The 71,363-nt window shown below is 35.9% G+C and overlaps 6 protein-coding genes across 6 annotated transcripts; all 6 read left to right on the top strand.

Annotated features, from left to right (window-relative positions):
- Positions 1–15,319: 15,319 nt before the first annotated feature.
- Positions 15,320–16,237, top strand: LOC121501325 (olfactory receptor 4A15-like). Its single transcript, XM_041773282.1, has one exon. The coding sequence runs from the start codon at positions 15,320–15,322 to the stop codon at positions 16,235–16,237; it is 918 nt and encodes a 305-aa protein (XP_041629216.1).
- Positions 16,238–27,933: 11,696 nt separating this feature from the next.
- On the top strand, positions 27,934–28,884 carry LOC121471638 (olfactory receptor 4A5-like). The gene has a single exon (XM_041722425.1). It carries the CDS (start codon positions 27,937–27,939, stop codon positions 28,882–28,884), a length of 948 nt encoding a protein of 315 aa, XP_041578359.1. The 5' UTR covers positions 27,934–27,936.
- A 13,888-nt stretch (positions 28,885–42,772) lies between these two features.
- Positions 42,773–43,744, top strand: LOC121471637 (olfactory receptor 4A15-like). Its single transcript, XM_041722424.1, has one exon. It carries the CDS (start codon positions 42,773–42,775, stop codon positions 43,742–43,744), a length of 972 nt encoding a protein of 323 aa, XP_041578358.1.
- Positions 43,745–53,117: 9,373 nt separating this feature from the next.
- Positions 53,118–54,050, top strand: LOC121471908 (olfactory receptor 4C46-like). The gene has a single exon (XM_041722791.1). The coding sequence runs from the start codon at positions 53,118–53,120 to the stop codon at positions 54,048–54,050; it is 933 nt and encodes a 310-aa protein (XP_041578725.1).
- A 5,895-nt stretch (positions 54,051–59,945) lies between these two features.
- Positions 59,946–60,872, top strand: LOC121471848 (olfactory receptor 140-like). The gene has a single exon (XM_041722707.1). The coding sequence runs from the start codon at positions 59,946–59,948 to the stop codon at positions 60,870–60,872; it is 927 nt and encodes a 308-aa protein (XP_041578641.1).
- An 8,709-nt stretch (positions 60,873–69,581) lies between these two features.
- Positions 69,582–70,526, top strand: LOC121471636 (olfactory receptor 4C6-like). The gene has a single exon (XM_041722423.1). The coding sequence runs from the start codon at positions 69,582–69,584 to the stop codon at positions 70,524–70,526; it is 945 nt and encodes a 314-aa protein (XP_041578357.1).
- The last annotated feature ends 837 nt before the right edge of the window (positions 70,527–71,363 follow it).

The following is a 71,363-nucleotide window of genomic DNA, read 5'->3' as shown; positions in this document are numbered from 1 at the left end:
TGTGTTGACTGTGTAATAGCAACTTATGTGGAAGGATGGTTTTAGCTGCATTCCACAAAATTTGAAATTATTTTTTCAGGTTTTAATTATTTAAAATATATTTTGAATTTCACTTGGGACTTCTTTGGCCCTTGGGTATTTATCTGTTTAATTTCTAAATATATTATTATTTTTCCTAATAGGTTTTTTATTCTAACTCAATTCCATTAATATCTAAAAATATTTTATGCATGACTTGAATACTTTTGCATTTATTAAAGTTTGTTTTTATCTATTTATTTATTATAAAATATTTTTAATGGTCCAGAACATAGTTGATCTTGGCAAAGTTTTGTGTTCACGTATGAGAGCATATATTGTTTTTGTCATTTAAGTTTCAAAATACTCAGGAGATTTTAGAGAATCTTTTTGGTGCTGATTTTTAATTTAATTTATTTTTTTGCTAAGGAATATGGTATGCATGATGAAAATTCGTAAGAATCCTTTTTTATCCTAATATACTTCATCTTCTGAATGTTGAATATTATATATGTATTTGAAGAGAATGTGTATTATGCTGTTTTGTCATGAATTCCAATGTGGTTAATAGTGTTTTTCATTGCTATCCATCTCCTTTCTCATTTTCTGTGTTCTTGGTAAATTGACTCCCTTATCATTATGTTATGGTCCTCTTTATTCCTGCTAATGTATAGTTTCTTTTAGTCTGCTTTATCAATATATCTACTCCTGTTTAGTTTTGATCAGGGTTTGCATGGTATATCGTTGTCCATCCTTTCACTTTGCTATAGCTATGTATTTACATTTAAAATAATATTTTCAGAAAGCAAGCATACAGTAGTGTTTTGTTTTCTTAACCAAAAAATACGAACAATCTTTGTCTTTTATTTGTTGTGTTTAGACCATTTATATTCAATAGAATTGTTGACATCATTTTCTCAGAGTGGTCTCTTTCCTGTTGATAGTTCATATCACCATATTAAAAAAATCTGGACCTTGCATTTGTTTGATATTTTCTTAGGTCATGTTATTTTGTAGTATTAATCTCTCCTCACTTTATTTGAACGATGTAACCTCCTTTTAATCCTAGAATTCATTTGATGGCTATTTTAAAACTATTGCTTTGCTAGGGATACTAGTTCACATGTCTAGGATATTCGCAAGTTTGAAATTGTTTCAGTCAAAATGCTAGTACTGTTTAAATTGTTCCTCACTTTTGGTATTTCTGATGAGCATACCTGGAACAAAAGGCTTGAATGGTTTCAGGTTTTGCTTTTTGTAACAAAAGCTTTTATAGGTGATGAATACTTCCTATTACATCACAGCAGAAGGTACATATTGATGGTAAGCTTGAATTGTAGGTTTAGATTCTGTCAGCCTTGCTTCTCCATGATAAAGTTCTTCATTAACCTTAAACCAATAGTTTCAGTAAGGACTGGGTATATTGCTTACATTCAGTATATCTTTAGGAGTTTTCAAATGGTGTTATTCTAACTCTAATATTTCTTCTTTTATTAGCCAGTATTTTTCTTTAAAAAGGAACATTGATCATTTTTAAAATCTTTCCCTGAAAGAAAGTGCATACAAGAAAAGGTAAGATGCATTCTTAATTCTTTCACTTATTTAGCAGATTTTGGAGTAATTATTTGGTGCCCTGGTAGTTTCTAGCGGTAACTGAAGTCTTTAGTATTTCATCTATTGGATATATTTTAATTCACTGTACTCATTTAAACTTTTTTTGCACAACAATTCACCTTAGTCTAGTGAGAACCCTTTCAGATATATCCTCTGTCCTTTTGACCAGACTCTTCCAGTGTTTAAGAATTTCCTTGCATTCTGACACTATAAGATGTTCAAGCCTCATCTTTTGCATTGTCTGCAATGTGCTTGGAATTAAAGTTTTTGTCAAGAGCCCTAATTCCCTTTAGTTATGAATGATTTAATAACTGGAACATCTGTTTCCATATTGGCATTTGATTTTCTTGTTCAAGACCATTTCAGTGGGTAGAACTGGAAATTATAATAAAATTTGACTTTTCATAATGATATTATTACTCACAGTTTTTATTTACCATATTGGATTTCCAGTTATCTAAATCTTAATTCATGAATGTATTTCAGTATTACTTATTTGTTTCATACTGTATTATACCTATATAATTTTAAAGTAACAATGATAACATTATTACTAAAACATGATTCCTAGTCAATACTGCTTAATTCGTTTGTAGTTCTTTTGCCTTTGGAATATATTCCAGTACAGATTTACAGTGAGATAATTGTGTTTTAAATTCACTTCAATTATCCATTTGTGATGTTGTTACGTCACCAATTTTATATAAGTTATACTCAATAGTTAGTCTTCAAATGTTAGGATTTGTTTTTTTCTCTTACTGGTCTTTTCCAGCAGTTATTGTGATGTTTACCCTAGTTTTTTCCTTAAATCTATTAATGTGATTATTTACATTACAGGATTTTATTTGCATAGGATCATTATTGTAGCATTTCTTCATTTATTTTCATAAATTAAAATGGTCTAAAATTGTATTTTTTTGTATAATATTTCTAGGATTTGATATCAGTTTATAAAAGAAGCCTCGCTAGACCATCCTTTAATAAACCCTACCCTGAGCCATTTCTTATCTCTCTGTCAGACTTACCATTTACTTTCATACTTAATGATGGCACTTTTGACCAAATGACACACTATACATTTCACTTTTAAAATTTTATTTCATTATCTGCTAGGATGTAATTTCATTGCTGGATCCTTAGCAGTTAGATTAATGCTGGACACAGTAAATAATTGAATGAATGCTTTATGGAGAGACTTAGGAATTAGACTTTTAAAAATAATGTACTTTCTTAGTTTAAAAAGCACTGAGGTGGTATTTTATTTCAAATTTTTTGAGGACCACTTACACTTAGCATTTATTGTCTATCATTTTTGGGAGTTTTTGTAAGCACATTATGTGTGTTTATTCAGTTGAGCCTCAAATGACACTCTGAGATTCATACTCTAATTGGACCCATTTTATAGTTGTATAGAGGTTCATGGGGTTAAGTAGCTTCTCCACAGCCACCAACCTGAGAGTGTCAATGGCAGAATCAATTCCTGAACTCTAGCCAGCATTGTTAACAACAGTTGTACAGGTGGTCTTTGGTGTAATTCTCCAGTGAAGGTATCAAGGGCTGGTGTTTCCTTGGTGGTGAGTTTTTCTTCCACTTTATTGATATCTCTCAAAGACATCAATCCATTGATTTTTCTTTCTCTGGCATTGGTAGTTTGGGTAAATTTTATTTCATTAGATAATTGTCCATTTCATCCAGATTCTCAACTTTATTTTGTATAAATGGAATAAATAGTGTCCAATGATTCATTTTTTGCTGTGCTTGGAGTTATATTTTTCTTTATAATTTTTAAATTTAAAAACATGGTAGGTTTGACATAATTTCATCCTTATTTATCCCAAAATCTGAATAAGAAGTTTGTAGTGGGTCTAGGATTTTTCAAATTTAGACCACCCAAGTTTCATCTTTCTCTGGTTTCAATTGTTGTTTGCCCCCAGAGTCAAATGGTCTCTTGAACACAGTAGAAATAGGACAGGCAGTTGTTTGTACCATGAACTTTGTGAGTGTCAGCACTTCTGGTGGACATGTTGGCCAGAGAAGAGACAGGAGCCCTGCAGGCATTCACAATGATCCCCTTTCCCCACCTCCCTAGTGGAAGCAGACACATTATGCTGAAAGTTGGGAGAATTCATCCTATAATTTTGCTTTTTTAGCCTTAAAGATTATATTTATTTATTTACTTATTTATTTAGAGAGCAGAAGTATGGGGAGGGACAGAGGGAGAGGGAGAAGGAGAGAATCCCAAGCAGACTCCACATTGAGCACAGAGCCTGAGTGAGGCATTGATCCCATGACCTTGAGATCATAACCTGAGCTGAAATCAAGAGTTGGTCACCATACCAGCTGTGCCACCCTGATGCCCTGATTCTGTTTTTGGCTAGCATTCTTGCCTTTTCTTCACTTCCTATTCTTGGAGCACAAGAGTCAGAGGTAGCCTTGTACATTACTATCCTCACTTTATATTGTATTACTGTTATGACATAAAGAAGAGGAAAATTCTGATTTTAAAACCACCCTGGAATTAGTATTTTTTAGCACTTCATTATTAAGCATGATATCAATTTTATGTTTATGACTTCTACTTATTATATATTAGGAAAAATCCATCTATGTTCATAATATAACAATACGTTTTTGGAAAGTGTGGTAGAATTAATTATGCTTAAGAGTCTATAAATATGATCTACATTTTTTCATTGATCTATTTTCATGCAATACAGATACATTTAAAAATATGTAATTATCATTGTACTCATTCAGAACAAGAAGAAGCCCCAGGGTCTAGGTTTACCCTTGTGTCTAAAGCATCAAACAAACCAGAGAAATATATGAAAAACTGTTTTTCAAGACTAGACATCAGAAAGAGTTGATAGTGATCACTGGGAAATGGGAAACAAAGAATTGGATCCTTAATATTACCCCAGTTTTGCATTCAAAAGTTTCTGTAAAGTGGCACAAACAGAGATATCTAGGAAGATCCTGGCAGACCCCCTGAGCTGAAGACATGGACGGAGAGTCCTATAGCAAACCATCCAAGGGAGCTAGAATTCGGAGGGTGGTGCCAAACACACACACACACACACCCAGAGAGAAAAAGAGAGGAAAGGGATAGAGAGAGAAGAGAGAGAAGGCTGGGGAAGGGAGGAAGGGAAGGAGAGAGAGAAGAGGTGAGCAAGTAAGGGGAAAGGAGAGGGGAGTGTTGTGTAGGGAGAAAAGAGAAGTAGGGGGAGAGAGAGGGGAAAAGAGAGGGAGGAGGAAGGATGGGAGAGGGAGAAGGGGTAAAGGGGAGAGAGAGGGAAGGAGAGGGAAAGAGAAGCACAGGGAGGGAGAGAGGGGGAGAGCATAGGCGGAGTGTGAGAATATATGAGACAGAATATGAGAGAGAACTTGTGAGATTGAGTGGGAATATCTGAGACAATGAGAGGAGAGAGAAAGAGAGACAGAGAGACACAGACACACAGAGACAGAGAGAGAATCAGCATGCTAGAGAGCTGCTGTTTGTTCATCAAATTTGGGAACAGTATGTGCATGTGAGGAAGCCACCAGAGGCTGGGTGGAGATTTACCTGGATTCATTAGGGAGGAGTGCCAGGTGCTTTCTGGGCCAGGCACAGTGCTTTCCCTCCCAGCTGGATCACCTGGGTAGGTTCTGATTCACAGGGCAGAGCACTGGCTGTGTACTTTGGAAGATCTTGCCTCAGTAGTGGGATGTAATTAGACCCATACTGAGCACTGTTCCAAAACTGACTTATAAAGCATAGCAGTAAGAATAAAGAAAAACCCCAAAGGAAAACATCCAAGAGAAACTAATATTGTATTCAGAATTCTGTGTCTCTGCTACCATGAGAGACTGGTCTGATGATTGTTACTGTGATGGTCTTGTTCATCTGGCATAATCATTATGCTGGGTGTATAAAATGAGTCAGGAAGTATTTTAATCCCCGCCCCCCACCCTGGAATGTGCTTATGTAGGATTGGTACTATGTTTGATTAACTGTGAAATAGTATCATTGTTAAAGTAATGTGGGAGTAGAATTTTGTTTAGAAACAGAAGAATTATAAAGAATTCATTTACTTAAAATTATTAGATTATTCGATGTTTTAATTATTTTTCTGCATCTCTTTAGAAAATTGGATCTTTCAGAGAGAGAGAGAGATCCTCTTTTTAAATCGGCAAGTATACCGTCATCAATTCATTTACTATATTCTTTTATTATCTTCTTTAGGTCAATAGATAGCATTGATGACCCTTTTTTCATTTTTTAATTCTATCATTCTTTCTCTTATTTTTTTTGCAAGGAGCATTAATTTTATGAACCTTTCAAAGAACCAATTTGTGGATTTATGTATTTTCTCTATTTTCCATTAAGTTCTATTTCAATGACTTCTGTCTTTTATTTACTACTTTTCTTCTATATTCTCTGGGTTTATTTTGCATTTATATTTTTAGCTTCTAGAATGTAATGTTAATTTACTAACTATAATCTTTTGTGTCCTAATACTTGCAGTTAAAGCTAGAAATTTCATTCTAAACATGCCTTTAAGTAATTGGGAAATGCTGTTATATTTTTGTTGAATTCCATTGCATATGTTCTGTATGATTTACACACTTTGAAATGCATTGTCACTTGTTTTCTGGCCCAGTTCAGGGTCTATTTTGGCGAATGTTCTCTGAACACTCTGAAATAAGTGGAATCCTCCCACAGAGTTTTCTCCCTTCCCGCTCTCATACTAACACAGGTTCTATCAACTTGCCTATGTGCCTCTATGTGACAAACTCAAAACTCTTCCCTTTAGGGAACAGCTTACTTTACCTACATTTGAGACAAGGTTTAAATGGCTTGTTCTGAAATTTGTTTCATGATCTTCTGGAAGTCAGTTCAGTGTCTGTGGGCGGACATCACTTAAACCTCACTGAAACAGCTTTGGATATTTTGAAATTCATGCTTTAAAGAAGATAGTTTTTTTTTTTTTTTACATATTTTATTCCTATCCACATTGGACGTTTCTCTTTTGGTGATTCAATCTTATGTTGTCCTTTGGGGATTCCATGTCCTTGCCTAACCCCTCAACCCCCCAGAGGACATGTTTCTGCAAGTCCTGTTGTACAAAGTGATTATCCTGGTGGCATCTCTGGAGATGTAGGTCTACCATCAAAATTATGATGAAGGTCCCAGTGAATTTAATTAGGGAAGAATCACTCTTGGAAATGCACCTGTTGAATGACTCAACAAATATATGTTGTATCTCACATGCAGACAAAGTGTTTACAGACCTTTGTCTTGACTTCAGAGAGTATTTGGATCAATGTCCACATGATGGGCTTTTTCAGGAATTGAAAGGATGGACTCAGAAGATGGTGAAATCTGTATGTGAAATTATTCTCCATCATTCAGGGCATCCAAAGTTTAATTACGCTTAGTGATTACAGACCAGAATAACTGACTGAGAATTGACTGTTGTAAAGTCTATTTCACTATTTGACTTATACTGACATTAAAAACAAACCATACAATCTATATTTATTCAAACATCCACAATTTTCTCTCCCACAAGGTTGACTTTTTTAAAAATCAAAATGCTGGTTTAACATTTGTTATTAGAACACATTCTGCCAACATGAAGATTTTGAATCTCTTTAAGATTTAGATTTGTTTAAGTTAAGGACCTTTGCATTCATTTTGAAAAATGAATTTGAAAAACCTGAACAATTTAAAAGGAAACTTTTTTTTCAAAGACTGAAACAAGTGAGACTTTCTGTAAGCATAGAAAGAATTGTTCACATGAAAACGATTCAAGATTTTGTGATGGTGCCTGTGTTTTCTTGCTATGTGTGCATGCAGACAGATGGCATCAGTGTACAAAAGAGAAAGGAGAAGGGACTACAACCCAGAGCTTGTATTGAATGCTTGTCTCAGTATTCAGGTACTCCAGGAAGTGAAATTAGATGTAAGATTCCAAAGTAGGCTCTACATTTTACCTTTCGGTGGTGTGGGAATTCACAGTCTTTTAAAAGTTCTGCTGTGTGGTTCTGAGAATCAGCCATGTTTGGGATTCTTTATGGTAACCAGAATATATGAGAATTAGGTCAGTTCTGTAATATTCTTTTTGGCTATTTTCATATTTAAAGACCCAGAATAAATTTACTTTCTCTAATGTCAAGTTTTTAGAAACTAGTTTCTGGTTTAGGGATATTTTAATGGGCAGATACCACTATTTCTTTTTTTTTTTTTTTTTTTTTTTTTTTTTAACTTTTATTGGTGTTTAATTTACCAACATACAGAAAAACACCCAGTGCTCATCCCGTCAAGTGTCCACCTCAGTGCCCGTCACCCATTCCCCTCCAACACCCGCCCTCCTCCCCTTCCACCACCCCTAGTTCGTTTCCCCGAGTTAGGAGTCTTTATGTTCTGTCTCCCTTCCTGATATTTCCCAACATTTCTTTTCCCTTCCTTTATATTCCCTTTCACTATTATTCATATTCCCCAAATGAATGAGAACATACACTGTTTGTCCTTCTCCGATTGACTTATTTCACTCAGCATAATACCCTCCAGTTCCATCCACGTTGAAGCAAATGGTGGGTATTTGTCGTTTCTAATTGCTGAGTAATATTCCATTGTATACATAAACCACATCTTCTTTATCCATTCATCTTTCGATGGACACCGAGGCTCCTTCCACAGTTTGGCTATTGTGGCCATTGCTGATAGAAACATCGGGGTGCAGGTGTCCCGACGTTTCATTGCATCTGAATCTTTGGGGTAAATCCCCAACAGTGCAATTGCTGGGTCGTAGGGCAGGTCTATTTTTAACTCTTTGAGGAACCTCCACACAGTTTTCCAGAGTGGCTGCACCAGTTCACATTCCCACCAACAGTGTAAGAGGGTTCCCTTTTCTCCGCATCCTCTCCAACATTTGTTGTTTCCTGCCTTGTTAATTTTCCCCATTCTCACTGGTGTGAGGTGGTATCTCATTGTGGTTTTGATTTGTATTTCCCTGATGGCAAGTGATGCAGAGCATTTTCTCATGTGCATGTTGGCCATGTCCATGTCTTCCTCTGTGAGATTTCTCTTCATGTCTTTTGCCCATTTCATGATTGGATTGTTTGTTTCTTTGCTGTTGAGTTTAATAAGTTCTTTATAGATTTTGGAAACTAGCCCTTTATCTGATATGTCATTTGCAAATATCTTCTCCCATTCTGTAGGTTGTCTTTTAGTTTTGTTGACTGTATCCTTTGCTGTGCAAAAGCTTCTTATCTTGATGAAGTCCCAATAGTTCATTTTTGCTTTTGTTTCTTTTGCCTTCGTGGATGTATCTTGCAAGAAGTTACTGTGGCCAAGTTCAAAAAGGGTGTTGCCTGTGTTCTCCTCTAGGATTTTGATGGAATCTTGTCTCACATTTAGATCTCTCATCCATTTTGAGTTTATCTTTGTGTATGGTGAAAGAGAGTGGTCCAGTTTCATTCTTCTGCATGTGGATGTCCAATTTTCCCAGCACCATTTATTGAAGAGACTGTCTTTCTTCCAATGGATAGTCTTTCCTCCTTTATCGAATATTAGATGGCCGTACATTTCAGGGTCCACTTCTGGGTTCTCTATTCTGTTCCATTGATCTATGTGTCTGTTTTTGTGCCAGTACCACACTGTCTTGATGACCACAGCTTTGTAATACAACCTGAAATCTGGCATTGTGATGCCCCCAGCTAAGGTTTTCTTTTTTAAAATTCCCCTGGCTATTCGGGGTCTTTTCTGATTCCACACAAATCTAAAAATAATTTGTTCTAACTCTCTGAAGAAAGTCCATGGTATTTTGATAGGGATTGCATTAAACGTATAAATTGCCCTGGGTAACATTGACATTTTTACAATATTAATTCTGCCAATCCATGAGCATGGAATATTTTTCCATCTCTTTGTGTCTTCCTCAATTTCTTTCAGAAGTGTTCTATAGTTTTTAGGGTATAGATCTTTTACCTCTTTGGTTAGGTTTATTCCTAGGTATCTTATGCTTTTGGGTGCAATTGTAAATGGGATTGACTCCTTAATTTCTCTTTCTTCAGTCTCATTGTTAGTGTATAGAAATGCCATTGATTTCTGGGCATTGATTTTGTATCCTGCCACGCTACCAAATTGCTGTATGAGTTCTAGCAATCTGGGGGTGGAGGCTTTTGGGTTTTCTATGTAGAGTATCATGTCATCAGCGAAGAGGGAGAGTTTGACTTCTTCTTTGCCAATTTGAATGCCTTTAATGTCTTTTTGTTGTCTGATTGCTGAGGCGAGGACTTCCAGAACTATGTTGAACAGCAGTGGTGAGAGTGGACATCCCTGTCTTGTTCCTGATCTTAGGGGAAAGGCTCCCAGTGCTTCCCCATTGAGAATGATATTTGCTGTGGGCTTTTCGTAGATGGCTTTTAAGATGTCGAGGAAAGTTCCCTCTATCCCAACACTCTGAAGGGTTTTGATCAGGAATGGATGCTGTATTTTGTCAAATGCTTTCTCTGCATCTAATGAGAGTATCATATGGTTCTTGGTTTTTCTCTTGCTGATATGATGAATCACATTGATGGTTTTACGAGTGTTGAACCAGCCTTGTGTCCCAGGGATAAATCCTACTTGGTCATGGTGAATAATTTTCTTAATGTGTTGTTGGATCCTATTGGCTAGTATCTTGTTGAGAATTTTTGCATCCATGTTCATCAGGGATATTGGTCTGTAATTCTCCTTTTTGGTGGGGTCTTTGTCTGGTTTCGGAATTAAGGTGATGCTGGCCTCATAGAACGAATTTGGAAGTACTCCATCTCTTTCTATCTTTCCAAACAGCTTTAGTAGAATAGGTATGATTTCTTCTTTAAACGTTTGATAGAATTCCCCTGGGAAGCCATCTGGCCCTGGACTCTTGTGTCTTGGGAGGTTTTTGATGACTGCTTCAATTTCCTCCCTGGTTATTGGCCTGTTCAGGTTTTCTATTTCTTCCTGCTCCAGTTTTGGTAGTTTGTGGCTTTCCAGGAATGCGTCCATTTCTTCTAGATTTCCTAATTTATTGGCGTACAGCTGTTCATAATATGTTTTTAAAATCGTTTGTATTTCCTTGGTGTTGGTAGTGATGTCCCCTTTCTCATTCATGATTTTATTAATTTGAGTCTTCTCTCTCTTCTTTTTAATAAGGTTGGCTAATGGTTTATCTATCTTATTAATTCTTTCAAAGAACCAACTCCTGGTTCTGTTGATCTGTTCCACAGTTCTTTTGGTCTCGATATCATTGAGTTCTGCTCGAATTTTAATTAACTCTCTTCTTCTGCTGGGGGTGGGGTCTATTTGTTGCTTTTTCTCTAGTTCCTTTATGTGTAAGGTGAGCTTTTGAATTTGAGATCTTTCCAGTTTTTGAATGTATGCTTGTATTGCGATGTATTTCCCCCTCAGGACTGCTTTTGCTGCATCCCAAAGATTTTGAACGGTTGTATCTTCATTTTCATTAGTTTCCATGAATCTTTTTAATTCTTCCTTAATTTCCTGGTTGACCTTTTCATCTTTTAGCAGGATGGTCCTTAACCTCCACGTGTTTGTGGTCCTTCCATATTTCTTGTTGTGATTAAGTTCTAATTTCAAGGCATTATGGTCTGAGAATATACAGGGGACTATCCCGATCTTTTGGTATCGGTTCAGACCCGATTTGTGACCCAGTATGTGGTCTATTCTGGAGAAAGTTCCATGTGCACTTGAGAAGAATGTGTATTCAGTTGAGTTTGGATGTAAAGTTCTGTAGATATCTGTGAAATCCATCTGGTCCAGTGTATCATTTAAAGCTCTCGTTTCTTTGGAGATATTGTGCTTAGAAGACCTATCCAGGGTAGAAAGAGCTAGATTGAAGTCACCAAGTATAAGTGTATTATTATCAAGGTATTTCTTGAGTTTGGTTATTAATTGGTTTAAATATTTGGCAGCTGCCACATTCGGGGCATATATATTGAGGATTGTTAAGTCCTCTTGTTGGATAGATCCTTTGAGTATGAGATAGTGTCCCTCTTCATCTCTCACTATAGTCTTCGGGGTAAATTTTAATTTATCTGATATAAGGATGGCAACCCCTGCTTTCTTTTGAGGACCATTTGAATGGTAAATGGTTCTCCAACCTTTTATTTTCAGGTTGTAGGTGTCCTTCTGTCTAAAATGAGTCTCTTGTAGACAGCAAATAGATGGGTCCTGCTTTTTTATCCAGTCTGAAACCCTGCGCCTTTTGATGGGGTCATTAAGCCCGTTCACATTCAGAGTTACTATTGATAGATATGAGTTTAGTGTCATCATATCTATTCAGTCCTTGTTTTTGTGGATTGTTCCACTGAACTTCTTCTTAAAGGGGAATTTTAAGAGTCCCCCTTAAAATTTCTTGCAGAGCTGGTTTGGAGGTTACATATTCTTTCAGTTCCTGCCTGTCTTGGAAGCTCTTTATCTCTCCTTCCATTTTGAATGAAAGCCTTGCAGGGTAAAGTATTCTTGGTTGCATGTTCTTTTCATTTAGGACCCTGAATATATCCTGCCAGCCCTTTCTGGCCTGCCAGGTCTCTGTGGAGAGGTCTGCTGTTACCCTAATATTCCTCCCCATAAAAGTCAGGGACTTTTTTTCTCTTGCTGCTTTAAGGATCTTCTCCTTATCTTTGGAATTTGCAAGCTTCACTATTAAATGTCGAGGTGTTGAACGGTTTTTGTTGATTTTAGGGGGGGATCTCTCTATTTCCTGGATCTGAATGCCTGTTTCCCTTCCCAGATTCGGAAAGTTTTCAGCTAGGATTTGTTCAAATACATATTCTGGCCCTCTGTCCCTTTCCGCGCCCTCGGGAACCCCAATTAAACGTAGGTTTTTCTTCCTCAGGCTATCATTTATTTCCCTTAATCTATCCTCATGGTCTTTTAATTGCCTGTCTCTTTTTTCCTCAGTTTCCCTCTTTGCCATCAACTTGTCTTCTATGTCACTCACTCGTTCTTCCACCTCGTCAAGCCTCGTCGTTAGGACTTCTAGCTTGGATTGCATCTCATTTAATTGATTTTTAATTTCTGCCTGATTAGATCTAAATTCTGCAGTCATGAAGTCTCTTGAGTCCTTTATGGTTTTTTCTAGAGCCACCAGTAGCTGTAAAATAGTGCTTCTGAATTGGCTTTCTGACATTGAATTGTAATCCATATTTTGTAACTCTGTGGGAGAGTGGGCTGTTTCTGATTCTTTTTTTTGAGGGGTTTTCCTTCTAGTCATTTTGCTCAGTGCAGAGTGGCCAAAAACAAGTTGTATTGGGAAAAGGAGAAAAAGAGAGAGCAGGAAAGAAAAGAGAAAAAGAAAAAAGAGAAAGAAGAAAAAAATAGGGGAAAAAGAGAAGAAAAAGAAAGAAAAAGAAAGAAAGGAGAAAAAAGAAAAAAGGGGGGGTGGGGGAAGCAATCAGAAATCAAGAAGAAAGAGAGAAAAAAAAAGCGCAAAACAAAAAAAAAAAAAAAAAAAAAAAAAAAAAAAAACCAAAAACAAAAAAACAAAAAACAAAAAAAACCACGGGGGAGTATCTTCCGATTCTGTGTAGTTTAAGTCCCTTGACTTCCCTTGGAACTGGTCCGTCTCGCTGGTCTTCTGGGGGAGGGGCCTGCTGTGCTGATTCTCAGGTGTTGGCACTTGGGGGAGCTGCTCTGCCCCTGCCTGGTGCAGGGCTCGGTGGGGGTTGTTGACCCCGTGAGGCCCCGGGAGGAAGCCACAGTGGCGGGGGCAGCTCTGGGACCCTGGAGTCAGCTCCCGCAGTAGCTCCGGGGCTCTCCGTCTGCAGGGCCTGGGGGCTCCGGGGCGGGGCCGCTGATCTGGAGCGTCCTTGCTGTCCTGGGCCCTCCCGGCCTCTGCCTGTCCCGGGGGAGGCCGGATCCTGGGCTGTGTCCCGGCGCCCTGTGCTCCGGGGCCTGCGCTGTTGGATTCGCGCTCCCGGCGGTGCAGCCCCCTCCGCGGAGCCGCCGCCCGAGCCTCTCCGAGCTGTTCCCGGAGCCGCGCAGCCCCCTCCGCGCGGAGCTTCTTCCTCTGCGCGAGCCGCCGCCGCTGAGCTGTTCCCGGAGCCGCGCAGCCCCCTCCGCGGAGCCGCCGCCCGAGCCCCTCCGAGCTGTTCCCGGAGCCGCGCAGCCCCCTCCGCGCGGAGCTTCTTCCTCCGCCCGAGCCGCCGCCGCCGAGCTGTTCCCGGAGCCGCGCAGCCCCCTCCGCGGAGCCGCCGCCCGAGCCCCTCTGAGCTGTTCCCGGAGCCGCGCAGCCCCCTCCGCTCGGAGCTTCTTCCTCTGCCCGAGCCGCCGCCGCCGAGCTGTTCCCGGAGCCCCGCAGCCCCCTCCGCGGAGCCGCCGCCCGAGCCCCTCCGAGCTGCTCCGGGTCCCGCCGAGCGCTGCAGCCCTTAGGGAGCTCGGCGCACTCTCCGGGGCGCAGTTCCTCTGTTACTGTCCCAGGGAGCCCGAGGGCGTCCCCGCCTTTCTGGGGATCCTGCTCCAATTCCCGGGGAGCCCCTTTCCCCCGGGAAGGTCGGTGCAGCTCCTGCTCCTCCGGGACGGGGCTCTCCTGTCCTGGGGACACTCGCCCCGGCCTCAGCCCGGCTCCTCGCGGGGCCCCTCCCCCTCGGAGGCCTTTTGTGTCTTTATTTCTTTTTCCCCGTCTTCCTACCTTGATAGAAGCGCGAACTCTTCTCACTGTAGCGTTCCAGCTGGTCTCTCTTTAAATCTCAGGCCGAATTCGTAGGTTTTCAGGATGATTGGATGGTTTTCTAGGTAATTTGCTGAGGACAGGTGACCTGGAGACCCTACTCCTCCGCCATCTTGCCCCTCCCCCCCGATACCACTATTTCTAATGATGGTTTCAATTGATACGTTCTCTGGGCATTGTTTACTGATCTGTGAAAATTTTAAGGATGGCATATCGTCTACAGAATTTGAATGAGTGATTTTGAAGAATCCAAATTCACACTTTCATAATGAGGCTGTTACTTCATTTCCTATGTTTCTGTCCACAAGTGAGTTTCAGCATCATAGCATATGTGTGGTGGCCATCCTTTAGTTGCTTGTTTATATGATTCACTCATGTTGTCATTGGTTTGGTTGTCTTTTATTTAATTGCTTAGATATCTGTGTTTATCTTGATATTAACTCTGTGTATGTCCTCTAAAATGTAAATGTTTTCTTCTATCTAATTTATTGATGATATGGTATCTTTTTTGACTCAAGCTATTCCAATATTGTAAATATATGAATTTCATTTATTAGATAAGAGAATTCTATAAGTTGGAATGTCATCTCTTTTATTACCTGGGAAGTAAATATAAGTCTTGCTTTAATTTTTCATTAAAACAATGCATTAAAATTTTTTATAAGAATAATTTGCTTTATGTACAATTTTACTAGCTTCCAGGTGGAAAGCTGGTTGTGGCACTCCATTTATTTGTTAATGTGTCCTTTTCTCAGGATGTCTTTAATAACTTTTCTCTCCCTTAACCTGCAAGATTGGTGAGGGTAGGGAACATGTTTTAATCAAGCCTTGTATTGTAATGTCTCAAAGTCCCGGGACGTAAGAAATGACAATGCCTATGTGTTGAATGAATAAACAGATTGTGTTAAGATTTCAGGAAGTTACCAGGAATAGTTATATTTATAGCTAATTTTGTCTGAACTCTGAAATAAGGACATGCAAAAGAACATATGGAACACAGGAACAATGTGACTGAGTTTGTCCTCTTGGGGCTTACCCAGAGCATCCAAGGTCAGAAAATATTATTTGTTGTGTTCTTGCTCATCTACATCGTGACAATGGTGGGCAACCTACTCATTGTGGTAACTGTGGTGGTCAGCCCAAGCCTGGATGCCCCTATGTACTTCTTTCTTGGTTACTTATCATTTATGGATGCTGTGTATTCTACTACAGTTACTCCAAATATGATTATAGACTTACTCTATGAGAAGAAAACCATTTCCTTCCAAGCTTGCATGTCCCAGCTCTTTATAGGGCACTTATTTGGTGGTGCTGAGATTTTACTCCTGGTGGTCATGGCCTATGACCGCTATGTGGCCATCTGCAAACCCTTGCATTATTTGACAATCATGAATCAACGAGTGTGTGTTCTGTTGCTGTTGTTGGCTTGGTTTGGAGGGTTTTTGCATGCTGTGGTTAAACTTTTCTCCATTTACAACCTTCCTTTCTGTGGTCCCAATGTCATTGACCACTTCATCTGTGACATGTACCCATTACTAAAACTTGCCTGCACTGACACTTATGTTATTGGCCTCACCGTGGTTGCCAATGATGGGACAATCTGTGTCGTTATCTTTATGGTCTTACTCATCTCCTACGGAGTCATTCTGTACACCCTGAAGGCTCTTAGTCAGGAAGGGAGACGCAAAGCCTTATCCACCTGTGGGTCCCATATTACAGTGGTGGTCCTCTTCTTTGTCCCCTGCATTTTTATGTATGTGAGACCTCCTTCTACCTTACCTATTGATAAATTCTTGACTGTGTTTTACACAGTTATCACCCCTATGTTAAACCCCCTAATCTATACTCTGAGAAATGGAGAGATGAAAAATGCCATGAAAAAGTTGTGGACCAGAAGGAGAAAATGAGGCAGAAGAGAAATGTGTTGCCTTTTTTCAATTAAGAGTTGCTCCCTCCAGGAAAGGATTATTTTATTTGTAGTAAATTTCTCCTCAGGTTTAATAAACTTGTACATGATGGAAATCATGTAAAATGTAAGTAATTCCAATTATCAAAATAGACTTCTAAGATTTTCATAAATTCTTAGGAAAATAGATGTTTAGCCTTTGGGTATGAAATTATACTTTGAAATTATAAATTTAGTTTCTACATGAAGAGTTATGCTATAGGTGATCCTGTACTTCTGTGACATGTACCCATTACTAAAACCTGCCTGCACTGACACTTATGTTATTGGCCTCACCGTGGACAATTTTCACATGGAAAATGGAAGGAGTGGACTTTTTTCACACATTCCCTCTTACATAATGTTTTTTCAAAGTTAATTGTTTTAATTATATATTTCAGAGAAATAATTTTAAAAATTTCACACAAACACTTGGTTCACTGCTTCCATACAAGACAGTCCATACTAATATTTGAAGTATATATCTTATTTTTGTATCTGCAAGATATTTAAGTTTATAATTTTGTTCATATTGCTTAGCACATGATGTTTGCACGTGAAGAGGAATGCTGCTTCTAAGTTATATTGTTAATCATAAGGAAACTAAGTGTAGAAAAATCTGAATAAAAGATGTAGGTATAATAAGTAAGCTTTACTTATTTTTCTGAGTGGGGAATCCTATTTTCTCATCAAGTGAAACGGCTTTATTCGGTGTTATATTTTTATTGAGATGATCTGTTAATCTCTCCTGATAGTTTAGGATATCTGATAATTTCTCTAACATTTTCCAGTATCCTTATCTCTTCTTTTGCTTAAAGGGTTTCATGCCTCCTTTAGGGACCTAGGCCCTTCCTTTCACCTATAGAGTTACTTGAATACATAATTTATGAGCTTTACATGTGCAATACAAAACTGGAAACCAGATATTTTGGAAGCTATCATTGGTAAGAAACATGCTGATAATATGGCATGCTTTTCTTACCTCTGGTGTTAACAGAATGCAGGTTATTAGGTAATAAAGAGGTAGTAACATATATTGATTTATTTAACTGATACTTCTTTCATAAACCTCTCTGAATGTGGCTTGAAAGAAAATCTCTAATATGAAATCTAATCTAATATGAATAGAAATAGAAATCTAAATAGAAGTAGAAATCTAATATGAAATAAAAGAAGAAAATCTTCTATATAATAGAAGTCTCTAATATGGTATGAAGCAGGCAGTCAAAGAAATTCATGGTTCTGCCTTCTTTATTTAGCTTGAAATCATGAGGTACCCAGGGTATGGGGAATGGAGCCTTTTCACTGGTAAGTCACAGTGTATGAGAAATTTTATATTCCGATTTTCTCAAAAGAGATATTTATTTATTTATTTATTTATTTATTTATTTATTTATTATTTATGTGAGAGAGAGAGATTGAGAGAGAGAGAGAGAGAGAGAGAGAGAGAGAGAGAAAGAGCACAAACAGGCAAAGAAAGAGGGAGAAGCAGAGAACCAGATGTGGGACTTGATCCTAGGACCTTGAGATCATGACCTGAGCTGAAGGCAGACATTTTACCGACTGAGCCACCCAGGCATCCCATATCCTGATTTTTATCCTAGTTATTATTACATGGAGATTTCTTTTGTCATCTCAAACTCTTCCCAAACACAATACTATTCATTAAATAATAGTAAACATTTTATTTTACCGGAAGTTATATAATTAAGTCCTCAGATGTTGCTATAGATTTTTTTGTGTTCTCAAAATTCATGAGTTAAGTTTCATATGACATAGTGGTATTTGGAGGTGGGGTGTTTGGGATATAATTAGGTGATGAGGTCCTATGAATGGGACTAGTGTTTCTTTAAAAGGGGAACCCACAGAATTCACTTGCCTTTTCTGCCATGTGAGGACACAGTGAAAGGACAGTTATCTGTTAACAAAGAAGTATGCTTTCACCAGAGGTGGAATCTGCCAGTGTTGTGATCTTGGACTTCACAGACCCTAGAACTGTGAGAAATAAATGTTGTTGAAGCCACTCAGTTTATGTTATTCTATTATAGCAGCCCAAATGGATTTAGACATTTAGTAAATTTCCAAATTTATACAGTTTTCAAGCTCTGAGATAAAAATCCTGGTTAATCCTGTTCATTGGTCTGTAAGTTCCCTTACATTAGGGGATGTTATCTTTTAATATTCGTTTACTTATTGATTTCTTCTATCACAGCATTCTTGGAAAATTTTATTTACTTTCAGTGAATTTATAAATTTTAACATCTTTTTAAAAAATAAAAATAACTCTCAAAAAAGTTCTCTTTTTATAACAATCTAGGATTTACTTTGGTTTGTAATGAAGACATATATAAACCTGTTTTCCTCAAACAGGAAAACTGACCTGACAAGGTTATTATTAATTTTGGTAATAATTAAAAAATTTTTCTACTTAATATGTTACATTTTATACAACTAGTATGTTTGATTTGAGGCCCATTTCCCCTCCCCTTCTCTTGGTGTCTCCTCTTACTTCTTTTCCTTTGGTGTATTTCCCTACTACTAACATTCTATGTCAGTTATCAAGGATTTTAGTGTGCATTATGCCTCATAGGGATAATCTCCCTTAATCACTCAGCCTTTTCAAGTTTCTTGTGATTTCTAAATATTTATTTTTCCTGATAAGCTTTGGGACTATTTTGTGAAGTTTGAAATCTTCCCATAAAATTATATTTAGAACTTTATAACTTGCCACATTGATTTTTAGGAAAATGGCATGTTTTCATATCTTGTTTTTCCATCCAGAATGAGACATGTATTGTGAATGCTTGATCAATGTCTCAGTAAAAATTTTTAATTATCTCCATAGAATGAACATAAATCTTGCCTTTTGGCTTTGTTAATTAAAAATGAGCTTGGCTTATTTATATTTGATTCACATTTTCAATTAGCTGACCAGAAAGGGCTCAGTATCTTTTGCTAGCATGATTCTTAAAGGCATAGACGTATGTTTGTATGTAAATGTACATAGGCCTACATTTGACAATACACAAGTATGTATTCAACCACAGAGATCTATATCTAACCTCATGTAGCTCTGTATTACCACATATAGGCACATATTCAATGATCAGTAGGTCTGTATCCAACTTCACATAAGTGTCTATATGGGAAGACACAGAGGTCTGTATCTGACAACACATGGGTGAGTACCTGACTACCCATATGAATGCATATGTGTATGTATGTGTACTTGATATGATCACACACAGGCCTGTATCTGTCTAGACACAGGGCTATATCTTGCCATACCCAGGTCTGTATCTGCCTGCATGTGAATTTTGGGAGGACTTGACTGAACAATTCTTCTGTCCCATGTGGCATAGACTGAGGTCCCTCTCTGGTATTCAGCTAATTGCTGGGCTATTAGGAAGTGTGTAAGATGAGTTTAGTCATATGAATGGTGCCTTGTCAGGGGAGACTAGAATGACTAGTCTCTTCTGGCTCCTTCTCCTTCTTCAAGTGAGTTTTTCAGACTTGCAAAATGGCAGTTCAGGACTTCCAGAGGGAAGACACAAAACAATTATGCCAGTTAAGATGTCATCCCATCCTGATATGAACTTGAAATTCAGGATCTCAAGTTAAAATCCAGACTGCTATTGTAGACTTGACTGAACAACTCTTCTGTCCTATGTGGCAGGAAGGACATGAAGTCCTTCTCTGGTATTCAGCTAATTGCTGGGCTTTCAGGGAGTGTTTAAGATGACTTTCCTCATGTGAGCTGTGCCTTGGCAGGGATATCTAGAAGACTGGGATCTTTAGGCTCTTTCTTCTTCTCCATGTAGCCTCTCTCCCCATTGAGTTTATCAGACTTGTAAAATGGTAGTTCAGGACTTTCAGAGGGAGGACAGAGAAGGGATTGGGTCAGTTAAGATCTCTGACATGAGCTTGAAGTTCAGGTTCTCAAGTTCTAAATCCAGATTACTTCTGAACTAAATGAAAAACATACCTACAGAATGGGAGAAAATATTTGCAAGTCATATACCTCATAAAGGTTATTATCCAACATGTACGAGGAACTTATGCAACTAAATAGCACAAAACAAAACAAAATAAAACAAAAAAATGGCCAAAAAATTGGCAAAGCACCTGAAAAGAAATTTTCCAAAGAAGACATAAAAATGGCCAATAGGAATATGGAAGGATGTTCAACATTACTAAGTCATCAGGGATATGCAAATCAAAGCCACAATGAAATATCACCTCATACCTGTTAGGATGGTAGCGTTATAAAAAAATTAATAGATAACATGCTGGAGAGGATGTAGATAAAAGGGACCGATAAAAGGGACCCCTAGTTCATTGTTGTTGGGTGTATAAATTTCTTTAGCCACTATGGAAAGCAGTATGGAGATTCCTCAATAAAGTAAAATAAAAGTACCATATGATCCATAAATGGCACTTCTGTGGGTATATCCCAAAATATGAAATCAGAATCTAGAGGAGATAGCTGCACTCCCATGTTTATGGCAGTATTATTCACAATAGGCAATACGTGGAAACAACCTAAGCATCCATCAGTGGATGAACAGAAAAAGAAAGTGGAATATGTATACACAGGAGAATATTATTCAACTATTAAAAAAAAGATGATCCTGCCAATTGCAACACCATGAGAGACTTTGAGGGCATATGCTAAGTGAAATAAGTCAGGCAGAGAAAAACAAATAATCTATGATCTCATGTGTGGAATTAAAAAACTTAATTTACAGAAGTCAAGACAATGTGGTTGCCAGGGCCTAGAGGGTGGGGAGGTGGAGAGATGTTAGTCAAAAGATACAGATTCTAGTTATAAGATAAGTTTTGGGGAGTTAATATACAGCACAGTACAGTAGTTAACAATAATGTATTACATAGAAATAATTGCTGAGAGAGTGAATCTTAAATGTTCTTACTCCATGTAAAAATTCTAATTGTGAGGTGATATATGTGTTAACTAACCTTATTGTGGAAATAATTTAGCCATATATGGATGTATCAGATCACCATGTTGTACACCTTAAACTTAATACAACATTACATATCTATTGTATATTATTAAATCAAGGAAAACAAATAGACAAATAAATTGAATTATATGTTATGAAATGAGAAAAGAAATTCTGTATACTAAAAACATGCTGTTTCTTCTATATGCCCTATATACAATTAGGAGGTGTGCAACATAACCAAGTAGATATTCCTATCCACAAGGAGGACCATGGTGCTTCCTTTTGTGCAAATCTCTTAAAAATTTTGTGAACTTTTTCTACATTTTCATTGAGGTTTATACGAGGGCCACACCCACAAATATTTTGAGACAGGTTCCTCTCAGGTTGGGCTGGAAGTTGGTGTACACTGGGATAAAATATGTCTTAGACATATTTTTTTTTCTAGTTAAGAGACTTTATGAGACACACCTTAAATTTCCCTGGAGTCTTCTACTACTTGGAGATAATATTTATTTTGGTGTCATTTCTTTCTTTGAGAGCTTTTTGCTCTTTGGAGAGTGTGGGATGAGAGCCAGTTTTATAATTAAACCCAGCAGGTCTTGGCTCCCTTCATGTTTCTCCTGAATTCTGCTTGAGAACTTGTTACTCTTTTAACTCATTTCTCTTTACCCATCTTTTAACATATCATGCCCTGCTGAGGAAACAGCTGGCATTTCAGTATTCTATTTGGAAATCTCAGTTGAATACATTCAGGGTGGGATAGCTTCCATTTTCCACACTCCTATAGGTGAGAGATAGCCAAACTTTTCAAGGGCTTGGTAACATCAATCACTTTTTCTTCAGCCTCCAAGGACAATTTCTCCTGTCTTTTAAAGTTTTAATTACAGATGCCTTGACACCCTTCCAGCTCCCATCCTCTTACAAAAATGTAAAGCCAACACCACATACTTTACATTTTTTGTTATGGGAACACCACACTTTCAGGTTCCATTTTTTGGCCTGGTTACCTTTTTCTACATGGCATATGACTCCAAAATTTTGTGACTTAAAACAGCAGCTATTTTAATTTACCTCAAAAATTTGTCAATTAGCAATTCAGGTGGAGGTTGGCTGGGTATTTTTTTCTGCTTCATGTGGCTAGAACTGAAGTCACTCTGTGGCATTCAACTGGTAACTGAGGGACTGCAGGATCCAGGGCAGTTCCATTCATGTTCAAAGTATCTTGGAAATGGTTACTGAAAGGAACCCAAGGGGTCCCTGTCCCTCTCCCACTAGATGGAGGACCACAAGCAGGATAGTCAGACTTTTTACATTGTGCTCATGGATCTCAGTTGTAGAAAGTGGAAGGAATCAGGATGATTACAGGTTATCTCCAAAACCAGCACAGTATCACTTTTACCATCTTCTATTGCTCAAAGCAGGCATATAGCATGCCCAGGTTTGAGGTGGTAGAGAACTAGGTGATGACATTTAGTGGGAAGTGAACACTTGATGGCAAAGTTATATTGCAGAACAGCATGGAAGATATTGTATCTCTTTTCGGGAAATATAACTGTCCACATCTCTTAAAGGGTATGCTGAGAGTTTCATGTATATTGAATTGAATCTGTAGATCATTTTGGAGTGCATAGCATATTAACAATATTGTATTTTCTGGTTCCGGAGCACAAGGTATCACTTTATTGGGGTGTTTAAAAATTGTGCTTTGTTAATATTTATAATTTTTATTTTATTTCATTTTTTTAGAAAGCATCTCTACTTTTTAAAAAAAGATTGTATTTATTTATTCTGACAGATACACAGAGAGAAGCAGAGACATAGGCAGAGGGAGAAGCAGGCTCCTTGCAAGGAGCTCGATGCAGGACTTGATTCCCAGATCCCAGGATCATGCCCTGAGTCAAAGGCAGATGTTCAACCTCTAATCCACCCGGGCACTGCAATATTTGTAATTTTTAGTGGAGGAATGTTGTGTTTCCTGAAGTGTTTTTGTTTTTCAGTTACTAATGTGATGACATTTGTGATTTCAGATACTAATGTGATTAACATTTTGTAATTTTTCAATTATTATGGATATGTAGAAATGTAATTGGATATTTTATTTGGAACTTGTGTCCTAAAAACTCACTAAATTCACTTATTATTTCTAGTAACCTGTGTGGATTCCTTAGAGTTTTCTATGACACAATCATGTTATTTACAAAAAAGGGGCAGTTCATTTCTCAGAAAGATATGAGTATTTAACTTTTCTATATATCTTTGAGTCTTTTTTAGAAAGTTGTGTTTTTTTTTTCTTTATTTTGCCCACTTTATCTAAGGTAACAAATTTATTGCAATGCTGTTTTTCTTAAGAACCATTTATTATCCTTTTAAAATCTGAAGCATATCTGTGATTTTATCTGCTTTTAAATTTCTGAAATTGGTAATTTTCTCTTGATTACTTTTGCTAGAAATTTATCAGTTGTAGTATAAAAGTGTCAACTTCTGGTGCTTTTAGTTTATTTTATGTTTTCTATTATATTGATTTTCGATCTTTCCTTCATTACCTCCTCTTTTTTTCTTTACTCTGTCTTTAATTTAGTCCTCTTTTTGTAACTTCTTAAGTTAAAAGCTTAGCTGCCTTTAAAGCTTTATTTTTAACATAAATATGTATTTTAATGGCTCTTTATGTATGATCCTTATCATCTAGAAGACACAATGTACAGCTAAACATATGTAGAGATCAAGATGCTCAATGGAGCCCATCATAAGCTATTGGAAAATGAGTGAGTTGAAGCCCTTAGAGATTTGATGTAGAAGCAGGCTTTTGTTGGAAAATAATTTGTTTCTTGTAGAAACAGTTACTCAGTTGACACTGAACTGAAATTAAGGGATTGAATTAATGCACTGAAAATCATTATGATGTCAGTTGACATAGGTTCAGGCCTTGGTCAACAGCATCCACTCCAACACAGAATTAAATAACTGTGACTCGTTATCTTTTTATGAATTGCAACTTTGACCTCAGTAACTTCCCTCATCCTAAGGCTTCTCCCTCTGAGCCCCAGGACCTCTTGATTAGAGATGCTAACAGGTAGAGATAGGACCTCCTTTGTTGCAGACATGATTGGATAAGTAAATCTGAGACTGATTCTCCTTTCACTTTGGTATAGATAAGACTTGCCTTACTTAAATGTTCTCCTAAATGAAATTCACAATTTATTATTTGTTTGATATATGTATTTTTTTCTGTTCAAATTAGAGGCTTTTCACACATTTGACTGTCTACTAGTCTTTCTTGGCAAGAACCTAGTTTTTTTCCTCTATGGATTTTTCTGGGAAGAAAACTGTCCAGAAGGGGTAACTTTATTTGAATTTATTCCAAATATTCTCATAAACTAACGTGTAATGTCCTTACATTCTCTTTCATTGAATACAGTAATGATGTGGAAAGCCATAGGCTGTGTCTGCATATATAAATGGAAAGATTATTTTCCTGATAACAATGGCCCAAGAGATTTCTGAGGATTCAAATATCTGCCCAGGCTGGAGTTTCTCTTCATCGCCTAGATGTTTCTCTGGTATGCTTTCCTGTTCATAGATATCCCTCATAAGTATGTGGAAGGCCCTAGTTCTTTGGTATGAAACTGGGGAAAGGTAGAAAAATGCTTTCCATTACAGAAGCAGCCTTAGGGATACATTATGAATAACTGAATAGATAAAGAGTTTAGTCATTGGTCTTCCAGGAAGCAAATTTCAGTATTTGTTTTGTTAGGCACCGAGAGATGTTAATGTTTAATAAAGTAGAGCCATGTTAACTTAGTGGTTTCAGTTATTAAAGCCTTGTAACATGCTGTCAGTTTTTATAGTATAAAATCTTTGATGACTTAAACTGTGGAGAATAGTTTTTATACTTAATTTCCATATGTGAATAATTTAACTGGCTAATAGATTTATCCTAGTAAAATCCAATACTAGGATTGATAAGATACTCTTTCCTTCAGAAAGTAAGGATTAAAAAATAATAACTGGATATAGACTGCCTTATATCCTTATGTTCTTCAACTGGTGTGGCTTTGTCAATCTAGAGCTTCAACAGTGATAGAACTCCTGAACCAAATGGAGTAGTCATGTGAATGAGGCATGTGGACTATTCATCATACCTGGCTTCTAAGGAAAGCTCAGTCTTCTGCACTTATCCTCACCCCCTGCAAAAACTATGGGAATGGTATCAACTTGTCTATATTTGGGACTTAGTAATTCTGTAATTCTCCTGAACACTGAATAACCCAAAAGTTTGGGTTTGTATCTGTAGCTGTACAAGTCTTTTCTCATTTAATTTTGTCCTTACTGTTAGATGTAGGAATTCTGAGGAATCAGGGCTTTTATTCTTTTTGAATTTTCTTTTTTACTGAGATGTGCTCTGTGTTTAATTGTTATGATTTCCTCAAATGCCTCCTCAGTGACCAATGGAAGGCTCACAGGATTTGGCTTCTAGCGCTCTCTCACTAAAGGAAATCTTTCTGAATACAATTTTTCAAAGAAAACTAACATCACTTAATTATAACATTAATATATTTTTTACCTATGTATCTTCGTTTCTTAAACATAATTTCTCCTTCCTGATTTGATACTTCTTTTCTTTCATTTTCTACCTTTCCCCCCTAGCTTTCTGCTTGCATCTTGACAAGATACATTTCATCATAGGTAAATATTACTACTCATATGTAATAAAATAAGCATACAACCTTATTCTATGCACAAAAAGGGGTTCATGAGTTATAGGTGCAATATTCTTTTATCCAGAACTTTATCTATAATTCTTGTCAAAATGACAAAAATCCAGATGATTTGTTCTGATGCAATTTAACAGTGAAAACATTCAAAAACATTAATAATACTGTAATTTGTTGAGCTTTTACCTAGTGCCAGGCATATTCTAGATGCTTTATTTATTAATAAAACAACAGGCTTAGAAGGTAGAAACTATTATTATCCTCATTCCAAAATTCATGAAACTGAGCCCCAGAGTAAGTTGCCCAAGGTCACCTAAATGGTAAGTGTTGGAGCTGGGATTCCAACACAGACAGTCCAGCTCCAGAGTACACTTTTATTCACTACCATGTTATGCTCTCTCTCCAAGGATGTTTTGGGTCTTAAATGGGTACACTGAATGAGAAACTTTGTAGTCATTATTTGGTCTTTACAATGATCAAATCCCATTTACCACTGGCTAGCATTTTTCAGAGAATAGTGGTTAAGCTTTGAAATTTTTATTTAATTATAAAATATGAAAAAAAAGAGAAAAATGTCAGCAGAATGGAAGAGACGAGGCTGCATGAAAAGTATTGCAGAGAGTTGGACTGGAAAGGATTCTGCGATCACCTAGTTCAATCATTTTATTTTCCAGTGAACAGACTGAGACAGGATTGTAATTATAGTTAGAAGATGACTCAAGCCCATGCCTTCTCACCCTGGCTTAGAGTTTTCCCCTGAGTGTGCTGCTTTTTACAACCTGGGCACTGAAGTTCTATTTTTTTTCTTAAGATTTTATTTATTTATTTGAAAGAGATAGAACACAAGCAGGGGGGTGGGCAAAGGGAGAGGGAGAAACAGACTCCCTGCTGAGCACTGAGCTCTGAGGCCAGGCTGGATCCAAGGACCCTGAGATTATGACCTGAGCTAAAGTCAGATGCTTCCCGGAGCCACCCAGGCACCCGAAAGTTCTATTTTTGAGCACTCTCAGTATCCAAGAAGCACTATAAATAAAACCATGCCCTATTTTCCCCTACCTCTTTTTTCAGGGACTGTTTTTCTTGTCTCACTATGTCGTTTACCCCAAGGGTTTTGAAAAAAAATACCAAGTTAATGTAACAATTTGTGAAAATTGCAAGTCAGTTCAGTTCCATTCAAACATATTTGCTGAAAATCTAGATAGTGTGTGTGGTTTTTTTTTTCAATAGTGTATATGTGTTAAGAGTTGTGGGGTAGGCAAAGATTAAAGGGTAAGAAATCTCAACTCTTAAATAGCTAATAGAGAACCAGACCAAATCACTCCCATGATAGAGAGTGATATGCTAAATAATTTTGTAGTTGTTTGGTACAGCTCAGTCTAGTCATTATGTCAAAGTCTAGTCTGAACAACTAACAGTGAAATATCATAGTATTAAGTGAATTATTCCAGAAAAGCTGCTATTTTTGGTGCTAGATAAATCACAGTGTAAAGGTACTTACTCACTGCAAATATTACCACTTCAAAGGACTGACTCTATGCTGATTTGTGTAGAGTTTATTGCCACCACCAGAAAGTAAGTTTCTGGAGAGCAGGAATCCTTTCCTTGTTTGTGGCTGCTGACCTCTGTGCCAAGAGCTGACATATTTTAAATAAGGCTATAATAAATATATGACTAGATTTAGGCTTTTGATTGCTCTTTTCTATAAATGATCCACTAAGACTTAGAGAAAGAAATTCTTATTTGTAGGCTAACAAAATCATCTGAAGAGAAATAGAATTGTCAAGGGAAAGTGTAATGGGCTTTTTGGAAGAAGAACTCGATAGGTATCACTAAATGTTTATTGCATGTAAACTGCTGTAGAAAAAGATATAATGATGAAGACGTATTCTTAACAATGGACATATTTATGGTCATGTTCATGATTTCATTACAGGTCCTGTTTTCAGCTCTCAACCTTGAAACAAGCCTTATAGAAAGAGTACATGGGAAATAATAATAATGTGACAGAATTTGTCCTTCTTGGCCTCACTCAGGATCCTGAGGGGCAGAAAGCATTATTTGTCATGATTTTACTCATCTACATTGTGACAATGGTGGGCAACCTACTCATTGTAGTGACTGTCTTTGGCAGCCCCTCTCTGGGCTCCCCCATGTACTTTTTCCTTGCCTATCTGTCACTTATGGATGCTGTTTATTCCACTGTCATTTCACCCAAATTGATTATAGACTTACTCTGTGACAAAAAGACAATTTCCTTCCCAGCTTGCATGGGTCAGCTCTTTCTAGAACACTTCTTTGGGGGTTCTGAGGTTTTCCTTCTGGTCATGATGGCCTATGATCGCTATGTGGCCATCTGTAGGCCACTGCATTACTTGACTGTTATGAATCGACAGGTTTGCATCCTGCTGATAGTGGTGGCCTGGATTGGAGGTCTTGTGCACTCTATGGTTCAGCTTCTCTTTGTGTACAGCCTCCCATTTTGTGGACCCAATGTCATTGATCACTTTATCTGTGACATGTACCCATTATTAGAACTTGCCTGCACTGACACCTACTTAATAGGCCTCACTGTGATTGCCAACGGTGGAGCAATCTGTATGGTCATCTTTATCCTTCTACTCATCTCCTATGGAGTCATTCTAAATTCTCTTAAAAGTCACAGTCCAGAAGGGAGGCGCAAAGCCCTGTCTACCTGCAGTTCCCACACCACAGTGGTTGTCCTTTTTTTTGTTCCCTGCATTTTCATGTATGTTAGACCTGTTTCTAACTTGTCTATTGATAAGTCTGTAACTCTGGTTTATACAGTTATCACTCCCATGTTAAATCCTTTAATATATACCTTGAGAAATTCAGAGATGAAAAATGCTATGGAAAAATTCTGGTGTAAAAATTTAACAAAAGGTAGAATAAGAATGTGTCACCTAAACTGAATACACTTATTTTAATTCTAAAGCAAGAAAAAAGGTAGTAAATTCTAACAATGGATTTAGCCAATTCAATGGATTCTCTAGAGATATTTCTTTTTATTTTATACAAAGTCATCAAAAATAGAATAAATTATCTTTTGAAGTAAGAATCAATCTGATAGGTAAAAGGATGGATAAAAGGCACAGGTATTTTTCCAATTATAAGTAAAAATAAAATTAATTTCACTTTGTAGCCTTATTTTTCTTGGCTCATATCAAAATGGGTATTTAGAAATGAATTTTTAAGTTTAAAATGTGAAAAGCAATTACCTTTGAAAATTTACTCTCACCCAAATTAATGAGAAAACAATTTGGCTAACACTTAGAATAAGTTACTGGGGCCAAAAGAGTGGTTTCTAGATTTTAATGTTCATTATTCTATCAGTGTGGCAACCTTCTGTACCTGCATTGTGCATCCTGCCTTTAAAATTATTTATTTCCATTCCTCAGGTCAGTGCTTATGCTTCTGCAGTTCAAGACATTTATATGGAGGATGATATAGTGTTTGGTTAGACACTATCAGTGAGCAATTTTGTTAAATGGGATGTTGGATGTTTTCACATGTTGGGATGAAACTGTGTGGGATAGTTAATGATAAAAACAGATTCTAGTTCTCGATCTGAGCACAGAAAACCATACTCATCCAAATTATAAACATATTTTTATCCTTTCCCTCATTAGCTATTAGGTACATTTTTGCAATTCTTCAAAGAATAGATAGAACTGTTTATTTTGTTTTCATGATACTGAAGAAATGGGTAAAGAAAGACGGGATGAGCACTGGGTGTTATTCTATATGTTGGCAAATTGAACACCAATAAAAAAATAAATTTATAAAAAAAAGAAATGCATTATTTTGCATAACAATATGTTTCCCAAAAGTTGTATTCAACTTAAATATTTTGTACTTATAGACTTAGCAATGTTTTCTTTGGTCTAAACAAAATTTGTTTTTCACAGTCATGCAAAAAATACCGATAACAGGTTTTTCTGTCTGCAGTCCATCCTGGAACACTGTAAACTAGGAAGAAGGGGCAGCTGGGGTGGCTCAGTGGTTTAGCACTGCCTTCAGCCCAGGGTGTGGTCCTGGAGCCCCGGATTGAGTCCACATCCGGCTCCCTGCGTGGAGTCTGGTTCTCCCTCTGCCTGTGTCTCTACCTCTCTCTGTGTGTCTCTCATGAATAAATAAATAAAATCTTAAAAAAAAACTAGGAAGAAAATCGAACTTTCATTGTAACATGGAGTATCATCTATGATTTATAAGAATTTTCTAACTAAAAAAACTCTAGAACTTTTATTTTAAAATTTTATTAAGCATTTTTTTTCATGCATATTGATAATATATGCAATTAACTTTTAAATATTGTAGTCTCTTAGAAGAGCTAGAAAAAAAGACAAAAACAAAACCCAAGACCAGTAGAAGGGAAGAAATAATAAAGATTAGAGTAGAATAATAAAGATTAGAGTAGAAATATAGTATGATTCAGTCTTTTTAGATTTGTAATATATATTATGTCTCTGTTTATGAGATTTAACCAGGGGGTTCTTCGGTATGTACTTGAAGAAAATGTGTATTCTATTTTTCTTGGATGGAATGTGATATCTATATGTATATATATAAAAGATAATATATATCTTTTAGAACCATGTATTCTGAAGTATGCTTCAAGCAAAAATGTTATTGTTGAAAAAATAACTTAACTGAGGGTACTCATTTAAAATAAAGATTGTCAGAGAAAAGGTGTTTGGGGAGAATGGGTGAAGTAGGTGAAGGGGATTAAGAGTACATTTATCATGATGAGCACTGAGTAATAAGGTTTAGAATTGTTGAATCAGTATATAATACAGTGAAACTAATATAACACTATATGTTAACTATAAAAATAAAAAACAATAATATATCTATATATATCCTGAGCTCATTCTTTGAAAAGATCAACAAAATTGATAAGCCTCTAGCCAGACTCATCAAACAGAAAAGAGGAAGATAGGATTCAAATACAATCAGAAATGAAAGACCAAAAAAAAAAAAAAAAAAAAAAGAAGAAAGAAAGAAATGAAAGAGCATAAATAGCAACCAACATGATAGAAAAACACAGGATTATAAGAGAATATTATGAAAAATTATATGCCAACAAATTGGACAATCTAGAAGAAATAGTTACATTCCTAGAAACAAATAACCTTCCATAATTGAATCAGGAAGAAATAAAAAATTTGAACAGGCAAATTACCAGCCGTGAAATTGAATCTGTAATCAAAAAAATCCCAACAAATTCCAGAACCAGATGATTTCATAGGTGAGTTCTACCAAACATTTATTATTAATTTTTTACCAAATATTAAAAGAAGAATTAATACCTATTCTTCTCAAACTATTCCAAATGATAGAAGAAGGAAAACCTCCAAATTCATTTTCTGAGGCTAGCATTACCCCTATACTAAAACCAGATAAAGACACCACACACAAAAAAGAGAACTACAGGCAAACTTGGCTGATGAACATAGATGGCAAAATTCTTAACAAAATATTAGCAAACTGAATCAAACAATACATTAAAAAAATAATTCACCATGATCATTTGGGATTTATTTCTGCGTTACAAGAGTGGTTTAATATTTACAAATCAATTAATGTGATATATTACATCAACAGAAGAAAAGATAACCATATAATCATTTCTGTAGAAGCGGAAGGAACATTTGACAAAGTATAATATCCATCCATGGTAAAAGCCCTCAAGAAGGAGGTTTAGAGGGAACATACCTTTAACATAATGAAGGCCATATATGGAAAACCCATAGTCATCATACTCAAACTGAGAGCCTTTTCCCTAAAATCAGAAACAAAATAAGGATGTCCACACTCACCACTTTTATTCAACATATACCGGAAATCCTAGCCACAGCAACTGGACAAGGAAAAGAAATAAAAGGCATCTAATTTGGAAAGGAAGAAGTAAAACTTTCACTATTAGTAGATGACATGGTATTATATATAGGAAATTCTCAAGAATTTCCACCAAAAGCTTCTAGAACTGAAAAATGAATTTAGTAAGGTCACAGGATACAAAATCATTTTACATAAATATGTTGTATTTTATATACTAATAATGAAATAGCAGAGAGAGAAATTAAGAAAACAATTACATATACAATTACACTAATAATAATAAAGTACCTAGGAAAAAACTTAACTAAAAAGATGAAAGGCCTGTATTCTGAAAACTATAAAACATTGATAAAAGAAATTCAAGATGACACAAAGAAATGGAAAGACATTCTATGCTTATGCATTGTGAGAACAAATATTGTTAAAATGTCAATACTACCCAAAGCAATCTACAGATTTAATGCAATCCCTATCAAAATACCAACATTTTTTTCATAGCAATGGAGCAAAGAATCCCAAATTTGTAGAGAACCACAAAAGACCTCAAATAGCTAAAGCAATGTGGAAAACAAAAACAAAACTGGAGGTATCATGATCCTTGAATTTAAGATATACTACAAAGCTGTTGCAATGGAAACAGTATAGTATTGGCACAAAAATAGACATACACATCAGTAGAATAGAGAGCCTAGAAATAAACCCATGATTATGTGGTCAATTAATCTTTGACAAAGGAGGGAAAAATATACAATAAGAAAAAGACAGTCTCTTCAACATATTGCGTTGGGAAAACTAGATAGCTACATGCAAAAGAATGACACTGGACCACTTTTTTACACTATACACAAAACAAACTCATCAAAGTAGATTAAAGACCTAGATGTGAGTCCTGAAAAGACAGATACCATATGATTTCATTCATATGTGGAATTTATGGAGAAATCAACAAAAGGAGACAAACAAAATGACAGACTCTCAGAAGTAGAGACCAAACTGATAGTTACCAGCACTGAGGTGCATGTGTGGATGAGTGAAGTAGGTGAAGGGGATTAAGAATACACTTACCATGGTGAGCTGAGTAATGTATAGAATTGTTGAATCACTATATTGTACACCAGAAACCTGTAGAATATGGTATATTAATTTTATTGGAATTTTTTTTAATTAACTTTTATTGGTGTTCAATTTACCAGCATACAGAAAAACACCCAGTGCTCATCCCGTCAAGTGTCCACCTCAGTGCCCGTCACCCATTCCCCTCCAACACCCATCCTCCTCCCCTTCCACCACCCCTAGTTCGTTTCCCCGAGTTAGGAGTCTTTATGTTCTGTCTCCCTTCCTGATATTTCCCAACATTTCTTTTCCCTTCCTTTATATTCCCTTTCACTATCATTCATATTCCCCAAATGAATGAGAACATACACTGTTTGTCCTTCTCTGATTGACTTATTTCACTCAGCATAATACCCTCCAGTTCCATCCACGTTGAAGCAAATGGTGGGTATTTGTCGTTTCTAATTGCTGAGTAATAATTCCAAAAAGCTCTTGGTATTTTTGTGTTGAAATTTCATTGATGTCACTGACAACTGAATCTTCATGTTCTGAATATAACAACTCTGCACTCATTTAGGTTTTAACGCTCTTAAAATTTGGAAAAATTTTATAAAATTTTAATATCTCTTTTGATAAATTTATTTATGTTTTTATTGCTTTTTCCCACATACCTACTGAAAATAGATTTTTATAAATATTTGTAATTTTTATAATATAAGCCAAATTATATCTCACTGCAAGTCAACAATTTACATTCATTTTGTTAGCAGCACTGTATTTTACCATTGGCACTTCTCTTTTGAAGTGCCTCTTCAAAAAAAAAAAAAAATGAAGTGCCTCTTCATGTACTTTAATTTACTTGGCATATTCACAATGTTTTATTGACTTAAAAGCGATTTTTTCATAATGCAAAACTTAAAAGTTTTTCCTAGCGTTTTGGTAGTGTGAGTGGTTGTACTTTTTCTTTCAGTGTTGTCAATCACTTTCATCAGAATTGCTGCATTTTTATTTCAAGCTCATATAACAATCCATAAATATTTTCTTCTAGTTTATTTATATTTATAGCTTTGAGTATAAATAAGCTTGCATGTGTGGGAGTTTTAGAGAAAAAAAGAAAATGTATGTGTGTGTGTATATGCACATATATCTTAAGAATTTAAATCTACTTTTCAAATGGATTTTTGTTGCCTTAAATCCAGTATTTTCAACATGTTAAAAAAGTCCAATGTATTTCCCTAATCTGATATGTCATGCTTATTATATATCCAAATATCTATGTATCTCCTTTGGTTGGCTGGTTATTTGTAAGCCAATATCTTTTATTTTAGGTCATGTGAGTAGATTTTGATGTCTGATAAGAAGCTTATCACCCAATACTCTTATTAAAAACAACATTTTCTGTTTTGAACAATTATTACCCACATAAGTATTAGATCAAGTTCAGAGGTCTTAGAAAGAAACCTATTCAGGTTTTGTTTGACAATATATTCAATGTCTAATTTGGAAAAGCTCTATTATCTTATTTTTTTTTAAGATTTTATTTATTTATTCATGAGACACACAGAGAGAGGCAGAGACACAGGCAGAGGGAGAAGCAGGCTCCATGCAGGGAGCCTGAGTGGGACTTGACATGGGACTTGATCCTGGGTCTCCAGGACTACACCCTGAGTGGAAGGCAGGCACTAAACCATTGAGCCATCCAGGGATCCCCAAGCCCTGCTATCTTGATCACATTGAATCATTCTATCTGGGAACATGAAAAAAAGTCTCTGTTTTTTTTTTTTTTTTTTTAACTTTTATTGGTGTTTAATTTACCAACATACAGAAAAACACCCAGTGCTCATCCCGTCAAGTGTCCACCTCAGTGCCCGTCACCCATTCCCCTCCAACTCCCGCCCTCCTCCCCTTCCACCACCCCTAGTTCGTTTCCCCGAGTTAGGAGTCTTTATGTTCTGTCTCCCTTCCTGATATTTCCCAACATTTCTTTTCCCTTCCTTTATATTCCCTTTCACTATTATTCATATTCCCCAAATGAATGAGAACATACACTGTTTGTCCTTCTCCGATTGACTTATTTCACTCAGCATAATACCCTCCAGTTCCATCCACGTTGAAGCAAATGGTGGGTATTTGTCGTTTCTAATTGCTGAGTAATATTCCATTGTATACATAAACCACATCTTCTTTATCCATTCATCTTTCGATGGACACCGAGGCTCCTTCCACAGTTTGGCTATTGTGGCCATTGCTGATAGAAACATCGGGGTGCAGTCTCTGTTTTTATTTAGGTCTTAAGTATATCTATATTTTTCTCATATGGATCTTCTTTTTTTTTCTAGTTGATTTCCATATATTTTGTGATTTGGGTTACATTAATGAGAGATACCCTTTCTACATTATATTTTCTAAATAATTATGACTACTATTTCCTAAAAGTATTTATCAGTTTAATCTTGAATTCAGCCACTTTACTGATTTATCTCATTTAAAATGATAGATTTCAGTTAATTCTGGATTTACTACATACATGATGCTAATATTTTAATGATTTTTCTTTCTAATATTTTGCATCATATTATATTATTGCAATAGCAGGAAAAATGGGATAACTGAATAAAGGAAATCTTGACTTATTCTTAGGTTCAATAGGAATGCCTGTGGTATTTTCTAGTTAAAAATTTCTTCATTAGAGGCATCTGGGTGGCTCAGATGGTTTAGCATTTGCCTTCAGTTTGAGTCATGATCTCAGGATCCTGGAATTGAGCCCCATTTTAGGGCTCCCTGCTCCCCACTCAGTGGAGTCTTCTCTCTTTCTGCCTCTCCTCCTGCTTGTGCTCTTTGTCTATCTCTCAAATAAATAAATAAAATATTAAAACAAAATAAAAATATCTTCATTAAAGAGAGGTGGTGACTCCATGCCCTCTTCATTTCTCTCTTTCTCTCTTTTTTTTCTTTTAGGAGCCAGATATTGAAGAATAGAACATTCAAAAGGAACCACTTATCCTAAGGAAGTTGGAGACTTCACCACGCACGGTCAGAGGAAGGAACAGGCTCAGAAAAGACCCCAAAACCCTTAAGTTTGCACCTTAGGCTGCTTCTTAGCACAGAGATAATCTACAACAGTAAAAAAAAAAAAAAAAGAAACCAATATAATAACAAAACCAAACCAAACCAAAAAGAAACCCCCACAACAGCAAACCTGGGAAAGGGAGGAGAATCTGATCTCCAGAATTACTACATTATTAGATTCAAATGTCTAGTTTTCAGCATAAAATCTGGAAACATAGAAAAAAACCAGGAAAGTACAGCTCATTCAAAGGAAAAAAATAAACCAATAGAAATTGTCCCTAAAATCTCTGATGACTGGACGGGACTTGAACACGTTGTCTTAGAGATGCTCAAAGAAGTAAAGGACGTATGACAAAGGCCAAGAAAAGGAAGATAAAGGAAAGCTCAAGGTCATGAATAAAATGGAAATATCAACAAAGAGATAGAAAACTTCCATATCAATAAACCTCAATAAGGAAATAATATGTTTTTCAGATCATGTACACAGAAATTCAGATTTAAAGACCTGACATTGTTATGTAAAATACATCTGAATATCAAGTGTCAAATAGTTCTGGATTTAGTTTTTTTTTTTTCTTATATTACTTTGCAATAGTCTCTTTCAAATCAGATGTCCTGATCACCTGTTTCTGTATTTCTTTTTAAGACAGATTCTCCTCTTTTGGGCAAAACTTCTGGGTTTGAATTTTGTATGTGGGTGTTATCTCCTCCGAATTAAATGAAAGCTTTTAGTGTCTTGATTACCAATAATATTGTGCCATTGTGCATGTCTTTTATATGCAGAGATTTAGGCTTTTTACTTCACTACAGTGCCCTCTCCAACTTGAGAATTTCAGATATATGCTGATTAATTGAAAATAAATAATTCTGGTTCATGCAACATTATATCTTTGCTATTAATAAATGACGTGCTCCCTGCTGTTAGATTGTTTTTTTTTTCCCATTTAATTCTCTTGAAGTGATTGGCCAGGAGAAGCCTCTGAAAACGTGGATCATGTGGAAGGCCTCCATTCTCGAGAGTATGAATCCTCAGTGAGTTTAATTTTGAACAAATAGCCTTGGAGACACACTATTTTAACAACTCAGTGAAGTAATTTGTTCATTCTTGATTTAGTGCTCCATCGTATATTTCCTTACCTGGGAGATTTCTCCTTGGGGATTAATGTTGTTGTCAATATATTAAAAAGAAAGCCATTACATTATTGGTCATGGATCAGATTAAAACAGTCGTGTAAATGCTTTCAGAAATATCCCAAACAAGCCAAAATATCCATTTCTTTGATTATCCAGATCTTAGCATTATGAACTAAAAATGCTATTAAAGGTTTATTCAATTAATTTGGTTAGTTAAATATAATAATGAAATTTTACATTTGATTTTTGGTACATAATGTCAATGATGGCTTTCAAATTCAATGATTCATCAGTCATATCAGCTGTGTATTCTTGAAGTGAGCTGTGGATAATTCCATAATCCAAACTGTTAAATGTTTATGAAAGTTGAAGATGGTCATACTTTGTGCAGGCAAAAGGGGAAAAATTGTTATGTGACAAAGCATTTCTGGCTGCAGTAACAAAGTGTGTCCTGATATTTTTTCTGCAGTCACACTGGGGTTGATGCTGAGTTATCTTCATCCAATTAAGCCGTCATCTTCCAGAACCAGAGATAGAATTGCAGAAGTGTGGATTTGGAACAAATGACCAAAGAGGAAACAGAAAACCCAGGTAACATACTCAGAAAAACTCTTCATATGTTCTCATTCATTTGGGGAATATAAATAATAGTGAAAGGGAATATAAGGGAAGGGAGAAGAAATGTGTGGGAAATATCAGAAAGGGAGACAGAACATAAAGACTCCTAACTCTGGGAAACGAACTAGGGGTGGTGGAAGGGGAGGAGGGCGGGGGGTGGGGGTGAATGGGTGATGGGCACTGAGGGGGGCACTTGACAGGATGAGCACTGGGTGTTATTCTGTATATTGGCAAATTGAACACCAATAAAAAATAAATTTATTATTAAAAAAAACTCTTCACTGTCATAGGAATAGGACAAAATAAACTTATAATAATCCATCTTTCTTAAGGAACAGGTTTACCATTTGATCTAAAATATCTTATGCCGGATGGTACAGAAATAAGATAGTAAGTACATGCATTTTCTCTATTGTATAAAATATTATTAGAATAATTACAGTGGCAGTAATTTCTCCAACACTTTATTTTAGATTTACTTAATTATATACTGAGAAAAAGAAAACACAGCATAACATTACAGTACAACCTGATATATATATGGTCTTCAAAATAACTTTTTAAGATTGCTTTATATAATTTAAAGAATCCAACAATTATTTATTTTATATCAATATATTGGAGATAATAGTAAGGATTACTATAACTCTTTATAAATTGTTACCTTATACTAGTATCTTTAAATGTTTTGACTCTGTGTAGACATTTTATTTTGTTGTTACTTTTCATTAACGTAATATATACATAGTACATTATTGTGTATTCATTACCACTATCCATCTCCAGAGCTTTTATCATCATCCCAAACTGAAACTCTGCATCCATTAAACAATAACTCCTCATTTCCTTGGCCCCTTGTAAACACTGTTGTACTTTCTGTCTCTGTGAATATGACTATTTACTTATGACTATATTTACCTTATAAAAGGGAGACTATAAGATATTTTCCCTTTTATGTCTGGCTAATTCACCTAGCATAGTGTCTTCAGGCTTTATCCATGTTGTAGCATGTATCAGAATTTCTTTCCTTTCTGGGGATCCCTGGGTGGCTCAGCGGTCCTTTCTAAGGCTAAATAATATTCCATTGTTTCTATGTTTTGGCTATTGTGAATAATGCTCCTATGAATGCTGGTGTAGAAATGACAGTTTGAATCTCTGCTTCCTATTGTGTGTACTTACCTCTCAAAACAGTTTGATATTTAAATTAATAACTCTTTATTACAAAGGAAAACTCAAAACGAATGTGGAAAGTTGAGGTGAGAGAAATTTAGCTACTTGTTAGATTCATTGACCTGTATTTATACTTTATTAGAAAGTGGATTTTAGTGTCTGTGGAAATGGAAATCATGAATTTTATTAGATATGAGATCTATAAAATGCCAGTATCTATTTCTGCCTATGGGTTAATTATATGGATATTTTCTCATTTTTAGGGTCTTAAAAATATTGTGATTAACATGGACACATTGTGTTATGCGTCCAGTTGACTTCTTATTTATAAAATGAGAACGCCGTTGATTAAATTTAGATTTAATGATACATTGCGAAGAGGAGAATGAGATATAGAGAAACACAGACAGAGCACTTGTACACAGTGATGCAAATGGTAAAGAAAGGGGGATTCTGTAATTGTATATGATAATGACCCAGTCAATCCATCCATCCCTCAGAGAATGCTCCTTTGCATTATGAGAGAAGACAGTGGACTTTGGGGAAGCTCATGTAAAACTAATTATAGAGATGTGGCACTAAAATGCATGGGAAAACAAATAATGGTAAATAACACTTGAATTTATTTAGCGCTTATTACTTGTTAGACAGTTTTTGGAGAGTTTTATTTGCATTATCATATTTAATCTTTAAAACTACTCTATGTGCTAGATGCCATTATGTTTCATTATGCAGATGATGTGAGTAATTTGCCCAAGGTCACACAGTTGGTAAGTATAGATTCTGAGGCTTAGATACCAAACCAGAATGGAGAACCTGAGTTCTGATAAAGTACACTGTGGACATCCAGGGACACCCCTGAAAAATTATGGAACAAAACAAAACAAAACTCACAAAGACTGTATATGGGACAGCTAATCAACTCTCTCTGATTGTTGTTATTCTGTGTTTGTTCCCAAAGTCTATTCAACCACATTCAGGTTTTAGACGTAGCATTTTTCCTTTACTATGAAGTAACTGACTTGGGAAAATGTTCTTTAAAATGTATCTTTTTACATTAAAAAAATTAAAAAAAGGTTTTATGTGTTTATTTGAGAGAGAGAAAGAGAGCAAGTGCAGGTGCCTGTAAACACCTGTGCAGGAGAGAGGAGGCACGGGGATGGGGGTAAGCAAGATGGAGGGGGAGAAGGGAAGAGGTAGAAGGAGAGGGGAAAGCAATCTGCTCATTTAGCAGGAAGTCAGGCAGAAGGCTTGATTCTAGGACCCTGGGATGGTAAGCTGAGCCAGAGGTGATGTTTCACTGACTGAGCCATCCAGGTGCCCATATATGTATCTTTGTTTATAATTGGATGATCAGATTAGGTGTTTATTAAGACCTCAAAATTTTTGCTGCATCATTTTTATGGTCACTACTCGATCATTAAAAGAAATGCTTGCTTATGTGGGGAACATATTTTACTATAGACTGCTAAATAGAAACATATTCAGATATGTATTGTGATCATATTTTTCAAAAAGATCTGGACTAGACTCAAAATTTCAGAGTCCATAATTTCCAGTATTTTGCTGATTTGAAAGTCTTTCCCAGTATCTTACACTTTGCATACCATAGACATGGGCTGTTTTTCTGCTTTATGTTGAGTTTCACATAGTGTAGATCTTAATTTATGTTAGTTCTCATTGTGGGATAGTTATCATAGATTTAAGTTTTTGGAGCATCACTCAATGATTTATTTGTTCTTATTGATTGTGTTAAGAAATTTGAAGTATCTGATGAATGTTGGAAGCAGATATATTTATTTTTAATAAAATACTGCATTGGTAAAGTATAGAATTTTGTATCATTTTGAGTCAAATCACTAGTTTTCAATAGCCTAAAGTAATAATTATGTTCATAAGCACATTTTAATAGTCAAATATTTATCAACCCTTAAAATGCATAAGGTACACATATCGATTCTGGTGATATGTGTACCTTTATTAAAAAAATGTGTTTACTCTCTGGGCAGATCTAATAGATGATGAGAAAACACAGCTATTAACCAATGAGTGCTACAGGACAAGGGGTTGGATTCTCCTAATGGAAGTTACCTCTTGAATGCTCAAACAATCCCTATGAATTGTGAGTATTTGCCATTATAAATGCAGACACAGCTTTATAACTGTGAGTGAAGATATTTATGTATGCAATGAACTGCTGGAAGCTCCGAAGATTGAACTCCTTTAAGTAAAGTAGCTAGTCTCTCCTGATATCTTAAGTTCAGAATTTGGTTTTCTGGAAGTATAAAACTTCTGAAGGGTGAGTCCTGTATTGATGCTGGATCACCCTCCAGTCTAACTCCGGATTCAAAGTTCAGGAAATCTGAAACTCCTCTACTTCCAATTTAGTTCCCCCAAACCAAACTTGATCAATTTCAAAGCTTATGTCATTCAGTTCATTTATGGTTTTCGCCGGTTCCTATCTGCCTTTTCTGTTTTCTCTTATTTTCTCTCTTCTATGTTTATATTCTCCCTCTGATTTTGAGTACAAATTAGCGTGTCTAGAAGCATAAAGAATAAATAATCTCATTTCCTTCACAAATGATAGTCTACAAATATAGATGTTATAATGGAGCACATTTAAAATAATTCTACCAAAACAAAATTGCACCCATTACATGTACAGTTGGCATTGGATGGTATCTTATAGTCTTCATGGATAATTTATTTTCCTTAGGTAAGAAGGAATGTCTTGTATTCCACATAGACTCAGATAATCAAGAACTAACAGTATGAACAAAATATCTGGTCTAGTTGATTCATCACTTTAATATCAAATAACCTTTAACACATGCTAATTCACCCTGAGTATTGTAAAGCTGGTCTACCACCAAGTACTAGCATATTGTTTAAGATACAGTTTTTAATGACCAGAATTCAGAAACTCAAACATCTGAGAAGATTAAAACCTTTCCAATTAAGAACATGCATTCTCCCAAGATGATTGAGCAAAATCAATTGATGTTTTGAGATTTTTAGTATAGAATTCTTGCTATGATATCATGATTCTGCCTAAAATCTTTATGATTGCATTCTAAATTGAGCTATGGTTAGCAATAATCAATTCTAAACAGTTTTGGAAAGTAGGGAAAATGTCTATGTAGTACCTATTTACTTAGATTTGTACTATTCATTTTTCTACTCAATAATCTAGCTTGTAATAAATTTCAGTTTAGTTTGTATGCTTATGTGTGTGTATTTTCAAACAAAATGTTGCTTACATTGTACTTTCTTGAGTGGGAAGAATTTAATATACTGATCTCATTTGGTTTCTTACATGCTTAAAATTCAGCTGAATTAAATAAAGTTAATAAGCCTTTAAGGGGCATTCATGGTATGTCTGGTTCTCTCACTTCTGCAGGTGACTTTTTCAATATTTGGAGCTCATAGTGAAGCAACTCAGAAAGGCAGTTATCTAAATTCAAATTATCACTTTATGCTCCATGAACTAGGTATTATTATATAAATAAGGTTATTAGAGATGAGATTATTTCCATGGTGGATCTCAGAAGGCCAAGAAAGCATTCAAGATAAAAATAAATGACATATAACATGCAGATTGCAGTAATTGTGAACAGGATTCTGGAGAAAGACCTTCTTTGTTGTTTGGTAGGTCATGTCACAGATATGCCCACTTTCATGTACCTCCCACATAGAAAATTGGTATCCTCATTGTAATTGATGCAAGAAATTTGTGGAAATGAAAGCAAAAACTGTGAGTGGTGATTCTAAACTCTCATATTCTAGAAAGTCACCCTGTGTGAGGCTCTGTGGGGCAAACATTGTTGAGTCAGGTAGCCATTTTTGACATAAAGCTTGTGATCCTCTCAAATTCATTATGGCTCTTTTGTTTGCAGCTTCTGACACCAGAGTTCAATGCCTTCCAAAGAACATATGGGAAATAGAAACAATGTGACAGAGTTTGTCCTCCTGGGGCTCACACAGGACCTGGAGGGGCAAAAATTTCTGTTTATCCCATTCTTACTCATCTACATTGTGACAATAGTGGGTAATTTGCTTATCATAGTGACCATTATGGCCAGCCAGTCTCTGGGTTCTCCCATGTACTTCTTTCTGGCTTATTTGTCATTTATAGATGCTACTTATTCTACTGTCATTGCTCCCAAGATGATTGCAGACTTGCTCTATGAGAAGAAGACTATTTCCTTCCAGGCTTGTATGACTCAAATCTTTCTAGATCACTTATTTGCTGGTGCTGAAGTCATTCTTCTGGTGGTGATGGCCTATGACCGATACGTGGCCATCTGTAAACCACTTCATTATCTAATCATCATGAATCGGAGGACATGTGTTCTTATGCTGCTAGGGGCCTGGACTGGAGGCTTCCTGCACTCATTGGTTCAATTTCTTTTTATTTATCAGCTCCCTTTCTGTGGCCCCAATGTCATTGACAACTTCGTGTGTGATATGTATCCCTTATTGAAACTTGCTTGCACCAATACCTACCTCATTGGAATTTCTATGATAGCTAATGGTGGAGCCATTTGCACTGCCATTTTCTTTATTCTTCTAGTTTCCTATGGGATCATATTATACTCCCTTAAGACTCATAGTTTAGATGGGAAACTCAAAGCCTTCTACACCTGTGCATCCCATATAACTGTGGTTATTTTATTCTTTGTTCCCTGTATCTTCCTGTATGCAAGACCTAATACTACCTTTCCCATCGATAAATTCATGACTGTGTTTTTAACATTCATAACTCCCATGCTGAACCCCTTAATCTATACTCTGAGGAATGCAGAAATAAAAAATGCCATGTGGAAACTTTGGAGTAAAAATGTGACCTTAGTTGGTAGAGAGTTGTATTGCTCATGCAAAATATGATATTACTCTTTTACAGAATCAGGACTATTTTCACTATCAGTGATTATATCTCAAAAATTATCTCCTTGGGTTAGTTAACCTATTTATTCTGAAACAGCCATATAAATTAATCTTTATTGAATTGGAGTATGTTATAACCCTTACAAAGCAAGAGAATTGTGTGAGTTTAATCCCTGACATATGTAATCATGTTGTGTTAGGATTCTTCAATGGGCATCAATTTTTTGGTTTTATGTCAAGTTTTTGTTTGTGGGGTATGGTACCTCCATGGAACATAAAAATATAGAACTTATTCTCTTTTAGTCCAAGAGAGTGAAATTTTAAAATTAAAAATTCACATTGTTAAAAAAGCTTTAACTAACAATAAAAATAAATATCTCAGTCAAATTAATTAATTTGAAATTTCACTGCACATATTTGTAGTTGAGGATAGATCTATGAGAAGTGAACTTTATTAGCTTTATACTGTGATGGTAGCATATGTTGATTTTGTATATACGAGTTAAGTTTTAGACAGAAAAATTAAATTATTCAACCCATTGTGTACATCTATATCAAATGGCTTCTTCTGGTAATTGAAATACATATTTAAGTCACTCATGTCAGAGTGGAACCCATGGTATGCCTACATCAAATTCTATTCTCTGGGTATACTTTTTTAAAAATTGCAATAAATGTTAAAACTTTTGGGGATGTGCTTTGTTTTACATATGAATGCCTTTCACATTCTCTGTAAACTTTGTGTTCTTGACTTAAGTGAGAAGTCAAAGGTACCATTTCTGTTTACAATTGCTCTACAGAAGTTTTGGAGGTTGATTACTGTATTATGAAGATCGTTTTTCAAGGCCCTGGCGTTACACATTACCTTTTGAGAGGTCAACCCATAACATGGATTGGACATGAAATTGGTATTTTTTGCCCTCATCCTTCTTTCAATTTATAATTGGATCCAGTTAGTGTACTTAGCAATATTAATGCTTCCATTTATTTAACATGTATTGAATAAATGCCAGACATGAATTTTCATTTATTCTTCAATGAAGAAATAAAATGTAACCTAGGTATTTTAATCAGAAAGGAATCCAATATAGTGGAAATGCTTCAAAATTACCAGTATTAAAGGAACTGACACCTGGATACTGGTGTGAACTCTGTTGGGATCAAGGATTCACCACCTAAGCTGTGATGCAGAGATGAGGAAGCCTGATTCAGGATGAAAGATCTGTGCATATATTCTTAAGTTCTTTCCTTGTTCTGATTATATATATATATATATATATATATATATATATATATATATATATATATTTAAGTTTTAAAGTTTTGCGTCTTACATTTACATCTTTGACCCATATAGGATATACATTTTCAGGTATGGTGTGAGGTAGAAATATAGTTTCCTTTTTATGCTAAGAATAAATTTTCCCAGCACATTTATTGAATAACCCTTGAATTTCCCACCATGCTGCAACACCTCCACCTTCATATATAAAAAATCCATATATCTATTCTTCTATTTCTTAGCTTTATATATTGTTCAATTAGTTGGTCCATGAACAGTAATACAGTACCTAGATTACTGCAATGTTTCAGTTTACTATTGTAACATAAAAAAATCACCCCAAAATTTAGTGGCTGAAAATACCAGCAATCACTTTATTGCTTCAGATAGTTTCAGTGAGTCATGAATTTGGGAGCAGTTCAGAGAGGTACTTCTGTTCAGGGTCTCTCCTGAGATTGCAGGCAGAAATTGGCTGAGCCTGAGGTCATCTGAGAAGTTTCTCCACTCACATGTCTTGTACCTAGGCCTGCAAGTCTTGAACAGTGGGGACTAGAACAACTGGTATTCCTTGAGATCGTAAGGAGGATGTGGCCCTAATATGACAGGAGATCATATGATAGGATGTGTCCTTGTAAGGAGAGGAAGGAACATTAGAGTTCACTCCCTCAAATGTGTGCACAGAAGAGAAGCCATATGAGGACAGTGGGAGAAGGTGGACCATCTACAAACCCAGAAAGGAGGCCTCACTAGAAACCAACCCTGTTGCGACCTAGATCTTGGACTCCAGCCTCCAAGACTTGGGAAAATCAATGTCTGTTTAAGCCTCCCAGTCTGTAGTATTTTGTTATGATAGTAGAAATAGATTCATGATGATGATGATGATAAATAATCTAGATTTGGCGAATAAAGCCTTGAATTGAATTACCATAATTCAATTCAGGAAGATTGTAGCTTCTCATCCAATCACCAGATATGAAAAATTTATAAAACTAGACTTTTTAAATGAGTGAATCATCACAAATCCTTGAATAAATACTCTATGATGCCACCAAAAATAAGGGGTGTGTATCTTTCTCTAAGGCATCTGAGACCATTTGCCAGGGTAACAGTGCTCTGGAAAAAGAAAAATACACAAATATTTCTGGAGATACTGGAAATATGTTGCAAACCAATGCTCATTCCTGGGTAACAGAATGCCACTGTGGTCTAGTGGTCAGAAAGCAGATGGAAAGTGAAAGAATATTGGCTCAAAGCTATCATAGTGGGCCAGTCCTGCATCCATTATTAGACTACAGACTACATGTATTCTCTAGGAGTACATTTCCATTTTGGATCATTAGTCATTGGAGTATAGTTTTATGGAATGAAAGACTGAGTAGAACTATTTAGAACTAATTTTCCTCTTCAAAATAGTAAGCAAAAAGCAGTAAGCATATCCTTGGACTACCAAAGAGATTCGGTGGACATAGGGAGTGAGACTTAACTACATTCCCATTTAATTTACTTGTTTGGCTTGGGAATAAAATGGAAAGACATTCTAAATCTGTGTGGAAAATGGAAGCTTAAATAAATTAGGCAAGCCAAAAATGTCTTTTGTTTGAATTACTCTCAACAAATGAGAATATCAGCTATGCCATGCAGGTAAAAGATAGGTAGGTTGAGCTATAAGAAGACTAAATTTTTATCCTTAATTTGTCACTATCTGAATGTGTAATTTGGGAATATTTCTTTCCATCCCTGGATCTCAGTTTCTTCACATGGAAAATAAAAAAGTATGGATTAGGTACTTTTCAATAATTAATTCAATCTCCAATGCCTAAGATTACTGACTGACCAAATTCTAGCCCCTCTGTGCTTGAATTTTCAGAAAACTCTCAGAATATAATATGAAATCCAAGATTAGTATTCTTCTTATAGTTACACATGGAAAACACTTTCTAGGGACTTTTGATTGTGGAGAGCTCTAAAATTAGGCAGAGAATATTGTGGAACTGAAATAGTAGAAACTCTTTTTGATTTTACCACTTACTAGTTACACCATCCTGGAAAAGTAAAAGAAATCATTCTAAGCCTCAGTTTTTCTATCTATGAGTTGGGAATAATGTATTCATCCTTTAGAGTTATTCTGAGATTGAATATGAGAGATTATAAATAACGTACTTGATACCTTCTTTTGATAGTGAATGAAGAGCAAATTAGAAATGGAAAGGGACAGTAACATGTTATTAACTGACTTGACAAAGTAAATAGGTAATAATAATTCCAAATTCTCCTAAGAGAATTCTCAAAGGAAGAAGTTGATATATTTCAAATCCCCAAGTGTTATTTTGAATCTATTTGTTAATGTCTCCACAACTTAGAATGAAAATCAGTCTTCTTAAAGCCTTTGTTGAAAGATGGTTGTTAATGAAGGATCATACTACCTATCTTAGTAAGTTTTCACATGGAAGGTAATGTGGGGCTAACGTAAAAATCAGGACTTGAGGCCAGATGAACTTGAATTATATCTTCAGGTCTGTTCCTCATTAACTATATATCCTAGGGTACAAGGTTTTCCTTTTTCATGTCTCAATTTTCCTTTCTGTAAAAGGAGGAGCATTTCCACCACATATAACTCTTTCTAAAAAAATATTAGAATTTTTAAAAAATTTTTATTTATTTATGATAGTCACACAGAGAGAGAGAGAGAGAGGCGGAGACACAGGCAGAGGGAGAAGCAGGCTCCATGCACCGGGAGCCCGACGTGGGACTCGATCCTGGGTCTCCAGGATCGCGCCCTGGGCCAAAGGCAGGCGCTAAACCTCTGCGCCACCCAGGGATCCCCTTTCTAAAAATATATTAAATGAAATAATTTACATTTTTTCCATAATGCCTAGCCCATATGAAATAGTCAATACCAATTTTTTATTATTACTTATAATAATAACGGCCAACCTTCACACAGAACTTTATAATTACCAAATAATTCACATGTCTTAAGAGAAAAGTAAGCTTAATTTTCTTAGTCCTTAATCATCTCAGAACTTTAATATTTCTGAGACCACAAAAATAAAAATAGAGATGAGAAAAAGCTATTGGGAAGTTCAAAATAGTATTAAAATTTCTTTTAAAAGTGTCTTCCCTAAAATTAGAATGACACATAATCATGATTAAAAAATATAAAATACAAATAGGTAAAAAAAGAAAAAAATGTTAGTTTCAGCATTACAATAAACCTATAAAGTAAGACTGTTTTTGCTGTATTTACTTTCTGCATTTTTTTCATGCATAATTTTAAATAATTGTACCTATACCTTTATAAGTACAATTTATAGCTATACTCTTTCTAATAAGAGTATAACATTTAACAATATGGTACTGAGCATATTTCTTTGAGTTGAAATATTTTGGAGAAATGTTTCTTTAATTCCTGAAGGCAAAAAGGGGTACCTTATTTAAATGCACTGAAATGACTTTTAGCTTTTATTCATTGATTGTGTAGTAGACCTTTCCTGTCTTGATTCTTATGTAGTTTGGTTCTTTTTTTTTTTTTTAATTTTTATTTATTTATGATAGTCACAGAGAGAGAGAGAGAGAGAGAGAGAGAGAGAGAGAGAGAGAGGCAGAGACACAGGCAGAGGGAGAAGCAGGCTCCATGCACCGGGAGCCTGACGTGGGACTCGATCCTGGGTCTCCAGGATCGTGCCCTGGGCCAAAGGCAGGCGCCAAACCGCTGCGCCACCCAGGTATCCCTGTAGTTTGGTTCTTAATGAGGGAGAGCACTGCTGGGAGAGGTGCTCTTGGTTGTTATATATGTGTTATTTATTGCATGAGAGAGGCTAGTGAAAACCTCATGGTTACGGGTTGAAGATGTGGCTTCTGATATCACATTTGAAAGCAATCAAAGCAAAAGATTTCTCTCTCCAAGAGTTGAGATGATTTTATTTGATAAAATATAGTAAATAACTGGAATCTCATTGTTTCCAAAATTTTAATCTCTACACAAGAAATAATACTCCTTTGCTTCATGAAGTGATAGGAAACAAAAAGTTCTTTCAAGATTAGATATTTAGAATTTTATTCCCTACTTTAAGTATTCACTTAATCTTTAGTGCAAAATCTTAAAATGCCTAACTCTGTGTACTAGTCACAATGATACGATCTAATGCTCCATCTTCCTGGGTATCGCATTTGGTTATATGGCCTGTCTACATTGAAGTGCAGGTCTCTGACCCTTTGAACGTTTTCTCTCTTTTTCATTAGACTGTTGGTTGTCCATATCATAGATGAGAGCTCTTTCAGAGCAGGCTCATGTCTTTGTATCTCTCCTTGTAGACCCCCTTCAAGCCACTTACACATATTAGGGGCTTAATGTGAATCAATGAAAATTTGGGTAGTAATTTTTAGATGCTAATGTTTAGGTGCTAATGTTTAGATGATTTAATTGCAAGAGTAAGCCAGGCACCCAAACAACCATGTTTGTGAGAGATAAAACATTGGAATTTTAAAAGATTGGATTCTCTCTCTCTTTGGCCCACTCAGATTTACACAGAAAAAAAAATTCCTTCCTTAATTTAACTCAGCTATGGTGATAATATCTGTTATAGATATTTATTTTTTCAGCCTAGGGGCTGTAAAAAGGAGGCTGGTTTAGAGTCTTACAATATAGCCATCCTAGTTTCCATATTATCACTTGCAGCATTGATAAACATAGGTAAGTCTCTTCACATTTCCTGGCCCTCTTGGTTACCTATTCTTTTACTGGATTATTTTCACCAGTCCTTTTTCAGAAGGGACTGAAGCAGTACTTTCCGGGACTCTAAGGGGAGAAATATTATTTGCTCTTTGATTATATACCATTATAGGTTAAGAGATAACTCTAGAAAAACAAAATCTGGAGGCATGAAAAGGGGATGAAGAGCAGGAGACAAGTAGAGATCTTTTTTTTGGGGGGGGGAAGGGAGAGTGCTGAGATAAAAGGTAGGAAAGAATGAGTTCAAAGGGGAGAGTATCTGTGAATGACAACACTTGCAAGAAATCTATTTCTTTTTATTGGAATTTGACATTCACTTTCAAACTGTAATTGTGTAACAAACACTGCCTTTAACGCCAAGACTAATAAATCTAATGTGTAAGGAGTGTGTGTGTGTGAGTGTGTGTGTGTGAAATAGCTTACAAGCAGTCACTTTGGTAAAGAAGAGAGAAAGATTCATGCTATGTAGTTAAAAACTATGCAAATAATAGACAAATATTCACATTCTTTTTTAAATAATTCATGGCTTTGGAGGGTATAGATACAACCTCATAGAAAGAACACTATATTAATAGTCATATTCAAATGTCACCTTTTGTATCTACTTTGTGTCAGTTACTGACCTAGTAGTGCCTCTGCTCTCACAGACATCCTTTAAGTTGTGTATCTTCATTTTATAGTAAACAGTGAAGAGTTTTAGAGGTTAAATGAATTTTATACAATTATCTTTGCTCTTTATTTCAGTGTAAGGCCAGAGTCACAGCCTACTGACTTACATTGAACAGCTTCCTTACCCTTTCTAATTCTTCATTATTTCATCTGTTAAATAAAGATGATAGCAGCGTCTGACCTCACTGTTGATATAAAGGTTAAATCTGTCTGGCACTTGATAAACACACAAGCAAATGTTAGCTGTGTTAGTGGTGACGTCTAGACATGACATTGTCTCAGTAAATGACAACACTATCTTTAGATGATGTTGTCCAAAACACTTTGGAGTAATTTTCACTCTTTTCTCTCTTTAAATCTATGTTAAATTCCTCATCAAATTCTACTGTATCTAACTTTATCCCTTTATAATACATTCACCTCTACTACTACCATCCAGGTCCAAATCACCATCCCAATTTGGTTGGATTATTTCAATAACCTTCTAACTAGTCTTCTTCTATACTTGCTCATTTTTTTAAAGGTTTTATTTATTTACTCATGAGAGACACAGAGAGAGAAGCAGAGACATTGCCAGGGGGAGAAGCAGGCTCCACGCAGGGAGCCCAGTGTGGGACTCAATCCCAGGACCCCGGAATCACGACCTGAGCCAAAGGCAGACGATCAACCACTGGGCCACCCAGGTGCCCCTAAAAGAAATACATAGGGTAAGAGAGGGAAAAATAAATGGGAAGTCATCAGAGAGGGAGAAATACCATGAGAGACTCTTAAGTATAGAAAACAGTGGGTTGTTGGAGGAGAGGTGGGTTGGGGGATGGGGTAATTGGGTGATGGGCATTAAGAAGGGCTTGTAATGTGATGAGCACTGGGTGTTATACACAACTGGTAAATTATTAAACATTACATCTGAAATTATCTACTTATATGTTGGCTAATTGAATTTAAATAAAAAATGAAATAAAGTTCATTTTTGACAAAAAATATTGTGTAAAACAGAAATGTAACATAAAGATTACTAGACGTCTTCAGTGGAAGTCTATGTGTTATCTATGACACTCTCTGGGATTATATGATTCCATGGGATTTATGTCTTTTATTGCCTTGAGCTATTTTACAACTCTTTAAATGTATAAAACTGATAATAGCACTACAACTCTGGTCCATAAAAAATGCAAATGTTGTTTGGTGGAAGGTTGATTAATTTCCCTGACCATTACAGATAAAGTCAGTTTTGCATTTAATTTGTAAATCAATTATACATCCCTGATTGAATAATGTAAGGGTGGTATTTTGGATTTTCCTTTAGGCTGATTATAATCTTACTAGTTTCCTCATTAATTACAGATGCTTTATAAATAAAATAAATTTATATAAAGGGTAAGCTATTTCCTCATTTATTTTTATTTTTATTTTTTGAAAAAGAAAGAACATAAATTTTCTGCATCCATTGGAGTCCTGAAACAACATACTTAAAATTAGAGCTTTTTTTTTTTTAAGATTTTATTTATTTATTCATGAGAGACACACAGGGAGAGGCAGAGACATAGGCAGAGGGAGAAGCAGACTCCCTGCGAGGAGCCTGATGCCAGACTGGATCCTAGGACCCTGGGATCACGACCTGAGCTACCCAGGTACCCCTATAATGAGAGATTAAAAAGAGTTTAATTTTGTTTACTTACCAATTTATAGGTTGGGTTAAGGGAACCCAATAAGGGATGATAATGCCATTACCACAGTTGGACCTGAGAGAGCAAGGGGAAAGAGTGATCACAGGAACCCAGAAGGTCCAACCCCAAGAGCTCCGCTAGTTAGTCACCCAGTGATTGACAAACCACAAGAGGGAACCAGGACGATAACTATCCTGAGATCCATTTCTTCTCACCTGCCTTCTTACATTCAGCTGGTACCACCTATTGGCCAGAAGGCAAGAAATCTGGCTGAAGTGGACAAGGGAAAGCAGCGCCCAGGGTGGACACTTTGAGTGTAGATCTAAAGGGGTAGAAGGAATATGTTTAGTCATGTTCCATTTTTTCCCCTTAGTAAGAGAGTAAACACTTTAATTTTTGGAATTAGCTGGAAAAAAGAAAACACAGGAGAAGTAAGTAAGGAGTCTTCTAACTTATTTATTCATTTAATACTTGCTGAACACCATTATGAGTCAGACACTGAACCAAGGGCTGGGGATAAAGTGGAGAACAAGACAGAGACAGGTCTGACTCTGGCTACTTATTTAAAGGACTTTAAATGGAAAAGAGCATGAACTAGACTTAATCTGTGTATCAACCATGTGGGAAACCAAACCAACAGTTGTACAAATAGTTTTCTTTTTTACAAAAAAAAAAAATGAAGAATTTTTAACATTTCTTACTGGCTGAGAAGCAATCAGATTTATTTATACGTTGAGCTCCCTGTGTCTGGATGTCCTCTAGCAAAGGGTCCATGACCATTTGTTGAAAGAGAAATTTTTTTGCATCCTTGTAAGAAATGAATTAGCTTCAAAAATTCACTCTTTTTATAAAATAGAAAAAGCGTGTTTCTTCCCTTTGGCACACCATGAAAAAAATAGCTTATACTATTAAAAAGCTTTGGGCTTATCTAAAAACCCAAAATATAAAGTTCTTATCACCTTGCTCTTGAAAATTGTCTTTACAGGTTAATTCTCCATTCTTGTATTCATCATCAGCATTGAAATGAAAGAAAACAGGATGAATGTAACTGTATTCATTCTAATGGGACTTACCCAGAATCCTCAGATGCAGAGAATTCTATTTTTGGTGTTACTTGTCACCTACATTGTCACTGTCTCAGGCAACCTGCTCATTGTGGTTACTATAATACGCAGCCAGACTTTGGACTCCCCAATGTATTTCTTCCTGGCCTTTTTGTCTCTGATAGATGCATGTTATTCCTCTTCCATAATTCCTAAAATGCTAGCTGATCTGCTCTTTGATTCAAAATCTGTTTCCTTTAGTGGCTGCATGACACAGCTCTTTGTAGAACATTTCTTAGGAGCTTCAGAGATTGTCCTCCTTGTAGTCATGGCCTATGACCGCTATGTGGCTATCTGTAGACCTCTGCACTATGTGACCATTATGAACCATCACACATGCTGCCTTTTCGTGGGGATGTGTTGGGTAGTGGGTTTTCTCCACTCCATTGGACAGATTCTCGTTACTTTCTGGCTCCCCTTCTGTGGTCCCAACATCATGGATCACTTCATGTGTGACATTTTCCCCTTGATACAACTTGCCTGCACTGACACTTTCTTTGTTGGTTTCTTGGTTGCTGCCAATGGTGGAGCAATTTCTGTGATAACCTTTGTGATGTTATTGATATCCTATGTGGTCATCCTCTGCTCCTTGAAGACTCACAGTTCTGTGGGGAGGAAAAAGGCCCTCTCTACCTGTGGCTCTCACATCACAGTTGTTGTCTTGTTCTTTGTGCCCTGTATTTTTATGTATCTGCGACCAGTAGCTACTTTTCCAATGGATAAAGCCATAGCTGTATTCTATACTCTTGTTACCCCCATGTTAAACCCTGTCATCTACACAGTAAGGAATTCAGAGGTAAAAAATGCCATGAGAATGTTATTAACCAGGAATGCAATTTCAGATAATAAATGACTCAATACAAAGATTTTATTTCTATCGTGATCTTTACATTTTTAAAAATTTTATTACCTTTTCATTGCCCTTCCCATACCTCTCCAGGGGTGCAACACCTCTGCAAGTTAGGTATTATGATTATTGCTGTTTTACATATGAAGGAAAATGAAATTCAAAAACATTAAATAACTAACCCAATGCCAAAGCTAGTGTGCAGATCTAGATTTTTCTAAAACCAAATCTGATGCTCTTTCAATTATTTTAAAGAATACTAGAAAAAAAGGGCAGCATTTCATTAGAACAATTTCTGTTTTGTAACAAACTTAAAAATGTGCTTTTCTAATTATAGAGCTGTATGATGGCTTTTGTATATAAGCAGTTGGTACTCAGAAAGCTGTATTGCCTACTGACATATAGGACAGTGTGGAATATAATTTAGAAAGAAGATACTTGTCAATACCCTTTTGTACACACTTGATATACTTAATATTTAAAATCATATTGAATTTCTTCTTCTGTTGAATAAAAGTTGTCAGGAATTATAAAAATTAATTGTATTTAAGCTGATGTGAAATTTTTGAAGTGTCTTCATGTGTTTACAACTTATAAAATTGAATTCTAGTGTTTTTACTTTACAGAAAAAAAAGTGAAAATAAGAAGGGTTAAATAACTAAACCCTAGAACATGTAAGTCACCCTGAGTCCAGGATGTGATCTTTTCACAGGATGGAGAGTAAGAAAGGCTCAGGATGGAGAATAAGAAGGGGGATGAAATTGGTATTTGATTATAGTTTGGTCTATAAAAATACTTTTTTATTATATGCCATAGAATAACAATTATTAGTACAATCAAAGGCAAGTGTTTTTCAAAAACACAGTAAAATATATTTGTGAAACAATTTTACTATTAAAAAGGTGGCTTTAAAAAAAAAGGTGACTTTACATTTAGCTCCTTGAATCTAGAATCTCTTTGGAAATTGCTTTAGAAGATCATTTATAAGGGATATAAAAAAAAAAAAAACAGGAATCATTACAGTTGACAGAGAAAGCATTGCTCAGCTATACAGTTTACTTAACTTATATCACCTTATCGTGAATCAATTCTGGCTTTTTTCAAAAGTAAAGTTCGTTAAAAAAATGAAGTCTGTTACCAAAATACAAATGTATATGTATGTCATAGATATGCTGAAAGCTTCCTCTTTTGACAGAAAAATCCAGCCTCCCGCCTCATGAGTACCATATATTTTATTGAAAAAAATCAATTGATTCCATGATGTAACAATATTTAACAAGCATATTATGCTTATAAAAATGTAGAGTAGAAACATCAGCTTCAGGATCAGAAGACATGGTCTTATTTCTTACTGTACCATCATCCCATTCCATGACACAAAACAACTCTCCCATTTCTACCGGTAGTTTACCTGGGTCAATTAAGAAGGTATTTCCAAGTTCTGTGATTCTGCCTATGCCAGTATTTTATTATTATAAATACTGTTATATTCACTTCTATCTAAATTAGAGGAAGTAAGATTGGTAGAGTTATGAGACCACAGCTCATGTCCCCCAATTTTTCCATTTCTAGTAAACAACTTAGAAGATGTCCTTCTGGGCTGAAAAGGTCTATGGGTTGGTCTAAGGTAATATGAGTTCTGCTAATTTGAGAGCATATTCCTCCTCCTACTGAAATGTATGAAAATGCCCATAAAAAGAACATTTTGGCAAGGTATCTGATTTTTGTGAAATTAGTCCATGAACCCATTAAATAAACCATACCTCAACTAGTTTTTGACCAACTGTGATATGATCTATATTTAATTTCTTCTTTCATTCCAGTTTACCTTTCTAGTTTGAAACTCTGTGTTGCTCTCTTTCTAGGATTTTCAGCCACTCTGTCTTTGGATTTATATTCCGGAAACAGATGTCCTGGTATATAGCTCCAGGAACTTCTCTTTGAGAAATTACTTTCATAGACAATCCTCAGTGATTTAGATTTAACTCAGTTCTTATTTTATTTCATGGTACTCTAGGCCTTAGAGAGCTAGACTAAATAGATATAGGGATTCTAATACAATCTCTCTACCAACCACTGTAGCTAAGTAGAGGCTGGATGACCACTTAATGGACAAAGTGATTGGGTTGCAATCTTCCATGATGATGGACATTATGAGCTTTTAAGTACATGTTAATTCTCTGATCTGACTCTGGCTTTCATTCAAGAGTTGAAAGATAAATTGAGGACATTTTCGCAGATGACACTTCAGGAAAATGCATGTTTCATATAGCTCTTTAGTTTCAGATCCTCATTCAAATTTTCTTTGGCATCTGCCATCACAAATATCATCATGGCACTATGACACTTGGTGTCTATCAAACCAGAATTAGTCTCAGTCATCTTAAACTGTTTTCCCTCATGACACATGTTACAGTGATCACATTCTCTTGGGTTAATGCAGAGTTATGTACAATTTCTTTTCCTTCTTAATAAAGAAAACGTGTTTGAATATGGCTGAGTGTGGTTCTATATGGGAATATTTCAGAATTGAATTAAATTTATTTAAAAATCATTTCAAAAATTGATACTTATTTCTTTTAATAGATAATTGGAATATGCCTCACAGTTGGTGGCAGCATATAAAAATGTCATGACACTTTAGTTGTAAAACAAAATTTAGGGATAAGGATCCTGGCCCAGGATTTAGAGGCCTGGCTTATTTTTTTGCCCTGGCAAATGGCATTCTCAATTCCTGTCTTATATTTCCTTGTTATAAATTGTGAATACGGACGCATAGTCCTTTTATATTTCATAGGTATATTATGAGATTAAATTTAAATGACTGAAATAAATGCATTTTACTATCTCTGAATGTATTTCAAGAATGGAATTATTTTCATTATTATCATGTTAATCTAATTTCAGAATTGACACAAGAAACAACCACTTTGAAGAAGTACAGTAAGCCTTAGCGGTGTGAAGTACCAATGTTATAATAGGGTTCACAACTATCACTTAATGTACATCTTTAAGTAATATTTAGAAATTATCACCATGAATGGTAGATCAAAGAAACAGAATATTATAATGAAAAATAAAAAAATAAAAAAAATAAAAGTAAAAAAAATCAGATAGTTATCCCCCTAAATATTTAACTTATACAATACCAAATATCCAGACTCTGTATTAAACTCATTTTTATCAAGTATACAAGTTCAGATTAAAAGAAGGAATTAAAATTTAAGATGGATGCTATAAAACTTCTCCTCTGATGTTCAGTTAAGTTATGTGAAATAATTGGGTTGTTGGCAAAATCTAGTAATGAAGGTGACATATCCCTGAGGTCTCATTAGCCACAGCTAATAAACTTCCCCGAATGTGCCTACAAATAGGGTATGTGGTCGTGCCTGTGAGGATGAAGAGAAAGGTTCCACTTATAAATCAACAAAGACACTTGATGGAGCTGGGCCAGTTGGTATTTTCAATCTTACAGCCTTACTTACTCCTCAGTGAACTAACAGGTGCCTGGGACCCTGGCATGAAGCTGTGTTAGACAAGTTCATAGGTGAGATCATTTTTTTCTCCCAGAAAATCATATAATTATAGAAACTCAGGTTTAAATGGATCTTACAAATCACTATAATCACCTCTCACACTCTACCAATCTGAGGCTTAAATCTCTTTAGCAAGTCAAGCATCACAAAAGACAGAAGCAACTAAAATACTGCCAATTTAGAAGTAAAAATATTTGGAGGGTATTTTTCCTTATTGATATATATTTAAATTAGACTCCTATTATGTATTCAAATTTGCATCCGAATTTTCCCCCACCTATTATTACAACATGATATTCTTTGCTTTGGTATTGTGCAATTTTTAAAGACATCTCTGTTAAAAATGACACATTATCCAAAGAGGTGCACTATATTTTACTTATCCATTTCTCTAACGTTGACATTGTATGCAGTTTCTAATTTTCCACAGCTCTTAATAATTGTGTTGAAGATATTTGTACTTAATGAATTTTCTCTTTTAAAAATAGTTTTCTTTGGATTCTATGCCTAGAAAGAATATAGTGGAGTCAAATAAAAGACAAAATAATTTCTATTTCTTTGTAGCTACTTCTAAATCACTCATTAATTACATCTTATTCTTATTCTTACTTTATGTACACTATACTCTTTTCTGGATCTGTTGGGGAAGTGCACCTCAGAATAAGGGAATGTAATGAAGCTACTGCACTTGGTTTTCACACAAGTAAAATTTTCATTTTGGATGATTAACAAATAAAACTCTTTGTCCATTTATCTTTTCAAAGAAAAGAAATATTTTCTTGAAGAATACATTTCATATATTTATATTTTCTTCTTTGCTTCCTTTGGAAATATGTTATGTCCTCAAATTTCCTCATTCTGCTAGTAATGCAATACCCTGCAACTAGGAATGGTGGGTGATGGATGCGATGGGAGGTTGTGAAAAGAAAGCATGAGAATTCATATAGGAAAAACATAAAGGAGTGGTGGGACCTCATGAATAAATGCACTGCTGCTGGTAATAAAGCATTAGGGAAAGGATTATTAAAGGCATTTAAACAGGCACATTTTTTGTGACTTTATGCAGACATACATTTATATACTTAGGAAATGTTCAGGGTTTCAGGGTTAAGGGTTTGTATTAGGCACTTATAATAAGTAGAGATTTTATGTATTTGTGTGTATATATGTATGTGTACATATATATATATATATATAGTATGTTATCTATCTTATCTAACAGACTATTTCTTTCTGTTCTCCACATTAAATTTCTATTTTTAAAACTTTTAAAATAAGGGTGTCCTTGGCTTGATAGATGCTTATGTATTAAACATCCATCCAGGAGTTTTTATCCTGTTCTACTGAAGCTGTCGATTTACTGAATGTGGTTATGTTAAACTGTATGCGGAACAGAATGTTGAAGAATAAAAAAATATTAATTAGCAAACACTATAATAATCTTGAAAGTGAAATGATCAGTAACATACTGTTTCCTAGAAGGAATTAATATTTTCATACTCATCCTATAAACCGTGTCAGAAACTATTAAACTAGAATGCAGCTTTTTTTTTTCAGAAGTCTATTTATGTTTCCCATAAAGTAGAGAGTAAAAACAGAGTGAGAGGACAAGAGTGTTTGGCTTCTCAGGTTTACAGGCTGGGGAAATGAGTGTTTTTTTACCTGTGGAGATGCAGGAAGCATGGCAATTCACCAAGCATTTGTTCATTACCTAACAGGCACTAGACATGGCAGACATTGTGTCAGACACTGTGGTAGACACAGTGAAGAAACACAGGAACAGCATGTATATATTATGGTAGGTACCAGGGAGGGTGTGCCCCCAATGGCTTATACATTTCCTGTTTTAAACCACCTGCTTATGGTAGATCCTTATTGACCATGTCTTACTTTCCACAGTTAGAGCTGAGGGTTAAAAGTAAATTCTCCTGGAAGAGGGAATAACTCTTACTTTACAAATTACGTATGAGAGTTAACAGTAAGTAAGCTCCCAGACACAAAGGAGGGGTCAGAAGCATGGGATGTTGACATGACTTAGCAAAGTCACATAGAGCAGGAACCAGGAAAATCCCAATCTTGTGTTGGTAGCCCAGTGTTTTCTCAGTAAATTTGCACACCACAGGTTGCCCTATGGGTGTTTACATGTGATAGGTACAAGGTTTCTGAGGAGATGGAAAGCATTGTGAAGGAAGGTAAGAAAGAATGAAAACAAATGTTGAGGCAAGGAGTGCCCAGGACATGCTCCACAGTTATGGTGACTGTTTTTGTACTTTGAAATTCAGACTACAATCCTTTCATGGGTAATAGGTATCTCTCTTTATCCCTTTGTAGGGAATTCAGGCCCCAAGAGGGTGTTACTTCCTGAATGGATCACTTCACACCTCCCAACAATGTGACTGAATTTATTCTCTTGGGACTCACTCAGAATCCACACTTGCAGAAAATATTCTTTGTGGTCTTCTTGTTCATTTTTCTATTTACTGTGCTGGCCAATCTGCTCATTGTCCTAACCATCTCCCTCAGCTCCACACTTTCAGCTCCCATGTATTTCTTTCTCACTTACTTGTCCTTTATAGATGCCTCCTACACCTCTGTGACCACCCCCAAAATGATCATCGACCTGCTGTACCAGAGGAGAACCATCTCCTTGGGTGGCTGCCTGACTCAGCTCTTCGTGGAGCACTTTCTGGGAGGATCCGAGATCATCCTCCTCATTGTCATGGCCTATGATCGCTATGTGGCCATCTGCAAGCCCCTTCACTACATGACCATCATGCGACACGGACTCTGTCAGCTTCTAGTGGTAGTGGCCTGGATAGGGGGGATCCTGCATGCCACTGTGCAGATCCTTTTCATGGTCAACCTACCCTTCTGTGGCCCCAATGTCATCGACCACTTTATGTGTGATCTCTTTCCCCTGCTGAAACTTGCCTGCAGCGACACCTACAGGTTGGGAATGGTGGTAGCGGCCAACAGTGGGGCCATGTGCTTGCTCATTTTTTCCATGCTGCTCATCTCCTACGCAGTCATCCTGAGTTCCTTGAGCTCCCATGGCTCCGAAGGTCGACACAAAGCCCTCTCGACCTGTTGCTCCCACTTTACTGTAGTTGTACTCTTTTTTGTGCCTTGCATTTTCACCTACATGCGTCCTGTGGTCACCTACCCTGTGGATAAGTTGGTGACTGTGTTCTTTGCAATCCTCACTCCTATGTTAAATCCTATCATTTACACAGTGAGGAACTCGGAGGTGAAAAATGCCATGAGGAGTCTGTTGAAGAGGAGAGTAATTTAGGCTGTTCATAATACCAAGCAAGTGACGATGTGTATAAATAGGGAAGATTATATGTCATAAAATGTGAAAGAAAATGGATATTTTGCAGATCACCTACCGAAAAAAAAAGTCCCATATACTGACATTTATTAAGCACTTAACAGTGGCTAGGGCCTTTGATAGGTGCTTTTGATAGTTTTAATGTACTTTACCAAAGCCTCAATGTTCATAGGTTGAGGAAAAGAATGGAAAAACAACTATAATTCCCTAGTTTGCTTATTCTAGAATGTTTTTCTCCAGAGTCTTACTGATACTTTACTAAATTTTTAATCCATATGTTACTTGGATGAAATCTTTTTTTCCATAGGACTTTTTCGTCTTCACCTATGGTAAAGCAAACAAGAGAATAGACATCTTTAGGTAGATATATGTGGAGGGGACAGTTAGGGAGTAGAAGAAATACTGTTGATGTGTTTTAGCCCTATGAATGTATCAAAGAAAAAGGAGGGACATCCGCAAAAGGAAGGGAAAAATTCATAACCTATTTGTAGTTTGGGTTTTTTTTTTTTTTTTGGCACACACACACAAAAATAAGCCAGACATTTTGAAACTACTCTCAATTTGGTCTTATTTAAAAAAATCCTTATGACACAGGTTTATTTTTATTTAACTATAAAGAAAATTCTTTTCTTTTTTCCTTACCAAGATTTAAGCCATTTGAATCAGCAACAGTAAATATTGTTTTATTTGATCTCAACAAAAAGGCATACAACTAGGTTCAAAAGCTTTTGCTCCAGAGGTGTGATGCATACATTTATATTAAATGAACATTTTATTATTTATCAGGCATATTCACCTTACTGATTTATCTATGTACAAAATTGGCAATTTATATATTACTGCCCTCAATTTACAGAGAAGAAAATTAGTGAGGAGAGAGGTTTATTAATTTACTTGTCTCAGGTCACAAGTCTCTGAGTTTCAGCTACAAAATTCAAATTTAGGTCTTCCAGATCTTAGTCCTACTTTCTTTCAAATAAAACACATTTCTCTGAAATATTTATGCCTATAGATGAGAAATTTTTCTGCAGTCTTAATGATTCACTGTGTCCTTCTAGAAAGACGGTGTCAAATTTGATGTAGCTTTGTCTCACATGTAGAAACATATTTAAGCAATAATGCTTCTCTGTGCACACGGGAAAGATCAGGTCATTCTTCATTACTACATAACGCTTTATGGAACAAAGTTTCTCTGATTATAGCACTCCAACCTGTGTTACTTCTCACAAATGTCCCTTTCTCAAACTTACTGGTCATCTGGAACTATTTCTTATTTAACCATATAGTAATACCAGAGCATGGTATACTGTTCTTGAGGGTGACTGCATATCCCAGCTTATCATGTTTGTCTTAAATTGTAAGAGACAGAAACTTTTCTCACAAAGTCTAGGCCTGGGAGATGTTATAGCAGCACTTAACCTATTAAAAATGATCAGGTTTGCAAATGCTGGTGGAGAATTAAACATTTCAACAGAATCCAGACTAAATAATGAGTGGTTTATTTTGACAGTTAGATAGGAGATAATGAGACAAGGGATAAAGGTAGGAAAAGTATTGAGTAAATGTTGTTTCTACCTTAAAACAAAAGAGAATATTTGAAGAGGGAAGGTAGGGACAACAATTGTGTTTTAGGAGTATCTGATGTGAGAAGGTTAAAGAGGTACAGATTATAAATTGTCGACAGCAAACTTGGAAGCCATAGGAATTGAAAGGAGAAACATAAGACAGTCTAATGCTCTCAGGAGATGGAGTCTTGCTGGTTTGTGAATAATTTTGAGGAGTGTTAAGATTACTCCTTTTCAAAGAATCTCATCATCAAGATTCTCTCATGAAGGTCAAATGCCATCTGATTATTTCAGATATTAAAAACAACATGGAAGTAAGTATATTTACTCTGAAAAATTAATAAGATAAATAATGTTTGGATCTGTTGTACAAGGATATTTTGGTTTATATGGACTTTATTTATTTATTTATTTATTTATTTATTTATTTTTTTGAGAGAGAGAGAAGGAGTGTAAGCACGCATGTGAGGGAAGGGGACAGACAGGCCTCCCCATGTGAGGGAGAGAAATTTTTTCTTTAGAAGGGAGAGAATCTTAAGCAGTCTCCATGCCCAGCACGAAGCAGTTTATATGGACTTTTAATTCAGCGAAAATATCAGGCATTAAGTGAGGGAGTGAGCTAACTTTTATTGAAGACTGGGATGCATAAATTTTGATAGTGCTTTACATACTTTAAGTCTCTTAATGTAATAAATTTGAATAAATAGATCTTTATACCATTTATTAAAAAAAATGAGACTGAATAAGGATTAAATAACAATATGAAGTCTTTTAGACACTGCCTTCTCTACTCTTCCCACTTCACAGTACTCCTTGCTAGCATGACTTAAAAATACCAAAACAGAACTGTTTATTGGCCTCATTGGGAAAATTGTCCTTGAGGCATTCTGTCCTTATTTTAGGGGTCACTTCCTTCCCTTCAGCTCTCCTCTGACCTCTGCTTCCTAGGCTACTTGTAGTTCTTTGCTTCTTTTTGTGTCAGAGACAAGCCACTTGATGATCTCATTTCCACAGACATATTTCCAAATTGAAAGCATGTTATTTGAGAATTCTAATTGTTACAGAGTGAGGTATGGAATCTTTATTTTTTCTCTCTGAAGTATATATTTTTTAATCCTTAATGTAACACAGTTTTAATAATAGTCTTAAAAGATGAAGGGGACACTAGACTAAGCGAGAAAAATTTTGTCCCAGGACTTCCCTGGGGTATTGACTTTTCTTTATGTCATTAGGCAGATGGATTGTCATGTGGTCATTCTCTTATTGAAGAAGAGAGCTTACTTGTGGAGCAGAGAATTGAATGGTTAATACCAGGATCTAGTGTGTTTGTGGAGCATCAACCTGGCCTGGCTCCAATGAAGTTGTGCCCTTGGGAAAAACGGATCACTGCAGGGATGGATAGGAATTCACTGGTATGGTGATTAGCTCCTCAGTCAGTAGAGATGCAACCTCAAGGGCATGGAGTTAGAATGATGCAAGCCTACATATTTTGAAATTCTGTGCCGTTTGAAAATGGCATCCTGCCCTCTTTTAGGTCAAGTCTATTGCCCAAAGGGGAACATTTTATTAATGGTGTTTCTTCTAAGATGTGGATTGGAAACTGTTTACGAATTAAGTTCAGAATACAGCCAAATGGTGGGCACAGTTCCAGGAATGATTTTGTAAATAGCTAGCTGGCTTTTTTTTTTTTTTCCCCAATCTTTCCCATTTAGATGAAATTTGAATTCTTCTGCCATCTACAAGGACTGTTTCCTATTTAAGTCCTTGGACACAAAGAGCATCTGCTTCAAAAATTTCTTTAAAAATCATTAGAAACTATAGCCCTAACTATAGTTATCAAAATAACTCCCCATTAAACAATTAGATGATTTGTTCCCAGTACGGGTCCTGATTTACTTGCCTCTATGCTGGGATCTGCTAAGTTAAAACTCTAGTAAGTCATGATTTGTAGATTTTTTTATAGATGAAATTTTATGTAAGTAGTTCTTTTGTAGATGGCCAGTTCTTTGATTACCTTATTATCCTAGAAAATGTCTTTGCATAATCTCTGCCTTCTACTTACTGGGACCATCAGGTAATCGGCTTTTGGAGGTCACAAAGATGACATCAGATTGAGTTCTGGAGGTGATTTTAACAAGTTACTTGAGTATTAAACATGTTCTTATTAATTTGAACTACTATTTTTGAAACTGTTGAAATAACTGAGTAACTATATACACATACACAATTACAATTAAAATGTGTTAGTACTTCACGTGTTTTGTTTATATACACAAATTGGACTTCAGGATGGAAAGCCTTAAGCTATCAAAACTTTTTTAGCTAGATTTATTTTAATCTCTTTTTCAAATTATCAAAATTTAAGTGTCTGCTTAATCCAGGTCATGAGATTAGCAACTATAAGAGTGTGTTTGTATTTTGGGGATGTGCTTTTAGGAAGGGGAAGAACAAGAATAGCTGGTACGTATAAGGTGGCTTTAGAGAGATTTTTATGTTTCCATTCTTTCATTCAACTCTGTGTGTGTGTATGTGTGCATGCATACACATATATGTGTCTTTATATGCTTTTGTTTTCTTCTTGTACCAAGTTCTTTTAACTATGATTTCTCTATTAATCACCTTTGAGAAAGATGTTTTTCTTTCTATTTTAATTAATGATAATCAAATGTTTGGCTTTCATTTTTGATGTAAAGACGAACTAGATTTAAAAATACATTTCTTAAAAAAATACATTTCTTTATATAAACACACACAGTGATTTATGAGTAGCTCTGTCCATGGCAGGCTATTGGTGTTGGTGCTGAAGGAGATACTGATGATATGCTTGGGGTTGTGGTCATGAAATCAAGAAAGGTTGTTCAGGGATCCAGACCCCCCCCACCCCCGGCAAAACATTCCAAGAGAACATGAGATTTTGTATCTTCAATAGTACTGTAATTTCCAACCCAGAAATGTACTGTTAAAGGTAATTCATCTTCATTCATCTCTCAAGGAAAGCAAGATGAATTAAGAAGACTTACTGACAAAAATAATCCTTTTAAAGCCATTAATTAGATACATATTCCATTGATGATGCATATGCTCTGGATATAGATATTCAGGAACATAGAGGTATTGATTGCTTGTTAAAAATGACATCCCAGAGGCATCCCTAAACATATTGCTATCACCTTCTTGTGGTCCAGGATTTTATCAAAGGAATTATTTGGTTCTACAATAAATTCATATCCTTAGAACATGTATCAGCTGTAAAGTTGACTTCTTGGATTAAAATCCAGGTTCTATCACTTTTTAACTGTAAACCCTTAAGCAAGAAGCCATAAAATATGTCTAACTATAGCCAGATATCATAATTAAATGGGAAAATGTATCAAATATTATAAAAATATCTGCCACATAGCACATTATAAATAATTTGTGATTATTATTTTGATTTATCTTTGTATAGACTATCTCTAGATAGATATTACATTGCATAAATTTACATTTACTATGTAAATTTATGCAATGTAAAATTTACTATGTAAATTTACTTTAGGTTCATCTGGAGATCAATAATATATTTATTGTTTAGGTCATCAATGAAATTGTATGAATGAATGATTAAATGCAAATTAAAGTGAGATATGATTTTATATCTTATCATTCGGTTAATATAATCAGTATTGATAATATTTAGTTTGAGTAAGGCTGTGGGGAAAACTACTCTTTAATATACTGTAAATGAGAATGAAAGATGCTTCAGGATTTTGAGAGAACAAAGTTACAGAATCGATCAAAGTTCAACATATACATATTTTTGATTTGGTGTTGACATTCCTAGGAATTTCTCCAACAGAAATATTCAAACCAGTAAGTGAAAATTTCTGTAAAGTGATGTTCATTGCATCATTGTGTATAAGACAGACGCTAGAAGTAACATAAATGTCAAGAAAAAATGTACTGGTTTAATGAATTATGGTATGATCATAAAAGGGAATAATCTATAGAAATTAAAATGTAGGAAAATTTATAACTGTGACAAATAATGCCTGTACATACTATTAAAGTTTCAAGAATATTATTATATTTTATATACTCATATATAGACTAAAACACATAAACAATGTATACCTTCAATATACCTACATACAAATGCACATTTGAAGAGCATGCACTAAACTGTCAATAGAGGGTCCAATAGGGCTTATGGTTGGGCGTGGTCCTTTGATTTTAAACTTTCTATCACTCTCTTATCCATACAAAATATTTTCCAAGGGCTATGGTCTTACGTTTATAATTTATAAAAATTAAACTGAGTATTTAATAGAAGCATGTGTATACTTCTAATAGGAATCTAAAAGTATTTGCTAGAAGTATATGTGAACACATGATCCCAAGGCAGAGGATCTATTTTAAATAGTTTATGGTTGGTATCCTTCTCCTCATTCTAGGAAAAAAATGGAGATGCTGACCTAAGCCTTTTACATTTATAAATTATTTAATCCTTACATTACCTTCCCATGTTATAGAAAATGAAACTGAGGCACAGAGAGGTTGTGTGGTCTATTCTGTGTACCCTGTATTCTGTGAAGTGAGAACTGACAGTAGTGTGGAAAATCAGAAATTTTACATAGATCTTACTATCTATTCCCAATACAACTCCAGTCCAGTTAGGTGTACTTACTCAAGACACCTCATAACTAGGGTTAGTAGGGGTGTATGTGACTAAGTTTTATGAGATATCAAAAATATCACAAGCAGTATAACATTTAATACACATTTAAAATATAATTTAACTTAATAACACATTTTAATATTTATTATTGTAAATAGCAAAACCTAAACTGTAGTGCTAGGAGCTAATGATGTTTAATATAACAAATCTGAAAAAGCAACCAAATTTTAAAGAGAATGTATAGCTTTCAGTTAATTAGATCCCTATAGAAGGTCCAGAATGAAAAGTAGGTTTGTGTGATATGCCCACATATTTTGACTATGTGTTATGTTTTTCCTTTCTTCATGCCTTGCTCATGCTGTTGTCCTTCTTGTTTATTTTCTACATTATAAATTTAGAATTTTCTAAATTCTTTTTTATTTATTTATTCATGAGAGACAGAGAGAGAGAGAGAGAGAGAGAGAGAGAGAGAGGCAGAGACACAGACAGAGGGAGAAGCAGGCTCCATTCAGGAAGCCAGAAGCGGGACTTGATTCTGGGTCTCCAGGATCACACCCTGGGCTGAAGGCAGGCACTAAACTGCTGGGCCACTGGGGCTGCCCAAATCTTCTAAATTCTTATGTCAAAGCTTAACTTATTTAATCTTCTTTGAAATCTATAGATCATACTGATAAATTCCCTTCTGGAAGTTATATTGTACATGCATTGTTTCAGGAGTGTTTATTCTGTCTCTCTCTTTATGGATAGGGTACTTCCTTTATCCCTCACACTGTTGGATGTGCTATAGAATGGAAATATGTACTGTCTAGGTAATAAGTAGACAAATGAAGAAATGTAATTCCTCACTTTATATGAACAGCCTTTCAGCAATGGTATTTCACAGGATCACTGGAAAAAGAAGGCATTATTACAAAGAGGATCTGAAGGCAGTGATTCAACATTGAACTTAAGTCCAAGGTATGGCTATGCTCTTGGGTTTGGTTAAAGAATGTCTAGGAGTAGACATGAGAGAGCTGAAAGAAGGTAATTGGGATATGTGCACCCGGATGCCAGAGGAATAGCAGTCAGGCTCTGACAATAGCATTCTAATTTCTGGAGGCAGAACTGGCACCCACCGTGCCAGTAGATGGTTCAATGCTACTTCCCGTGGACGAATTCAAGCATCATTTTTAATAAGTGGGGGAGTCCCTGGGATATGACCTAGTTTATAGAGTGTTCAACTAGTTCATTCTAGGTGCTCAATAAATATATGAAGTAAATGAAAGAATTTATATGAAATATTCTAAGTTCTTGACTCTTGGCTGTGTCTAGTGATAAATGAATGTCAGCAATCTAGCTTGAGGTTACCAAAAGTCAGAGGGTGAGAAAAGGGATTGTATGTAGGTGGTTTATTCTGGAAAACAGAATGGAGGCAGTGAATGGGGAGAGTGAAACAGGAAAAGAAAGAAAAGTTAATCCAAGATTGTGTTAAGTTGGTTATCATTTATTCACTGGCTCCTGCTTACTAATGATCTAGGATTTCCTAAAAGTATCTTATTTTTTTCTTTTATTATTATTATTTTTTTGGAAAGTGTAATTTTTTAATAATAAATTTATTTTTTATTGGTGTTCATTTGCCAACATACAGAATAACACCCAGTGGTCATCCCGTCAAGTGCCCCCCTCAGTGCCCGTCACCCATTCACCCCCACCCCCCGCCCTCCTCCCCTTCCTCCACCCCTAGTTCATTTCCCAGAGTTAGGAGTCGTCATGTTCTGTCTCCCTTTCTGATATTTCCTACCCATTTCTTCTCCCTTCCCTTCTATTCCCTTTCACTATTATTTATATTCCCCAAATGAATGAGACCATATAATGTTTGTCCTTCTCCGATTGACTTATTTCACTCAGCATAATACCCTCCAGTTCCATCCACGTTGAAGCAAATGGTGGGTATTTGTCATTTCTAATGGCTGAGTAATATTCCATTGTACATAAACCACATCTTCTTTATCCTCGGTCCTCGGTGTTTCGATGGACACCGAGGCTCCTTCCACAGTTTGGCTATTGTGGGCACTGCTGCTATAAACATTGGGGTGCAGGAGTCCCAGTGTTTCATTGCATCTGTATCTCCTAAAAGATGTTAGTATGCATCTTTCCAGATGTTAGTATGCTCCAGAATGATGAAGTAGGATTTTCTAAGTGTCTCAAGCAGAAAATATTGAGACAGAAGATAAGGGATGTACTGGGGAACAGACGTGTTTTTGGAGGGATCGGTTAAGATAAAGCTGTTGTCAGGTTATACTGTTAACAGCTGGGTGCTGTATTAGTGGCTAAAGAAAAAAGTAGGTTAAGAGATTATGAGACACAGTGCAAAAATTGTCCCACACACTCAGTGATTATTAATTAAAATTAATGTTATTTTGTAGATTTTCCAGCTCAGAGCAGTGTGCATATATCAGCCCGTAGTAAATGGAGAATCCAAAAAATGTGACTGAATTCATTCTTTTGGGTATTACAGAGAACCCAGAGCTGCGGAAAATGCTCTCTGCTGTGTTTCTAATCATGTATGTGTCCACGGTTTTGGGAAACCTTTTAATTGTGGTAACTGTGATCACAAGTCAGAGTCTGAGATCACCTATGTATTTTTTCCTTACTTTCTTATCCCTTTTGGATGTTACCTACTCTTCTGTCATTGCTCCCAAGATGATTGTGGACTCCCTCTCCAAGAGCACTGCCATCTCCTTAGAAGGTTGCATGACCCAGCTCTTTGCAGAGCATTTCTTTGGTGGTGTGGGGATCATCCTTCTCATCGTGATGGCCTATGACCGCTACGTGGCCATCTGTAAGCCCCTGCACTACATGACCATCATGAGCCCTCGGATGTGCTGCCTGCTGCTGGGAGGGGCCTGGGTGGGGGGGTTTATCCATGCAGCAATACAGCTTCTCTTCATGTATCAACTACCCTTCTGTGGCCTCAATGTTATTGATCACTTTATGTGTGATTTGTTTCCCTTGTTGAAACTGGCCTGCATGGACACCCACACCCTGGGTCTCCTAGTCATCCTCAACAGTGGGGTGATGTGTATGACCATCTTCCTTATCCTCATCACCTCCTACATGGTCATCCTCTGCTCTCTGAAGTCTTGCAGCTCTGAAGGGAGGCGCAAAGCCTTCTCCACCTGTGGCTCCCACCTCACCGTGGTTGTCTTGTTCTTTGTGCCATGCATTTTCCTGTATGTGCGGCCTGTAGCCACGTACCCCATTGACAAGGCAATGGCTGTGTCTTTTACCATTTTTACACCCATGTTAAATCCCTTGATCTACACCCTGAGGAATTCAGAGGTGAAAAATGCTGTGAGGAAACTGGTGAAACGAGGGACCCTGGGCATCACTAGCTCACGTGCTAAGGACTAATCTTTTTTACAAGGACAATGGGTCTTTCCCGCCCCATTCATTCGAATCCATTGGGTACACAACAGCCAATGGCATCTTTTAAATATGAAAATCCAGTTAAGATACTACAATCAAGTTACTTACTACCTCTCCAGTACATTTTGTGCTTCATCACTTTTCTTACAAGACTCTGGATATTCTTTTTCCTTTTTTTAAGTTTGTGTTCTGAATAATTCAAGCCTGGTTTTCAATAATTCAGGTGCTGTCTCAGGGCTTTTGTTCTTACTCTGCTGGAGGCTGGACTTCTTTTTCTCTGAGATTTTGCTTGTCTGGTTCCATCTCATTTTTTTTTCCATTTTCAGATCAACTCCCACTTCCTTAAACAAGTTTCTACTGATGATTTTCCCTGGTCATTCCCCTCAGTTACTTTTTACCTCTTCATTCCTGGATTCATTTGACATGTCTTCATCTTGCCTCATATCAAAAAAGAAGATAAAGCCCATTGCAGCATAAATAAATTGTTCTCTGTAAAAAATTTAGGATGATAATTTTTGTTTTAATTATAGAATTAAAGAACTGGAAGGATCATAATGATATCCCTAGACTTAAATATTTTTACTGCATTTGGGAATTTTCTTATTATCAAAAGGAGGTCCAAAAGCTACATCTTTTATTATGTATATAAGAGCTATTCTTACCATTTGTGCTGAAATTATTATCTGTCAGTTCAATTTCACAAATTTCTTCTCTTATCTGTTCTATAGGTTCCTCATATTAATTCACATTAAATAGCTCTACACATTAAACATCTTACTTAGGAGCTCGATTCCTGACTTCTTAATACTAACATCTGAAATA

This window comes from Vulpes lagopus, chromosome 11 (assembly GCF_018345385.1).
Source record: "Vulpes lagopus strain Blue_001 chromosome 11, ASM1834538v1, whole genome shotgun sequence".
Classification (NCBI taxonomy): Eukaryota; Metazoa; Chordata; class Mammalia; order Carnivora; family Canidae; genus Vulpes; species Vulpes lagopus.
The sequence above is the reverse complement of the archived record's forward strand: the minus strand, read 5'-3'. Positions and strand labels throughout refer to the sequence as shown.

Coding starts and splice junctions, on each gene's coding strand:
- LOC121471638 (XM_041722425.1), top strand. CDS start 27,937: ATGGGAAATAATAATAATGTGACAGAATTTGTCCTTCTTGGCCTCACT.
- LOC121471636 (XM_041722423.1), top strand. CDS start 69,582: ATGGAGAATCCAAAAAATGTGACTGAATTCATTCTTTTGGGTATTACA.
- LOC121501325 (XM_041773282.1), top strand. CDS start 15,320: ATGGAACACAGGAACAATGTGACTGAGTTTGTCCTCTTGGGGCTTACC.
- LOC121471637 (XM_041722424.1), top strand. CDS start 42,773: ATGCCTTCCAAAGAACATATGGGAAATAGAAACAATGTGACAGAGTTT.
- LOC121471848 (XM_041722707.1), top strand. CDS start 59,946: ATGGATCACTTCACACCTCCCAACAATGTGACTGAATTTATTCTCTTG.
- LOC121471908 (XM_041722791.1), top strand. CDS start 53,118: ATGAAAGAAAACAGGATGAATGTAACTGTATTCATTCTAATGGGACTT.